At 45.6% G+C, this 70910-nt stretch overlaps 3 protein-coding genes across 11 annotated transcripts; 2 read left to right on the top strand and 1 right to left on the bottom strand.

Annotated features, from left to right (window-relative positions):
* Positions 1 to 17848: 17848 nt before the first annotated feature.
* On the bottom strand, positions 17849 to 27916 carry LOC115206578 (tubulin epsilon and delta complex protein 2). 5 transcript variants are annotated; one of them, XM_029773734.1, is made up of 10 exons: positions 27862 to 27916; positions 27202 to 27323; positions 27022 to 27077; positions 26283 to 26901; positions 25988 to 26038; positions 25340 to 25418; positions 24741 to 24948; positions 22603 to 22701; positions 18912 to 19120; positions 17849 to 18383 (listed from the first exon to the last, which is right to left on the bottom strand). In XM_029773734.1, the coding sequence occupies exons 2-10, from the start codon at positions 27303 to 27305 to the stop codon at positions 18249 to 18251; spliced, it is 1560 nt and encodes a 519-aa protein (XP_029629594.1). In that variant the 5' UTR covers positions 27306 to 27323; positions 27862 to 27916; the 3' UTR covers positions 17849 to 18248. The 5 variants fall into 5 exon arrangements, with proteins under 5 accessions (XP_029629594.1, XP_029629579.1, XP_029629586.1 ...); XM_029773719.1 differs by having other exon boundaries at positions 27836 to 27903; XM_029773726.1 differs by lacking the exon at positions 27862 to 27916 and adding an exon at positions 27663 to 27843.
* Positions 27386 to 45407, top strand: cfap70 (cilia and flagella associated protein 70). 3 transcript variants are annotated; one of them, XM_029773690.1, is made up of 27 exons: positions 27386 to 27468; positions 28044 to 28116; positions 28470 to 28653; positions 28839 to 28937; positions 29063 to 29148; positions 29414 to 29599; positions 30019 to 30201; positions 30425 to 30519; positions 30779 to 30881; positions 31053 to 31187; positions 32812 to 32973; positions 33858 to 33950; positions 34702 to 34793; positions 35037 to 35097; positions 35539 to 35733; positions 38062 to 38193; positions 38857 to 38982; positions 39275 to 39408; positions 39676 to 39791; positions 40197 to 40382; positions 40582 to 40775; positions 41049 to 41201; positions 43564 to 43725; positions 44040 to 44129; positions 44346 to 44447; positions 44815 to 44862; positions 44945 to 45407. In XM_029773690.1, exons 2-27 carry the CDS (start codon positions 28045 to 28047, stop codon positions 45023 to 45025), a joined length of 3270 nt encoding a protein of 1089 aa, XP_029629550.1. In that variant the 5' UTR covers positions 27386 to 27468; position 28044; the 3' UTR covers positions 45026 to 45407. The 3 variants fall into 3 exon arrangements, with proteins under 3 accessions (XP_029629550.1, XP_029629558.1, XP_029629566.1); XM_029773698.1 differs by lacking the exons at positions 27386 to 27468; positions 30425 to 30519; positions 30779 to 30881; positions 31053 to 31187 and having other exon boundaries at positions 27951 to 28116; positions 30019 to 30057; XM_029773706.1 differs by lacking the exons at positions 27386 to 27468; positions 30019 to 30201; positions 30425 to 30519; positions 30779 to 30881; positions 31053 to 31187 and having other exon boundaries at positions 27951 to 28116.
* A 12807-nt stretch (positions 45408 to 58214) lies between these two features.
* Positions 58215 to 68726, top strand: LOC115206533 (heme oxygenase 2). 3 transcript variants are annotated; one of them, XM_029773640.1, is made up of 8 exons: positions 58215 to 58303; positions 59060 to 59139; positions 62092 to 62228; positions 62626 to 62743; positions 63202 to 63414; positions 63709 to 63984; positions 65428 to 65557; positions 66020 to 68726. In XM_029773640.1, the coding sequence occupies exons 3-8, from the start codon at positions 62146 to 62148 to the stop codon at positions 66145 to 66147; spliced, it is 948 nt and encodes a 315-aa protein (XP_029629500.1). In that variant the 5' UTR covers positions 58215 to 58303; positions 59060 to 59139; positions 62092 to 62145; the 3' UTR covers positions 66148 to 68726. The 3 variants fall into 3 exon arrangements, with proteins under 3 accessions (XP_029629500.1, XP_029629518.1, XP_029629509.1); XM_029773658.1 differs by having other exon boundaries at positions 59060 to 59206; XM_029773649.1 differs by having other exon boundaries at positions 58284 to 58303; positions 59010 to 59139.
* The last annotated feature ends 2184 nt before the right edge of the window (positions 68727 to 70910 follow it).

The following is a 70910-nucleotide window of genomic DNA, read 5'->3' as shown; positions in this document are numbered from 1 at the left end:
GCTCCATCTCTTCCCCCACCCCCCCTCTCTCTCTCTCCACCCACTCCTTCCCTCCCCATACTCTTCCTCTATTTTTAGCCCAGTCCTGCAGAACAGAAATCCTGACAGATCTATTAGGATAAACCTGGAGTCCAGGTTAACCTGAACATAAATGAAGACTCAACAGCTCTGTAAACACCTCACAATGCACAAGCACTAATTGTGTTATGGTCAAATTAAAGGGACAGATAAGGGAAATTACATATTTAGATATGTGTTTCCTTACTTTTAAGGCAGTCTATCCCTTTAAACTTCTTAGCCAAAACAGAGTTATCCTTTCTTCGATCAAAACCTTATACCAAGAGATGACAGAAAGAGAGGATTTTCACATCACTGCTTTAAATAACCTTTTAGTGCAGTGGACTAAATCAGGGTCACACAGAGTGGATCTTGGTAGTCTTAAATAAATCTACTTTAAAACAGAAGTATACACCTCATAAACATGGTTATGGGCAACAAAAAAAAAGAAGATGTCAGATAGGAAATGTATTTCATTTTGAGTTTGAATCCCAATATTACACTTCAAATTCATCACAGAAGAGTGAAATAGAACAAAACTGTTTGACATAGAAACACCAGATTTTCGGTGGGTTTTTAAAAATAATGTTTATTAATTATGAAATTATGAAAAATATGAATAACATTCCACCCATGAGGCCACCAGGTCATTTGACTGCAGGAAAGGGGTACTACAACAATTAAAATATACACGTTCAGATATAGAGTATAAATATACAAATATAAATACAGTTGTATTCACCATAGAATATTCATAATGGGCAGACAGACACACATTTTCTGTCACTAGTGACAAATAAACAGCATTGGTTTCAGCAGACAGACATGGCTGTCCACTATTTGTTAAAGACATCCCTCACCCGGAGTAGAGGTAATGTCCCTCTTTTTCTCTCTTCTCTTTTGCAGCATAATCATCATTCCATTTTTATATCACATCACCTCATACCAGGGACGTGTTCATTAGGCACCGAACGGAAGAAAACACACCCAAGTAGTGTGGAAGTACCTGAACTTATCCAATGAGAAACGTTAGTTTTCATATTCCGTTGTAAAATCTTTTGCTACAGTGTGCCCTAATGAATACGACCTAAGTGCTATTCAAATACCACATCAAGTACTACTACGTACTGTATATATGATTACATAACGAGATTTTCCCCTCATAAGCAAGCACACAGCTGAACACACACAGCTGATCACACACAGCAGAACACACACAGCTGAACACACACAGCTGATCACACACAGCTGAACACATACAGCTCAACACACACACAGTACATGCATGTGGGATTGCGTAGGTGTTCAGAGACCTACATGTCGGACTGTGCGTATCCGTGTGCGTGCGCATGTGTGTGTCCGTGTGTGTGTATGTGTCCATGTGTGTGTGTGTGTGTCCGTGTGTGTGTTTCAGTGTGTGTGTGTGTATGTGTGTGTGTTTCAGTGTGTCCGTGTGTGGTTAGAATGACAGCCTAACTGCTTGTGACTGTATTCCCTGCACGTAGCACTTTGCGGTCCATTTCTCTCAATGAAATAGCACAACTCTCTTCTCTCATACTGTTCCTTTTTCTGTCTCTCTCGCTCTCTCTCTCCCCCCTTTCAACTTAAACTATGTTATGTTACTATTTGTGTCAAATACTCCACAGAAATAGAAACATAAGAGCGTAAGTCACCAGAGACTCATGAAATAAATATGTTCCTCAGTCTTCTTTAATCGTGTTCAACTAGTGCAAGAGAAAAAAAGGAAATTCAACAGGGACCCCCTCTTAATCAGAACAACTCCAGTTTTACCATGACTTCAGCAGTGCATGGCTGGATGAACCAAGTCTCTGGCCAGGGAAAGGAACATTTTAAAGCTCGCCTCTTGGCATCAGAGAGAAAATGTTGCAGTTTTCAAGCACATTTCGTGCAATTCTACACATTTTGTAATGAGGCAGATACAACTTTGCCGTTTTAAAGGCCCAGTGCAGGCAAACATTATATTTATATATTTCCACACTATGAGGTTGGAATAATACTCTGAAATTGTGAAAATTATGACAATGCTGTAAGAGCTGTTTGAAAAGGCCACCTAAAATTTCAGCCTGTTTTGATGGGATGGAGTTTTATTCTGCCTAGCAGTAAATTAATTAATAGACCAATAAGAAAGAGAGTTCCAAACCTCTCTGCCAATAACAGCTAGTTTTCAGTTTTCCCCTTCCCAGGGGTCTGCAGACCCCACTTTGAGAACCCCTGCTCTAGCGTTTCTAGCCCAGGACTAAGAGCGTCTGGGGTTAAGTATAGACTTGGGATAACCACAAGCAATGTGAAAAGGCCTTTTGAAGCTAGCCTGCTGGTAGCAGACCTGTTTGAGCCTCAGCCTGACTCCTTGGTCGTGTCCGTTGTCATGCCAAACTCGACTAACAATGTATGGCATGCCGTGACGACGCAAGTCAGTAGAGCTGGCTGTAAAGCACATAGAATAGTATACACATCCCACTGTGGCCACACTGGTTGTATCAACGTGGTTTGCATGTCATTTCAATGAAATTACGTTGAATAGACGTTAAATTGACGTCTGTGCCCAGTGAGAGTACTGGAGAACCCAGCTACTTCAGCCAGTAAAGCAAGAAACTGTTTTCACTAAGAAACGCCACCAAGCTAGTAAAGCCACTTGTTATTCTGTCCAGTAACAAAAAGGACAAGAAGGCAGCATTCCTATTCTGTGGCTTAACGCCCGAACCACTGCCTTTATCCTGCGCCAGAGCAGCCAGAGTTTAGAGACATTTTCAGTGCCGTTTCCAGTAAAGCATTCTAACTCCGAATAATAATCGTATTCCGTTCAGCATGACCAGTGGTGTAAAGTACTTAAGTAAAAATACTTTAAAGTACTACTTAAGTCGTTTTTTGGGGTATCTGTACTTTACTTTACTATTTATATTTTTGACAGCTTTTACTTTTACTTCACTACATTCCTAAAGAAAATAATGTACTTTTTACTCCATACATTTTCTCTGACACCCAAAAGTACTCGTTGCATGTTGAATGCTTAGCAGGACAGGAATATGGTCCAATTCACGCACTTATCAAGAGAACATCCCTGGTCATCCCGTATACTGCCTCTGATCTGGAGGACTCACTAAACACATATGCATCGTTTGTAAATGATGTCTGAGTGTTAATGTGTACCCCTGGTTAGCCGTACATTTTAAAAACAAGAAAATAGTGCCATCTGTTCTTGATTTCTATAAGGAATTTGAAATGATTTCTACTTTTACTTTTGATACTTAAGTAAAATACTTTAAGACTTTTACTCAAGTAGTATCTTACTGGTTAACTTTCACTTGAGTAACTTTCTATTAAGGTATCTATACTTTTACTCAAGTATGACAATTGGGTACTTTTTCCACCACTGAGCATGACTGACCTAAATCTGTCCAGAGTCAAAGTCCCCACTTAAAATTGAGAGCCTCGACTGGCTTCTCTAGCTCTCTCTCTCTCTCTCTCTCTCTCTCTCTCTCTCTCTCTCTCTCTCACAGCCTTTTCACACTATCATGCCAATCTGATCCATACTGCGCTAGTTCATCAAATGTTTCCAGCATAATTCAGTTTGGCTGGGTTCAGTAGAGTAGAGGATATAAGACAAAGCTATACTGACTAACACATTCAATAGAGGGCATAGTTACAGTACATTCACGCACAATAAGCCGCAACATATTCAGGACAAAGGAAAAAGCAGGAGAAAGGGCTGATCCATGCCATTGCATGTCTATCCAACTACACTAGACATGTAACCATAGAGCTGAGGCTGACCTGTGAGTGGAGAGAGGCTGTGTCTTTATTGGCACCCTTTTCCCTATATAGTGCACTACATATGACCGGGGTTCTGGTCAAAAATAGTTCACTAAATATGGAATAGGGTGCCATTTGGGATGCAGACCGAGTCTTTGGCACTGAAAGGTTATGTATCTGATTTCTCTTTATGCATAGACACATTTAACACCTTGCTAGACGCCATTGGTGTTCTATGGGACTGGGTCAATACTTGGCTAATCAATGACACTTTTGTCACGGGGAGAGCCCGTTTAAAACAGGCACCGCTCCAGACTGAAGGCCAGACTCCCTTCTCTACCTCTGTTCACTTGTATGTGCACTCTAATCTACACCCATTTAACTCTCTCTACGCATCCAGAGATACACTGTAGTAGTCAAGACTACCGTCAATATGTTAGTTCTATCGTCAAGACAACCGTCAATGTTAGTTCTATCATCAAGACAATCATCAATGTTAGTTCTATCGTCAAGACAATCATCAATATGTTAGTTCTATCGTCAAGACAATCATCAATGTTAGTTCTATCGTCAAGACAATCATCAATGTTAGTTTTATCGTCAAGACAATCATCAATGTTAGTTCTATCATCAAGACAATCATCAATGTTAGTTCTATCGTCAAGACAATCATCAATATGTTAGTTCTATCGTCAAGACAACCGTCAATGTTAGTTCTATCGTCAAGACAATCATCAATGTTAGTTCTATCATCAAGACAATCATCAATGTTAGTTCTATCATCAAGACAATCATCAATGTTAGTTCTATCATCAAGACAATCATCAATGTTAGTTCTATCGTCAAGACAATCATCAATGTTAGTTCTATCGTCAAGACAACCGTCAATGTTAGTTCTATCGTCAAGACAATCATCAATGTTAGTTCTATCGTCAAGACAATCATCAATGTTAGTTCTATCATCAAGACAATCATCAATGTTAGTTCTATCATCAAGACAATCATCAATGTTAGTTCTATCATCAAGACAATCATCAATGTTAGTTCTATCATCAAGACAATCATCAATGTTAGTTCTATCATCAAGACAATCATCAATGTTAGTTCTATCGTCAAGACAATCATCAATGTTAGTTCTATCGTCAAGACAATCATCAATGTTAGTTCTATCATCAAGACAATCATCAATGTTAGTTCTATCATCAAGACAATCATCAATGTTAGTTCTATCGTCAAGACAATCATCAATGTTAGTTCTATCATCAAGACAATCATCAATGTTAGTTCTATCATCAATATGTTAGTTCTATCATCAAGACAATCATCAATATGTTAGTTCTATCATCAAGACAATCATCAATATGTTAGTTCTATCATCAAGACAATCATCAATATGTTAGTTCTATCATCAGGACAATCAGCCCAAGTGGTTACCTCAGTAACACTGTGTAGCCTAGCCTACTCATTCTCAGAACATCTATTGAGAGAAGCTAGATGAGTACACTGCCTCTATTCCCTAATGACACAAACCTTTACAGATCATTTTAAAACACTGATTCATCAGTACAAAATGAGGATGGTCCAATCAAATGAATGCCATTAATAAATCCTCACCACCGCAAGGGAGGGGTTTCCCAGATCCCTGAGCAGTTTCCTCATTTCTCAGGAACATTGAGGAAAGAGAGGAAAGGATGGAAAAGCGGTCTTGGTGTGTGTTTGCGTGTGTGTGTGTTTGTGTGTGTGCTTGCGTGTTTGTCGTGCTGCTGTAGTCCCAGTCTCCTCCAGTGGTCAGTCACAACGGGCTATTCCACGAGAGATGAGAAAAATGGTGAGGGGGGAGTGGGAAATGTTTTAATGGTAATAGTAATGTGAGGGAGGGAGGGTTGTCTCCCCCTGAGATAGCTGTCTGTCTGTCAGGGTCGAGGGAGGAGAGGGAGAGGAGGAGAGAGAGGGAGGAGAGGGAGAGGAGGAGAGGGAGAGGAGGAGAGAGGGAGAAGAGGAGAGAGAGAGAGGAGAGAGAGAGAGGAGAGGGAGAGGAGGAAAGAGAGGAAGGGAGGAGAGGGAGTGGAGGAGAGAGGGAGAAGAGGAGAGAGAGAGGAGAGAGAGAGGAGAGGGAGAGGAGGAAAGAGAGGAAGGAGAGAGAGAGAAAGGAGAGAGAGAGGAGGAGAGGGAGAGGAGGAGAGGGAGTGGAGGAGAGAGGGAGAAGAGGAGAGAGCGGGAGGAGAGAGAGAGAGAGAGAGAGAGGAGAGGGAGAGGAGGAAAGAGAGGAAGGAGAGGGAGAGGAGGAGAGAGAGGAGGAGAGAGAGGGAGGAGAGAGAGGGAGGAGAGAGAGGGGGAATTCTCCAAAGAGCAGAAGAGCAGATGGAAACGGGTAACACACAAGTCAGAGCCTTTTTCCATGATCCAGCTCTCCAGTTCTCTGCTCCACTCGCTCAAGGCACTGAAAAGGGGACGGGAGGGGTCCCTCAGAGTGGAGTGTCACCAAATCAAAGTCTCCCTCGGTGGAATGTCCCCTCAGCAGTAATGTCCTTCATTTATCCCATCCTGTCCCCTGCTCGCTCTCTCTTTCTCTCTCTCTTTCTCTCTCTGTGAGAGAGGAGCTGAGGTCGTACGATTGCAGAGAAACTGACAGAGGTCAATGCTCATAGTCACACTACAGTGTATCAGGTGTGCAGTGCAGTCCCTCACTCAGCTCTCTCCCACTCTCCACTCCACTCTCCACTCCACTCTCCACTCCCAGAATGGCTGCGTGGAGAAAAACATGGGGGAAAATGCCTTCATGTCCCTTTTCCACTGACAGGATTAACACCGGTGCTGGACCTAAAAACTCTGGATTCTGTGTTACCAATGGCTGAGGCAGAGAGACATTGTTTCCTTTGGGCCTTTATGGCCTTTATGACTCCATGTGGAATATTCTCCTCCTTGGTCTGTATTCCACAGTCTAGAATAGTAGTTTTTTCTGTGCCTCAGAAAGGCACAGACTGACCTACTACTGTAATACTGAAGGGACTGGTCACTCTGGTCTACTGTAATAGTGTAGATGTGTGATTTCTTTGTTCCATACATTAGTTCTTGTGTTCTTACACTGGAAAAAGTCCACAGGTTCTGTACATATTCTTTCGGTCCAACAGAATGTCTTTCTTGCACACACACACATACATATACACACACATACACAAATACACTCACACAAATAAACACACAATTTTCCTGCCCTCTCCTGCTCCTCTCCTCGTCCCTCTACCACCAGCTGCCAGTAAGATCCTGGCGGACTCAGGTTCCACTCTCCCGTTGCGTAAAAAATGCCCCAACACATTGCTGCAGTGTCACAGGACGAGTGAATGACGCGGGGCACTGACGCGGGCGCAGTCCTCTTTCGGCCCGGTGTCGAGTTGCCGTCGCTGGCCCACTTTTCACCGGTCGGACGGCCTGTCACCTGTCCTGGCTGGGAGGAATGCCGCGACTGACGCGGCCGGTGACGGCAGCACTGACTCCGGCAGCAGCTCGGCATAGCGGATGAAGTGTCTGTGTGAGGCTCCCGCTGCGTGTGTCAATGTGTGTGAGGGGGTCTCAGGGTGTGTGTGTGTCTCCTGAGAGGTTGTTTTGACACTGGACACCTGCTGTCCGACGGTAAAAGCGCGTGTGTGGAGGAGGTGGTGAACCCGCATGCCAGAACCATCCGTCTCTCTCCCTCTGTCTCTCTGTCTCTCTCTCTCTCTCTCTCTCTCTCTCTCTGTCTCTCTCCCTGTGTCTCTCTCCTCAGACTTCCACAGGTACTTCCTCCGCCTGTCTGTCTGTCCGTGAACCCTGAGCCCTCATCCTCTCCACACCTATTCCGAAGTCCTCGTCCTCCTCCTCTCCACACCACTTCCTGTGTCCTCGTCCTCCTCCTCTCCACACCTATTCCGGAGTCCTCCTCCTCTCCACACCTATTCCGGAGTCCTCGTCCTCTCCACACCTATTCCGGAGTCCTCGTCCTCTCCACACCTCTTCCTGAGTCCTCACCCTCCTTCTTACCACACCTCTTCCCGAGTCCTTGTCCTCCTCCTCTCCACACCTCTTCCTGAGTCCTTGTCCTCCTCCTCTCCACACCTCTCCCCGAGTCCTTGTCCTCTCCACACCTCTCCCCGAGTCCTTGTCCTCTCCACATCTCTTCCTGAGTCCTTGTCCTCTCCACACCTCTCCCCGAGTCCTTGTCCTCTCCACACCTCTTCCTGAGTCCTTGTCCTCTCCACACCTCTCCCCGAGTCCTTGTCCTCTCCACACCTCTTCCTGAGTCCTTGTCCTTCTCTTCTCCACACCTCTTCCCGAGTCCTTGTCCTCCTCCTCTCCACACCTCTTCCCAAGCTATGAGCTGAGCCAAGAGCAGCCAGGCTCCATAAAGACTAGGGAGGGCTGGTGGTGGTGGCTAGCCCACCCCCCCCCCCGGCGGTGCTCCCCTTCTGGGGCTTCTCTCCTCTCTCATGTCCCTGTGTGGTCAGAATATCCCAGGCTCCAGGCGTTCCTCACAAGAGGCCCTCTCTTTCTTTTTCCTCTTCTTTCTCTTGTGGACCGTCCAGCAGGCGGCGGCGGTCAGTGTCAGCACCAGGCCGGCTATAAGCAACACTACCGTCACCACTTTGGTCAGGGGCAGGTCGTTGTATGTGTAAGTAACAGCCGTGCCCGACACACCGATCACCAACGAGATGATGCCAAAGGGGAAGATGCAGCGATACCAGGACTTCTCCATGCCGCCCGTGGCCTGGGAAAGGCGCTCCAGACTGGATAGGACCTCCGGGACTTTGGGCCCCTGAGCTTCCAGCTGGCTCAGGGCCTGATTGTCTAGTCCAGGGGCCGGGGCTCCTGGGGGCTGGGGTGGAGTCTGGCAGGCCAGTTTGCCAGTGGTGCAGCCCATCCTGTCGGACTAACCCGGCCTTCCGCAGGGGGAGAGGAGGTGGAGGCTGGAGATGCAGACCAGGCAGCAGATCCTCCTGGAGCTGCCTCAGCTATCTTCTCAGTAGTAGTCAGCACTGGCCTGGAGCAAGAAATACAGACAAGAGGAGGTTTCTCTGTCTCAGAGCACAGAGGAGAAAGGGAGGAATATCTAGAGTGGGAGGTATTGTGAGGTTTTGGTCATAAAGCGCAGAAATCCTACTCACACTCTCCCTGTCTCTTCCTCCCTCTCTCTCTGTCTCTCTGCTGCGTGTGCCCTGCTTGCTGCTGACTCCCTGGCAGCACATTGTACACTCTGCTGCCGGGACTGTAGGGGGATATATAAGGGGCCAGCGGAGGGGGTGGAGCCAGGGAGAGGAAAGTGGGCGGAAACAAGCCTCCGATTGGCCACAGTACATGTGATGTCAAAGACCGGGGCAGGGAGGAATGGGGAGTGGTGGGAGAACAGGAAGCGGGAGGAGAGAAGAGGAAGGGGGAAGGGAGAAGAGGAGAAGAACAGTTTAACTGCTCCCTCTCCGTCTTATCTCTCTCCATCCTTCCTCTCCTTCATTCTCTTTTTTATCTCCATGCGGTAGAGAGTTAAAGAATCCCCTGGAGAATAGAAGAAACACCTACTGCTACGTTTTCTGCAGGGAGGGGAGCACGATTCTGCCAGGATTCAACTATAGAAAAGATACAAGCAGAATGAGGTAGAGATAGCGTTTTTTTATTGATCAGAGTAGAGAGAGGAAGGGGAGTGTTTGGAGCATCTGCCACCTCTCTCTCTCACACACACCTCGCCGCAACGGCACAGCTGTATCACGCTCGACATACTAATTATACAACAACGGCATTCCCACTGCACCCTGCTACAACACAGAGGGACCACACACACACACGCACGCACGCACGCACGCACGCACACACACACACACACACACACACACACACACACACACACACACACACACACAGATACATTTAGAAACACATTCACAGACAGACATACAATCCATATATGAAAACCTATATTTATACCAACAATATATCACAGTCGGACTTCATGCCCCAACGTCCTTGGAGAAACGTTTATTTTTGACGAGTAAACTGACTTCATCTCCCAACGTTATGTGACAAACTTGTTAAATTTAGGCACACAGAAACAACTCTAGTGTGAAGTGTAGGCATTCATTCTGGCTGGGTTAATTAGGGGTTAAGGTTTGGGATAGGGATGAAACAGAGACAACTCTGACTGGGCTTGGTATGTTGTTGTGGACGGATGGTGAAGTGGCGATGAGCTCCTGCTCTGTAGACTGTGAGATCAATCCCAGTGCAGGGCTCTTGGGCTGGTTTTGACAGTGTCTCCTGACATCCAGTGGACTTGCACAAATGTTGAATTTTGCCTTGGATCTGGAGTGATCCTTCTGATTTATACACAGATGCACGTAATAGCAAACACACTCAGCACCCATTCCTCCTCCTCCTCCGCCCACACACACGACGCAGCACCCATTCCTCCTCCTCCACACACACGTACACAAAGCCTCCTGCCAAATGGCTAAATGGGATAAAGGCTACGTATGGATGACAGAGAGGCTAATCCCCTCTATACCACCAGGACCAGCCTCCGGAGCCTACAGCCTCTCTTCAAATTAAATCAATCCAGACAGCTCTGCCTCCCGAAGTCCTCTCCCAGCTCACCTAAACCCAGTTACAGAAAGATGCTTCACTAGGGACTACTGGTGGGTTAGGCTCTACTGGGATGACATTCTAACCTGTTTGAATGTTGTTTCATTTAGAATGCACGCTCATGGGATGAGTAGAATGCTGACTGGAGTAATACATTGAACTCTATGGGATGGGATATATTCATTCAACTATGAATATTGTAAGCATGATTTTAATGAATGATTAGCACAGATAGTAGTTTTGTGTGTGGGTGTGTGCTCCTTGATATGCAGGAGGAATGACAGTGTCATTTTAACTAAATAAACCATGTCATGCTAATCAGGAATGTCTCGTCTTAAAGCCGTCTACAAAGAGCCACGGTCCCAGACGTCTCCTCCATTGTGATCATGCTTATTTGTGCACTGTGTGTGTGTGTGTGTGTGTGTGTGTGTGTGTGTGTGTGTGTGTACGTGTACATGCATGTACAGTTGAAGTTGGAAGTTTACATACACCTTAGCCAAATACATTTAAACTCAGTTTTTCACAATTCCTGACATTTAATCCTAGTTAAAATTCCCCGTCTTAGGTCAGTTAGGATCACCACTTAATTTTAAGAATGTGAAATGTCAGAATAATAGTAGAGAGAATGATTTATTTCAGCTTTTCTTTCTTTCATCACATTCCCAGTGGGCCAGAAGTTAACATACACTCAAATAGTATTTGGTAGCATTGCCTTTAAATTGTTTAACTTTGGTCAAATGTTATGGGTAGCCTTCCACAAGCTTCCCACAATAAGTTGGGTGAATTTTGACCCATTCCTCCTGACAGAGCTGGTGTAACTGAGTCAGGTTTGTAGGCCTCCTTGCTTGCACACGCTTTTTCAGTTCTGCCCACAAATGTTCTATAGGATTGAGGTCAGGACTTTGTGATGGCCACTCCTATACCTTGACTTTATTGTCCTTAAGCCATTTTGCCACAACTTTGGAAGTATGCTTGGGGTCATTGTCCATTTGGAAGACCCATTTGCCAGCAAGCTTTAACTTCCTGACTGATGTCTTGAGATGTTGCTTCAATATATCCACATAATTTTCCTACCTCATGCAGCCATCTATTTTGTGAAGTCCACCAGTCCCGCATGCAGCAAAGCACCCCCACAACATGATGCTGCCACCCCTGTGCTTCACGTTTGGGATGGTGTTCTTCGGCTTGTAAGCCTTATTCCTCCAAACATAACGATGGTCATTATGGCCAAACAGTTCTATTCTTGTTTCATCAGACCAGAGGACATTTCTTCAAAAAGTACGATCTTTGTCCCCATGTGCAGTTGCAAACTGTAGTCTGGCTTTTTTATGGCAGTTTTGGAGCAGTGGCTTCTTCCTTGCTGAGCAGCCTTTCAGGTTATGTCGATATAGGACTCGTTTTACTGTGGATATAGATACTTTTGTACCTGTTTCCTCCAGCATCTTCACAAGGTCCTTTGCTGTTGTACTGGGATTGATTTGCACTTTTAGCACCAAAGTACGTTCATCTCTAGGAGACAGAATGCGTCTCCTTCATGGGCGGTATGATGGCTGCCTGGTCCCATGGTGTTTATACTTGTGTACTATTGTTTGTACAGATGAACGTGGTACCTTCAGGTGTTTGGAAATTGCTCCCAAGGATGAACCAGACTTGTGGAGGTCCAACAAATGTCTGAGGTCTTTTGAGTTTTCCATGATGTCAAGCAAGGGTCACTGAGTTTGAAGGTACGCCTTGAAATACATCCACAGGTACACCTCCAATTGACTCAAATGATGTCAATTAGCCTATCAGAAGCTTCTAAAGCCAGGACATAATTTTCTGGAATCTTCCAAGCTGTTTGAAGGCACAGTCAACTTAGTGTTGGTAAACATCTGACCCACTGGAATTGTGATACAGTGAATTATAAGTGAAATAATCTGTCTTAACAATTGTTGATGAGAACCAGTTCATAGACTCGGGGATAACTGATTATTGATGTCAGCCATTGATGAGAACCAGTTCATAGACTCGGGGATAACTGATTATTAATGTCAGCCATTGATGAGAACCAGTTCATAGACTCGGGGATAACTGATTATTGATGTCAGCCATTGATGAGAACCAGTTCATAGACTCGGGGATAACTGATTATTGATGTCAGCCATTGATGAGAACCAGTTCATAGACTCGGGGATAACTGATTATTGATGTCAGCCATTGAAGAGGGCCAGTTCATAGACTCGGGGATAACTGATTATTGATGTCAGCCATTGATGAGAACCAGTTCATAGACTCGGGGATAACTGATTATTGATGTCAGCCATTGATGAGAACCAGTTCATAGACTCGGGGATAACTGATTATTGATGTCAGCCATTGATGAGAACCAGTTCATAGACTCGGGGATAACTGATTATTGATGTCAGCCATTGAAGAGGGCCAGTTCATAGACTCGGGGATAACTGATTATTGATGTCAGCCATTGAATAGAAGTCCACCTACATTCTTTACCTGTCATCATGTCTCTCTCATGTCTGGCGGCAGATTAACAAAATATCCTACCAGAGAGGCGGAGGGCATCACCCACAACCATAGAAATCAAACTAATTCTATGGTCACAATCACAGGAGGTTGGTGGCTCCTTAATTGGGGAGGACAAACTTGTGGTAGCGGCTGGAGTGCAATCGGTGGGATGGTATCAAATACATCAAACACATGGTTTTCATGTGTCTGATGCCATTCCATTCGCTCCGTTACAGCCATTATTCTGAGCCGTCCTCCATTCAGCAGCCTCCACTGGTCACAACAACCTGAAGGGGGTTTAATGAGGGGACAGTCAAAGACCTTTTCGTATTATTTATTAACCAAACCTCCTTGGTTTCAACATAAACAAAGAGAGTTGTGGAATATATGTTCCTCCATAGTCTGAAAGGAAATAAGAGGACATGGGAATAGATCCACACACACACACACACACACACACACACACACACACACACACACACACAATGACAAGATTGAACCTTTATTAAGATGTTCCTCCCTGCCCTCCGTTGAAAAGCTCTCTGTGACGGAGTAAACTGACACACACAGGCAGGGTGGTCAGGGAGGAAATCAAATAATAAACATTGCTGGAGGGGTAATTGATGAAACAGCGTGACTCAACACTAGCTGCCTGCTGTAACTGAATACCAACAGAGAAAGACATACAGGAGATTTGGGAGGAGAGGAGGGGGATGGAAGGGGGGAGAGAAGGGCCGGGGGCGTCAGAGAAGAGTGGGAGGGAGAGGAGAAAGAAGGCTCAATGAAAAGCGAGGTGGATTCTTGGTAACACAGCATGGTTTCTGTGGTTGTGTACTTGGACACGGCAGTTTATAAAGCACTATAGGTTTTGTACATCTGCCCCCCCCTTCAAATTACAGAGAGGATGGATAGATTAAAAGGGCCAGGCGGAGAAAGAATAGAGTGGAGGATAATTCAATTCAAACAACTTCAGTTGTCCCCTTGCTGAAATGACTAAAAGGAAAAGCAAGAGGGAGTGAAAGAAAGATAACAGTTGAGTAAGAGGAATATAGAACAGTTACACAGAAAACTTAAACGTTCATTTATTTTGTTATTATTTTTCCTTTAGTTTATGAAGCTAAATGTGTTTGTTGGTTAAGAGCACGTAAGCAAGCATTTCACGGTAAAGTCGACCGGTTGTATTCGGCGCATGTGACAAATGCAATTTAATTCCACCACTTTTCAACCTCATTTTGATTATCTCCAGTACAATACCAGTTTCTGAGTTTTGTAGTAAAAATATACAGTGAAGTGTAACAGTTCTACCCGATGGCATCAAAAGAAAGTGATTTTCAAACACTATGGGATTCACAGTGACGTGGGGAGCAAGAAAATACCCTTAATGCCTAGAAACTAGTTGTTCTTCTTTAATCCTACCCTGTGATGTCAGAGAAGCATCTTTTAAGAACTCTTATCTTTTTAATCACAGAAATGCATGTTGACACTGGTATGGTGCTGAAAATAATGAATATGAGGTTGAAAAGTTGCAGAATTGCCCTTTACGTAAAGACAAGGACATTGCTGAAGCGTACATACTACAGTATGTCACCTGGGTGGGACTTGTGTCAGGCAAACAGGAAGGCTGAGTTGTGTGGGCTCACCGGGACCTCTGTGTGTTGCAAATTTATGTTGACATTATTAATGCCTGCCGCTTAGTACTTTCCTGTCTCCCCTCTTCACACGCCCTGGCCTAAACTGAGACAACCTCTTATCAAAACAGAACCCTTCCTTTTGCTGGGAATCCAGCCCTTCCCACACAGTGACTGGCAACCGCAACTATGATCAATTTTTCATTTGGAAGAGTCAGCTTTTTAAACCAACATGGCTCAGTTTAAATTGTTTTTACATTGTAGTAAAACAAAATCTCATTTGATAGTTCATTTTTACTCAATAAAACGGTATTTATCCCCCCAGGGGCAATTAAGAACGGCATAGTTATAAATCACAGTGGATGCTTTGAGAAAATGGTTGGGAGCGTTTCCCATTCAATAATGGATTGATATACGGTAGCATCATGACTAAATAAATAATAACAATATGTTCTGTTAGGGATGGCAAACGGGCCCATAAAAGCACTCTGTCAGATAATGTGTGTAGTAGTAAAAGAGCTCTGATGAATACCGGTACCATGACAGATACAGAAGATTGTGACAGAGCTAGCACTTGATAGAATAATTTCTAATTGAATAATGATCAGTGCCCTCATCACTCTACTGTAGCAGAGGAAAATGACCCGTTTATCAGAGTAGAGCTGTTGGTAAGGAAGAGCCAGTCGTCACTAACTACCACAGCCACAAAGTCATAAACCCAGCCTATTTGTACAATTTCTCTAATTAAAATCTGATTTTAAACCTAACCCTAACATTAACCACATTCCTAACTCTAGCCTTATGTTAAGACCAAAAAGCAAATTTGTGTTAGCCAATTTTGACTTTGTGGCTGTGCTATCTAATGGAAAACAGAAGATCCCCATTTTCTTCCATTTTGTGCCTACTGAACACCACCCTTGTGTCACCATGACTACTATCCTGCTGCATGCTATTATGTCTCTTTGTCTGTTTCTGGTGAGAAACCTGCTCACCCCAGCTGACATCCATCTGAGTAGCTTTCCATGGAACCTGTTCCCCTGGTGACTCAGTCACCATGGAGGTGTGTGTGTGTGTGTGTGTGTGTGTGTGTGTGTGTGTGTGAGAGAGAGAGGTCTGGTGCAGCAGAGCATACTCACCCACGACCCGCTGTGTAAATCCGGCGCCACCTGTCGCCCAGTATGGACCAGCTTGTGCCATCCTCACGTCATTTGACTGTGGGTAGACTGGGCACGCATTGAATTGGCCCTTTTTATCCTCTCTAGGCCCCCGCTACCTCTCACACCCACCCTCATAATCTCTCATATCGCATCACAGGAAAGCCCAAAAAATAGTCAGACACTCCAGTCACCCAAGTCATAAACTGTTTTGTCTGCTACCGCACAACAAGTGGTACCGTAGCGTCGTCTAGGACCAAAAGGCTCAGCTTCTACCTCCAAGCCATAAGACTGCTGAACAATTAATAAAATGCCCACTGGACAATTTACATTGACACCTCCACCACCCCTCCATTTGTTTTGTACACTGCTGCTACTCACTGTTTATTATAAGAGAAAACTCTGCACATAGAGACCAGTGCTTCCCGTTGTATTACCACAGTGCTTCCCGTTGTATTAGCCACAGTGCTTCCCGTTGTATTAGCCACAGTGCTTCCCGTTGTATTAGCCACAGTGCTTCCCGTTGTATTAGCCACAGTGCTTCCCGTTGTATTAGCCACAGTGCTTCCCGTTGTATTAGACACAGTGCTTCCCGTTGTATTAGCCACAGTGCTTCCCGTGTATTAGCCACAGTGCTTCCCGTTGTATTAGCCACAGTGCTTCCCGTTGTATTAGCCACAGTGCTTCCCGTTGTATTAGCCACAGTGCTTCCCGTTGTATTAGCCACAGTGCTTCCCGTTGTATTAGCCACAGTGCTTCCCGTTGTATTAGCCACAGTGCTTCCCGTTGTATTAGCCACAGTGCTTCCCGTTGTATTAGCCACAGTGCTTCCCGTTGTATTAGCCACAGTGCTTCCCGTTGTATTAACCACAGTGCTTCCCGTTGTATTAACCACAGTGCTTCCCGTTGTATTAACCACAGTGCTTCCCGTTGTATTAACCACAGTGCTTCCCGTTGTATTAGCCACAGTGCTTCCCGTTGTATTAGCCACAGTGCTTCCCGTTGTATTAGCCACAGTGCTTCCCGTTGTATTAGCCACAGTGCTTCCCGTTGTATTAGCCACAGTGCTTCCCGTTGTATTAGCCACAGTGCTTCCCGTTGTATTAGCCACAGTGCTTCCCGTTGTATTAGCCACAGTGCTTCCCGTTGTATTAGCCACAGTGCTTCCCGTTGTATTAGCCACAGTGCTTCCCGTTGTATTAACCACAGTGCTTCCCGTTGTATTAACCACAGTGCTTCCCGTTGTATTAGCCACAGTGCTTCCCGTTGTATTAGCCACAGTGCTTCCCGTTGTATTAGCCCAGTTCCTTAGCCACAGTGCTTCCCGTTGTATTAGCCACAGTGCTTCCCGTTGTATTAGCCACAGTGCTTCCCGTTGTATTAGCCACAGTGCTTCCCGTTGTATTAGCCACAGTGCTTCCCGTTGTATTAACCACAGTGCTTCCCGTTGTATTAGCCACAGTGCTTCCCGTTGTATTAACCACAGTGCTTCCCGTTGTATTAACCACAGTGCTTCCCGTTGTATTAACCACAGTGCTTCCCGTTGTATTAACCACAGTATTCATGTCGGAGAAAAAAAATGTTGTACTTGATATTTAAAATGAAAACTTAACATGCATTAGATAGATAAGAGGGAATGCAGTCTGTATAACAAGTACTAATGCACTGTACGCAGTCTGTATAACAAGTACTAATGCACTGTACGCAGTCTGTATAACAAGTACTAATGCACTGTACGCAGTCTGTATAACAAGTACTAATGCACTGTACGCAGTCTGTATAACAAGTACTAATGCACTGTACGCAGTCTGTATAACAAGTACTAATGCACTGTACGCAGTCTGTATAACAAGTACTAATGCACTGTACGCAGTCTGTATAACAAGTACTAATGTACTGTACGTAGTCTGTATAACAAGTACTAATGTACTGTATGTAGTCTGTATAACAAGTACTAATGTACTGCACGTAGGCTGTTTTTGATTTGAATAGCGCCACCTGCTGACAAATATAAAATTACAGGATCTGTCAGTGACCCCAACTTAAGTTGACCTACAACATTTTTACTTAAATTATTAAACTAAAATGATTACACATTTGTAGATGTAGACTACCGAATGGAAAATGCAAAGTAACTTTTTCAATATCCATCAATCTGAATAATTTAATCTAATTATAAGAGTCTTACAATATACAAAAAGGAACCATGTAAAACCAAAATGCTCAATCACTCCAAATAAATACACAGATTGACATTCCCAACACACAAAAACCCCTCTTTTCAGAAGATTCTCCATTCTTCTTCCTCTGTTCTCAGTGTCCCCTCCTAAGACATTCCATTCATTGGTCTATTCTTCAATAGTCTTTGTTGGTCGTGTTCATTAGGCACCAAATAAAAGAACACCGAATGAAACAGGGAGGGGCTACCTGGACTTGTCCAATTAGAAACTTTCATTTTTATTTTCTGCAGGCATTGTGTGCCCTAATAAACATGACCCAGGTGATTTGGCCTGTTCAGTTCATTTGACCTGTTCCTTTAGTCAGGTTCTGTGTCCAGAACCAGAGTAGGAAACATCACCCCTCCCTCTCCAAGCAGGGAGTAAATGTCACGAAGCGCAGCGGGGTTGGGTAGTCCAGGAGCAGAGGGCATGACCATGGTGTCGGAGAGAGCCTGTCAGAGAAACAGAACACACACCAAAAAAAGTGACTAATGCATACATACACAATCGCAAAATCAGAGACTCGATATTGACCTTTGTGGAGAAATCAACTTTTTCCTTTTAACATGGCACAGGTGTGTAATGGCATGGCTCTTGGTAGAAATATTCAAAGGGTGTGTTATTAGCTACCTGATACAGGTGTGTGCGTATGAGAGAGATGTGCCTCTTACCTGATACAGGTGTGTGTGTGTGAGAGCGATGTGCCTCTTACCTGATGCAGGTGTGTGTGTGTGTGTGTGAGAGATGTGCCTCTTACCTGATGCAGGTGTGTGTGTGTGTGTGTGAGAGATGTGCCTCTTACCTGATGCAGGTGTGTGTGTGTGCGTATATGAGACAGATGTGCCTCTTACCTGATACAGGTGTGTGTGTGTGTGTATGAGACAGATGTGCCTCTTACCTGATACAGAGGTGTGTGTGTGTGAGATGTGCCTCTTACCTGATACAGGTGTGTGTAAATATGAGACAGACGTGCCTCTTACCTGATGCAGGTGCACCTCCTGCTGTAGCAGCTCCACTCGCAACCTCAGCCTTTCCACCTCCTGGAGCTCTGCCTGGCTGGTGTAGGTCAGGGTGGGGGGCAAGGGGGTCACCCCACTCAGGTCACCCCACTCACCCTTACTCCTGACGGGGCAGAACGCGCCTGCTCCTTCCCCCTTCAGCCTCCTCCATCGATCCCATGCCTCCCGCTCTGGTCGGAAAAATGTTGATTATTTTTAGAGTGAGAGGAGCGTGAGCAACCGAAGCCGAAAACGTTTGCGCCTCCTGTGTGCTTGCTGCTCCCTCAGCTTTAAATAGCAGGGACAAGCCAAGCATTGCGCACCGTCAAGCATGGACTGACTAACGGCTTTAAAACCTCACCGTCGCATTCACACAGGGGGACCTGAGAAGGAGCCTCACCGTCACATTCACATAGGGGGACCTGAGAAGGAGCCTCACCGTCACATTCACATAGGGGGACCTGAGAAGGAGCCTCACCGTCACATTCACACAGGGGGACCTGAGAAGGAGCCTCACCGTCACATTCACACAGGGGGACCTGAGAAGGAGCCTCACCGTCACATTCACACAGGGGGACCTGAGAAGGAGCCTCACCGTCACATTCACACAGGGGGACCTGAGAAGGAGCCTCACCGTCACATTCACACAGGGGGACCTGAGAAGGAGCCTCACCGTCACATTCACACAGGGGGACCTGAGAAGGAGCCTCACCGTCACATTCACACAGGGGGACCTGAGAAGGAGCCTCACTGTCACATTCACACAGGGGGACCTGAGAAGGAGCCTCACCGTCACATTCACACACGGGGACCTGAGAAGGAGCCTCACCGTCACATTCACACAGGGGGACCTGAGAAGGAGCCTCACCGTCACATTCACACAGGGGGACCTGAGAAGGAGCCTCACCGTCACATTCACACAGGGGGACCTGAGAAGGAGCCTCACCGTCACACACACACAAAGATCTCAAAAGGAGCCCAAGGAAACAAGAATAAATCCGGTGTTACTCTGACGGTTTCTATTTTCATTATCCATAAGTCGAGACAGTGAGGGGTTCAATTAGCTCGTTAGTGTGTGTCCGCGTGAAGATGGACTCTCAGGGAGCACATTTCTCCATTGGGGGATCGTGACCTGAGAATTAATCTGCTCATCATACTGTTGTCCGTTGACTCATGACAATGCTGCAACAAAAGCGTCACTGTACATTTCTATTGTTGGACATTTACACTGAATTGAATTGTCCCAAAATAAAATGCTGCATAATAATCAGACTACCATTATATAGATTAGAGATCAATTATAAGAATGATACAGTTCCTTCAGAATGAATACCAGAATGTAGATTAGAGATAAGATAGGAACTGTATAATTGTTCTACAGAAAGTATTCACACCCCTTGACTTCTTCCACATTTTGTTGTGTTACAGCCTGCATTTAAAATTGATGACATTTAGGTTTGTCACTGGCCTATATACACAATACCCCATAATGTAAAAATTCAAAAATGTTTACAAATGAATAAAAAATTAAATCTGAAATGTCTTTTGAGTCAATAAGTATTCAAACCCTTTGTTATGGCAAGCCTAAATATGTTCTGGAGTAAACATTTGCTTAACAAGTCACATAATACGTTGTATGGACTCACTATGTGTGCAATAATAGTGTTTAACATGATTGCTGGAGAGGAAGGAAACTGCTCAGGGATTTCATCATGAGGCGAATGGTGACTTTAAAACAGTTAGAGTTTAATGCCTTTGATAGGAGAAAACTGAGGATGGATCAACAATAAAATGTAGTTAGTCCACAATACTAACATAATTGACAGAGAAAATAAGAAAGCCTGTGCCTAATAAAAATATTCAAAAACATGCATTCTGTTTGCAACAAGGCACTAAAGTAATACTGAAAAAAATGTGGCAAAGCAATTCACTTTTTCATCCTGTATACAAAGTATTGTATTGTATTTGTCCCAAACATATTACTGAGTACCACCACTCTCATATTTTCAAGCATAGTGGTGGCTGCATCATGTTATGGTTATGCTTTTAATTTTTAAGGACTGGGGAGTTTTTCAGGATAAAAAATAAATGGAATGGAGCTCAGCACAGACAAAATCCTAGAGGGAAACCTGGTTCAGTCTGCTTTCCACCAGACACTGAGAGATGAATTCACATTTCAGCAGGACAATAACCTAAAACACAAGGCCAAATCTGGAGTTGCTTACCAAGAAGACAGTAAATGTTCTTGAGTGGCCGAGTTAAGTTTTGACTTAAACCTACTTGACAAGACCTGAAATGGTTATCTAGTAATGATCAACAACCAATTTCACAGAGCTTGAAGAATTTAGAAAAAATAAAATGGGAAAATGTTGCACAATCCAGATGTGGAAAGCTCTTAGAGACTCTCCCAGAAAGATTCATAGCTGTAATCTATGGTAGAAAATTACAAGATTATGTTTTAATACTGTTTATGCATCGAATAGCTTTGATTAGTACTCTCTCATCTGTGTTTGTGTGATTGAGTTGGGCCTCTGGGGCTTAACGCTGGCAATTTATTTAAAATGTCTTGGTGATAAAACATACAGCCTGCATTCCATTGAATGATTAGTGTCTGTGAAATGCTGGCCTGTCTGCCAGGACCAGGTGAACCCTCCCTCCAGTTTCTCTCCCACATGCAGATGAACACCGGACTTCAGAAATTGTGAGGAGTACCCAGTGTTCTATGTTGCATTAGTATCTGTGTGTTAAGGAGTGTGAAACTGAGAAGATAACTCTGTATAAACAAGCAGTAAATTACCTACAGACAGAAACCTGGCGCAATGTACATTTGTGTCTGTTGCTTAATTACACAATGTACCTTTGTATGATTGTACACATCTGTTTGTCATGAATATTCAGGAGGATGTACTTTGCTATAAAGAGCTATAACGCAAATCTGCTGGTGGGTTCTCAGTGATCACCTCTGGGTTTATTGTTGACCAGCTCCATTATTGTAATGAATAATAAACTTTGATTGTTTTGAGGAAATCTAAGGCTCTCTCCATTGATATTTCATGACAAATCTGTGCCAAAGGTGCTTCTACAAAGTATTGGTACTCAGGGATGTGAATACTTAAGTACATGCAAATTAGATATTTCTTTGTGAGTGTCAGAGAAGGCCGGGGCCAGCAAGGCAGCCAGTCGAGGCTCTCAATTTTAAGTGGGGACTCTGGCTTTGACTCTGGTGTGTGTGTGTTCTGGAACATTCTGTCACAATCTGGCCCCTAGCCAGTCACCTTGGAGGCTTTGGGAGCACAAACTGTCAATTCTAAATAAAAGTCCCCCACATCAGCACCACACTGTCACAGTGAGATTGGTGAGAGGGGAAAGAGAGCTCAGCTTATAATTGTATTGGTTCAAGGTCGTGGAGAATATGTTGCATTATACTGTGAGATGCTGTATAGGCTCATTATGCTGCGTGAATCAATTGCAAAGGGTCACAATTTCACCACAAGTGAAGTCCCTGGAAAAGTCAGTAAAGGGAGTATTGGAGGGTAATATGCCTACTTTCCAAGACTGAAATGCGAACTAATTCTCGACATTTGATTATACTCTACACTGTGCCAGTGAAAAACATTGAGTGGAGATGTGTGTGTGTGCGCGTGAGTGTATAGAGTGAAGCAAGATTTAGTACCTTTTCTCAGCTGTCCAGCATGTATCCGGAGGTCTGCCACCATCTTCTCCAGCCCTTCCAGCATCAGCAAGGACTCATATTCCCTCTTCTGGCATGTTGCTTCACATAATAACACGCAAAAAATCATTCATAAATATAAATGTACAGTGCATTCGGAAAGTATTCAGACCCCTTAACTTTTTCCACATTTTGTTACGTTACAGCCTTATTCTAAAATTGATTAAATACATGTTTTCCTCATCAATCTACACACATTACCCCATAATGACAAAGCGAAAAACGGTTTTCAGACATGTTCGGCAAATTATCTTTACATAAGAATTCAGAACCTTTGCTATCAGACTCTAAATTGAGCTCAGGTGCATCCTGTTCCCATTGATCATCCTTGAGATGTTTCTACAACTTGATTGGAGTCCACCTGTGGTAAATTTAACTGATTGATAAAAAACATGAGCTGGCGCACACCCAGAATAATAGTTTGTGTGGAGGTGCTGACTAACGGCCAATAAACTATAAACTATCAAAATAAAGAAAGTCGCACACTCCATGTATAAACTCCCAGCAATTTAATGGGCATTTACCAACGTTTCGGCATCACAGACCCTGAGGAAGGCACAGTGATGCCGAAACGTTGGTAAATACCCATTAAATTGCTGGGAGATTACACTTGGAGTGTGCAACTATCTTTATTTTGATAGTTTAAATTGAATTGATAGGACATGGTTTGGAAAGGCACACACCTGTCTATATAAAAGTCCCACAGTTGACAGTACATGTCAGAGCAAAAACCAAGTCATGAGGTCAAAGGAATTGTCCGTAGAGCTCCGAGACAGGATTGTGTTGAGGCACACATCTGGGAAAGGGTACCAAAGAATTACTGCAGCATTGAAGGTCCCCAAGAACACAGTGGCCTCCATCATTCTTAAATGGAAGAAGTTTGGAACCACCAAGACTCTTCCTAGAGCTGGCCGCCCAGCCAAACTGCGCAATCGGGGGAGAAGGGCCTTGGTCAGGGTGGTGACCAAGAACCCGATGGTCACTCTGACAGAGCTCCAGAGATCCTCTGTGGAGATGGGAGAACCTTCCAGAAGGACAACCATCTCTGCAGCACTCCACCATTCAGGCCTTTATGGTAGAGTGGCCAGACTGAAGCCACTCCTCAGTAAAAGGCACATGACAGCCTGCTCGGAGTTTGTCAAAAGGCACCTAAAGGACTCAGACCATGAGAAACAATTAACCCAATCGAACATCTCTGGAGACCTGAAAATAGCTGTGCAGCGACGCTCCCCATCCAACCTGGCAGAGCTTGAGAGGATCTGCAGAGAAAAATGGGAGAAACTCCCCAAATACAGGTGTGCCAAGCTTGTAGCGTCATACCCAAGAAGAGTCAAGGCTGTAATCACTGCCAAAGGTGTTTCAACCAAGTACTGAGTAAAGGGTGTGAATACTTATGTAAATGTTATATTTCATATTTTTTATACATTTGCTAAAACATTCTAAAAACCTGTTTTTGCTTTGTCATCATGGGGTATTGTGTATAGATTGATGAGGTGGAAAAAACCCAATTTAATCCATTTTAGAATAAGGCTGTAACATAACAAAATGTGGAAAAAGTCAAGAGGTCTGAATACTTTCTGAATGGACGGTATGTATAACAGACATGAGCTAAGCATTATTATTACACATTGACAAATAATTACTCTCTTCAGTATTTGGAGATGAAATTAAACAAATGCAGTGATAAAGCGCAATGCAAATCAATCTCAAATGTATTGGTAATGGTGCTACAAGAAATGAAAAGGTTTTGCTGTATCTAATTGCTTTACATTACTCAGAAGTTACTGTAATTAATTGTTATCTGTAGCATAAAAACAGCTCTGTCAAATGATTGCTAATGGCTTCAGCAGAATGAATAAGATCAGCAGTTAATGAGGTCAGAGGACTAAGGGGTGATGAGCTGAAAAATAACACTGAACGTTCTTATTTCTAAGCTAACTAAATCCTTAGTTCTTGGATAAATGGACCCCTTCTCCACCCCCTATTGCTTTTCTTTCCAGACTCGTTTTCTCACCGCCCATACTTCTGTCATCTCCTACCAGATCTCCATCCCTCCACTTCTGTAATTTCCTATTTCTTACTTATCCCTCCTTCCATCCCCCCTTCTGCATCTCCTCTGGCTGGGCTGGTACCTGGCTCAGTGCCAGAGGTTCTGAAGGTCTGGCCAGTCAGCAACAGAAGCCGCTCGCTCTGGTAGCAATGACTCAGATCCGTGCAAAGCTGTGTCAGTCTGTCCACCTGAGCCCCGGTGTCGGCCGGGCTGCCACTGGTTGGCCACTCTCTGGGGAACTCACCCATAAGGGGACGGGTCAAGGAGAACAAGCAGACAAGACTCTGAGATAATATTAGAAGACAAACACACACACACATTTCATTTTCTGTGTGTGAATTCTAAAATCTGGTGTTATTTTGAGAAACGCTGGTAGACACTGAATTTGATGCCGTGCTAATTTCTCTCTCGTAGGCTGTGTGAACGAGTGGGAGTGAGAGAATTAGTAACGAGTTTATACTCGTTGAAATGAACAATTGATATCTCTGCAGGTCCCATGTCACAAATAAGATATACTATTAAAACACTATTTAACTACTCATTAATGCCTAGACGTAAGCATGGGGGTGCATTAAATCAGGTTTAGCTATATGTGGGTGTAAAATGTTCAGTTCATCTGAGGAAGGATACAGTGGCTTTCACTCTCTCCGTGAAGTGACTCCTCTCCGCCACAGGTTTGGATTGTAGAGCCAGGACTTTGTCCCATAACCTGAGGGTAGAAAAAAAATGAAAGGGTCAAATGAATGTCTCAGCCACCAATACAGCAGTATACATCAGTACCAATACAGCAGTATACATCAGTACCAATACAGCAGTATACATCAGTGGAGGCTGCAGAGGGAAGGACAGCTCATAATAAATGGCTAGAACGGAGTGAATGGAATCAAACCATGTGTTTGATACCATTCCACTGATTCCGCTCCAGCCATTACCACAAGCCAGTAATCCCCAAAGAAGGTGCCAACCTCCTGTGGTATACATGTATAGACTACTTCTTGTTCCCCAAACAAACACTGCTCAACATCAATGAGTATGCAAAAGACATGTAGAAGAAAAAAAACGATCACTTTTTGGACGTTTGTTTTGGATACCTAGCCAGCTGTTCCTGACAGAATCATAGCACCTGGACACACTGTGGTGGACAAGAAATGTACCCTTTAACACATAATACATTACGGAAATTCTGTATGCATTACGGAACACTGGATGGGAAATGTTACATGGAGGATGATATAGGTCAGACATTTCCTCCACAAAATATATGATTCACTGGCTGACCTGCTTTGTTTGGTCCTTAGACTGATCCACTTAGTTAACTGTGTGGGAGCCCTGCCACAAAAACACAATCAAACATGTACAGTGTCATTAAACCACACTCAAACTACTTATTGTCACAACAGAATAGTCATATTATATCACAAATGTTGAGTTGCTTCTAGCCAACTTCTTAACGATATCAGTACGGTACTTTGACGTTCCATTTTAATTGGCTATGTTGCTTCTGGAATAGGAATTTGACACTGTCACATACTTTGTTCACTAAGCAATGGTCTAGTGTTGTCTTGCAGCCTACCCATTCTGTGGAGGTGAAATTACATGTGCTTTTGGCATCCCCTCCATGTGTGAAACAGACACCGTGTCCCCATTAGGGGGCTGGAAGGAAGTGGCTGCAGCTGACAACCACCTGTGTGACACCTCAACCTGATGATGTGCTGATGAGGCCTGTGGTGATTGACCCTGATCATGTGACACAGGACCTGGAGGACCAGCCTGCTTCACTGCCATCCCAGATGACTGGGGAGGAAACCCCTTTGATGACACAACAGATCGTTTCTGGATCTGGACAGAGCTTCTGATCATGCTTGCCCTGCCTTGTCCTGAATGACCTACCGGATGACCCATCCTCCCCCTTCCACCCCTGTAGAGATGGGACGCAGAATACTTTTTGGCCTCTTTTTTGTCCATCGTGATGGGTTTGGAGGTAGTTTTAATGCCATTTTTATTCCCTTTGGTGCCACCTGGGGTCAGAGCCCTTCCCTTGCCCTGTGTAGTGTCCACTGGTTCTTTCTTTGGTCCTGTACAGTTCTGAGGGTCTTCTTGGGGTGCTGTGCCAACGCGAACTCTGAGGGCCTTCTCCAGCAATCGATTCAGCAGTTCCATCTCCCGTCTCTCCTCCAGTTGGACATCTGGGTCTAAACAGAGAAAGAGAAAAATATGCTGACAACGTAGATATTAAAAACATGACCATTTCCAGTTACTACTACTACACTGGGCTTTCAGAGAAAATAACAGATTGTGGATCATCATAATACCATTTTGAACATCATTTGTCAGTTCTATTTCCTTGCAGTCTTCCTGCTGTGGTCTCCTGGTGAATGATCAGACGGCAAGCATGTTATAACATAGGCCTATGAGTTACCTACTCATATAGAACAACTGTAGACCATTAGCTTAACAGATAGCAATGAACGTGGAGGTTTTACTGTACTTACAAAGAACGCAGTATCTCCCTGTATTGAAGGATGTTCTCGTTTATCTTGGTCTCCTCTACTTTGCACATCTTGATGGCTTCATCCACAAGGCTAAGCAGTGACATGATGCAGGCAGCCTGGCACTGTCATGCACAATAGATTAAAGTTCACAGTGACCATGCGCAAACAAAACAGCGCTACTATATCTGGGGTGTAATCATTAGTCCAAAACGTTTTGCATCGGACAACTTTCTACAGCGAAAACAATGTTATATTGGTCACATCCAGGTAGGTCCCTCTCCGTTTCGTTCCTAGTGAATACACCCCTGCTCTACCTCGATAGCTAAATGAAAGCATAGGCACACTGCAAACGTAAATGCATCACATACACATTAGAATGCAGCATATTGAGAAAGTGTGACACTTGCCAAACATCTGCATGCAACTTTAGCAAGCTGTCATATGTATGTTGTTGTACTGACCCGCGAAAGCAAAAATCGGAAGTTACGCTAGGTAACGTTAGCTAACTGGCAAAACAGAATAGATTTGCAAAGTCCAACCGACTGTGACAAAACCCATTCAAAATTGTCTGGCGTTCATACACAACGTCTACTATGTAGTCCTTTAAATACTGGGCAACATACATATTACTCACGTAAAAAAATAGCACACGCGACTTACTAGCAACTAGCTAGCCACTCCACCAACTCCAACAACAATAACTCCAACTTCTCGCGATATTCAGACTCGCTACTATGGAAACCGGGACACTGATGTATTCACCTGCTGCAGTGCAGGGGGTTTGTTTATCCAGAACAATCAACAAACATTTGACTTTTACTCACTCTGATTTACAAAACCAGAATGGAACAATTTCGTGGTGCGGGAGACAAAGCAACACTCGTGAAAATAACAGTACTTCGTGGAAATAACCTGGTAAGCTTGCATCCCTATCTGGTTTCCAGTACGTTAGTAGCACTGATAGAATAAGAACGGTCAGTTGTAGTAACTTGCATATATGGCTAACTTGGTGTTTTACATTCTTGGGTTCTGGGGATCCACAGTTGTGCACTTTTTTGTCCTAGTTCAGGAAGTACACCTGATTCAGTTAATCAAGAGTTTGATGACTAACTTAATGGATCAGTTGAGTCAGGTGTGTTTGGCTATGACAAAAATGTGCCCCCCCGGCTGTGACTGAGCTCTATTGATCAAATTATGCTAGCTAGCTAACGTTAGTATTATAATAAACACACCCCTAACAAAATGGTGTCGCTGTTTTTCACTTCCAGAGGGGCAACAAGGCTGAGTCCATCCTGAATTATGTGAGGGCTGAGTTCAATGGCATCGTCCTGGGAGATTCCCAGAAGCTGGATGCTGCTGTGGATCAGGGCGTGGACTACAACTTCACCTGCAGCTTTGAGTGCTCAGATGCTGCCCACACATTAGATGACATGGCACACAAACCTGTCATATGTGAGCTACTACTAACTAATCCATTATTATGATGTGTGCTGCTTGTTTCAGATGTTAAAGCCACTATTTATCTTGACGATTGATCCATATCCTCATTGTACCGTGTCTCCCTCGTTCAGCCAGTTGTTCACCAATCCACTGTTGCTAATCACATTAGTTCTCTCTGTTGTGTCGTTGTCATTTAGTGACAGTGATTGAGGTCCTTCCCAAGGAGAAGAAGCAGAAGGAGGAGAAGACTGCAGTTATAGGGCAAGCTATAGTGGACTTGCTACCTCTCTTGCATGGTGAGAGACCAACACATTAGATCCAATCAAGTATCCATCTAACTTAATACCTTCCAGGGCCCCCCCAAAAAAACTCGCTCATGTTTGAAATTTAAACGTATTCCTCTCTCTCTCACCCTCAATAGGTCAGGTCAGCTTCTCCTCCACTGTGCTACTTCATCCAACTCCTGGCTCACCTGCAGAGGCAGCCTCACAGGAGGGCAGCTGTAAAGTAGGAGTAAAAACTAACCAGCACGAGAGACGTGTGTGTGTGTGTGTGTGTGTGTGTGTGTGTGTGTGTGTGTGTGTGTGTGTGTGTGTGTGTGTGTGTGAGACTGTGTGTGAGACTGTGTGTTCATACGTGACTGTGTGTTCATACGTGACTGTGTGTTCATACGTGACTGTGTGTTTATATGTGTGTGTGTGTGTGTGTGTGTGTGTGTGTGTGTGCTCTGTTTGTTTGTAATTGACATCTCCCTCCTCTGCCTGGCACCCAGCCATCTCTAGACGTGACCGTCTGTGTTCCCGAGCCTCTGCTATCCGGCGTCCAGCTGTCTGACTCCAACCTGCTGAAGGTTACTGTGGAGACAGCTTACTCTGTCCCGGAGGTGTGGAACCCTGTCTCTGGGTCTGGTCCTCCCTCCAGCTACGTGGCTGCCCTGCAGGTTCCCCTCACTGCAGAGGTGAGAGATAAGAGACCTATGTTGCCATCAGGGTTGGGGCCAATTCCATTTAAATTCAGTCAATACAGGAAGTAAAGTGAAATTCCTCTTCTTTTCATGCCATTTGGCAAATATTTGCTATTGAATAGAATGACAACTCTATAGGTTAGTTCACAATCACACTGGAATAGTACAGACCAATTCCCATACTAATGCACGAAAGCATTTTTACTGTGGAAATGTTGTCAACTTTGAACTATTGACAGTAATTCAAGGATACAATATACACACACACACACACACACACACACACACACACACACACACACACACACACACACACACACACACACACACACACACAGATGAACCCACAATCCCTAATGTCAAATGACATTTCACTTTAACTTGTACCTGACACATGTCTTGTTTCCCCCCAGAAAGAGCAAGTGCTGATGTTCTCCAATGGGCTGCTGAAGGTGGGCGGGGAGAGTGAACCCATGGGAAGACCCAGGAAGTGGCCCTTGGGTCCCCTGTTGGCTCCTGGAGCTCAATTCATACCAGGTGTCTCCATGGAGGGAGAGCCCATTGAGATGGAGGATGGGGATCTCACCAGCATAGAGGTACTCTAGCCTACTTGTACTCTAGTATTATGGTTGGTATAACCATCTCTATTACTGCCGCACAATCTCACCTTAATACCAAATTAATCAAATGTTTTTATTGTTCTGTCGGTTTTTCAATTATTGTCATTGAGTCATCGTTGTTTGCACTCTCAGTGGTTTGACCAATACATTCTGTGTAATGTATGGTTCTCTTCCCCTCATCTCTTCCTGTGTTTTCCAGGACAGGGATTTCCGGAAAGAAGCGGAGACCAATAAGAAGAGAGTGAGCTGGGACACAGAGCGTCGTTGCTTTCTGGATGTAGATGGTGCAGCCTGGTGAGACAGATACACCACCTCACTGCCAACAATCTGCTTCTATTGAGCCCTGCTTTAAACACACAAATCTTGGATTTTATCTGTAACAAATATAAGTAGAGAGGCTATGAAGCTACAGTATCCTCAATAAAGTTTTGCAATAATGAATTGAAAAAAGTTGGCCTATATAATGCGTTGCTACCAAATTGCCCTTTGGGAACAATAACGTTTTATTGAATTTAATGGTATTCTCTATCCATGTTCTATCCTCCTCTCTCAGTCTGACCCGTAGGATAGCAGAAAGCAGACTGTGGCCAGTAGAGGTCATGAGGTCACCACAGGTTGGAGCCACTAAAGGCGGGAAGGCTGGCAAAGACAAGGGAGTAAGACACTGAATTTATCCTATACAGGATCTGATTAAATCACTCTTGGCCATTATTGTTAATATCCTTACTAATGTTTGGTTGAACTGCCTTTTTGTGTGTGTGTGTGTGTGTGTGTGTGTGTGTGTGTGTGTGTGTGTGTGTGTGTGTGTGTGTGTGTGTGTTCAACAGGGTGAGGATGAGACACAACTCTCCTTCCATGGAGTGGCATATGTGGACATGGCGCCCCTGTTGTACCCCGGGGCGAGGCGTGTCCGTGGGGCGTACCAGCTCTACCCCTTCTACGACTCTGACCTACTGGTCAAGGTGAAAGTAGCTTCGACTACAGCCATTCAAGGTTTCTTTAGAATATGGTGTAGTTGGGGCCTCCCAAGTGGCAGCGGTCTAATGCACTGCATCTCAGTGTTGCGGCGTCACTACAGCCTGGGGTTCGATCTCATTACCGGGAGTCCAATAGGACGGCGAACAATTGGCCCAGCGTCGTCCGGGTTAGGGGAGGGTTTGGCCGGGGGGGCTTTACTTGGCTCATCGCGCTCTAGCGACACCTTGTGGCGAGCCGGGCTTCTGCAGGCTGACAGCGGTTGTCAGTTGAATGGTGTTTTCACCGATACGTTGGTGCAGCTGGCTTCCGGGTTAAGCGAGCAGGTATTAAGCACAGTTTGGCGGGTCATGTTTCGGAGGACGCATGACTTGACCTTCGCCTCTCCCGAGCCCGTTGGGGAGTTGCATCAATGAGACAAGATCATAATCCCGAAATTGCGGAGAAAAAAGGGGGGGGGGATAAGAATATGGTGTTGACAGGTTTGGTATAGCAAGACTAAGGTGAGATAGTCTTGCTGTGGCAGGTGTGGAGGAACGGTCAGTACTAATTTGCCACTCGTGATTATTATAGAACTGCTTTAGGTATGTGTCTGTGTGTGTGAGAGAGACTGTGATATGAGTGGAGAAATGAAACGGACTTGCAGAACAGACTACCAGAACAGAGGCAGCCATGTTGACTAATTCATTCTGAGACACAGCAGTTGTCCAGATTATCATCCATTCTATTCCGTGCCAGTTTTCGTGTCCTTGTTGCTCTCTCTCTGTCTATTGGAGTTTTGTTTAAAGTGTCATTCTGCTGAGGACATTTGGTTAGTTATTTTGGTTTATTTTTGTACATTTCCTATGTAGCTTGATAACACTTTATTGCCCTTAAAAAATGTTCTATGATACCCTAAGGTGTGCTAAAATAGAGAATCAAAACACTTGATGGTCCATGTTATTACAATCTTAAAACAAATAGTTTGTGTTAGCGCAGTACATCTCATAACCATTAGGTTTGTAAGGGATCTTAGCTTGCACATTAACAAATGTGGAAATATGAGATACATCCATTAACCACAACACACATTTGACACATCTTTTAGTATTCCACAGCTGTGCAGCACTGTATCCCTGCGGGGATGGTTTTTACTCATTGCCAATTGGCTTGTTGTGCCATTGTTTGGATTGTTAATGGAGGCTGCTGAGGGGAGGATGGCTCATTATAATGGCTGGAACGGAGCAAATGGAATGGCATCAAACACGTGTTTGATGTATTTGATACCATTCCACTGATTCTGCTCCAGCCATTAACACAAGCCTGTCCGACCCAATTAAGGTGCCACCAACCTCCTGTGATGTGCTGTAATGCTGTCACGCTACCCCTGAGGTGCTGAACTTGAGTTTTTGCATTACCTTGGCAACATAGAACTAAACCACCCCATGCTGAGTGATTATCTGGTGTTATTATGTGTGACCCGGGTCATGTTCATAAGGCAACAAACGGACTGAAACAGGAGGGACGACTATGGACTTGGTCCAATAAGTACTGTAATTTTCGTTTACCCGTTGCAAAATGTTTTGTTACGGTGTGCCCTAATGAACACGACCCTTGTATTGTGTTTGACAGGCTAAGAGAAACATCAGTGTTCTGAGAGAGAGTATCAGGGCTCCGGCCACCCAGGGCCGAGGTAGGGCCCCCTCCTCCGTAGGCTCCTGCAAGGCGGTCCCTAGTAAGATGTTTGACGGCGGTCACAAGGGCGGGAAGGACACCAAGGATTCGCCCAAAAGGGTGAGCGACTGACTTACTGCCTTTTTGACCATGATGGGGCTCTGTGTCTCAGACAGTGGCTCTTTCTCAATTCATCTTTCCTTGATGCCTAGCACCCTCTCTCCTTGCCTCTTTCTCAGAACACATTGGAGAACAAGGTGAGATGGGAGGGGCTTTTGACATTCTCCTCCAATATGGTTGAGTAGGAAGCAAGGAGATAAGATGCAAGGAATCGAAGAAAAACAAATTGCGATAGAGCTAGGATATGATTCCTTGTAAAAGGGCTCAATAGCATTCAGTGACATCCTGTTGATATGCCAGCTGCAGTCTCCCACAGAGCATCTTAGATCAGAGACCCTGATTTCCTCTATGATTGAATTGTGGGTTGGCAGCAACAGGAGCGCTTCCCAAAGCAATTAGCCTTAATGGCAGCAGCTTGCCAGCGTCGTCAGAGAGCGGTGAATCATCTCGTTAGCTGTTAGCTCATCTGGCCCCTCGCTACAGCCCCCCCCCCCCCCCCCCCCGTGGCCCAGCAGCAGAAGGAGCGACGAACACACACACACACTCATGTGCGTACGCACACATACATACACGTAAACATACACATACACAGCCACCCCACCAACTAAGCATCTGTCATGGCCAGACAAATAACAGGCTCTTACACACAGGCATGCACCCACACACACATGTGCCTCCAGAAAATAACTGTTTAATAACTGTTATGAACTGTAGCATGGCTGAACCATGCAGTTGGTTTGCTATTGTGTATTTCCAACTTTGTCTTTTTGCAATGTCTCATGGCAATATTCTAACTTGTAAAGAGTGAACTAGAAGAGAAATATGCTGTGTTTGTTTGCCTTGATTGGTGGGAGAGAAGGACATAGTGATTTGTTTTATTTCAGCCCGGGACTCAGGGGAAGTCAGCAGCCATTGGCACTGATAGTGTGACGCTGGTTGAAACTGAACAGCAGCAACAAGTGAACACAGAGGGTCAGGTGAGTTGGGGTTCTGTGAACCATTAAACAATATCAAATCTAGGGGTCATGTATACATTTTCAATGTAGTCATTTAGCAGACTCTCTGTTATCCAGAGAGACTTACAGGAGCAATTAGAGTAAGTGCCTTGCTCAAGGGCACATCAACTGTAACGGTTGTCGTCGGATAAAGCGGACCAAGACGCAGCGGGGAAATGTGCACTCATCTTCTTTATTAATAGGACAAAGAAGGAAAAACCAAAATAAACACGTACACCAAAAGACACAACGACAAATAACAGTCTGGTAAGGCACAAGGCTATACACAGAACAATTTCCCACCAAACACATACCTATATATAGGACTCTCAATCAAAGGCAACTACAAACACCTGCCTCCAATTGAGAGTCCAACACCCAATTACCTAACATAGAAATACTAAACTAGAGAGAACATAGAAATACAAAAAACATAACCCGAAAATAATAAATCAAACACCCTTCTAAGCAAAACCACCACCCCAAACCACATAAAACAAATACCCTCTGCCACGTCCTGACCAAACTACAATACAAATAACCCCTATTACTGGTCAGGACGTGACATCAACAGATTTTTCATATAGTCGAACCAGCGACCTTTCCGTTACTGGCCCTACGCTCTTAACCGCTAGGCTACCTGCCACCCTCAATAAGTAGCACCTATCATCTCTGTGTACCATTTCCAGTGTATCTATTGCATGTGGCAAATGAACTTGAACCTTGAACTTAGATGTATGCAGATTCCAGAACCTACATCATCATTGAAATCGCTCTTGAGAAGTCGCTGGTGCCAAAGAGATCACCGGAAGAGTTAGCCAAAAGGTAACGTAACGTTTGTTCAACTTTAATTAAATATGTGGAGTGGCCTCAAAGATAAACATGTAAGTCTGAAGTAATTGAGTGGAAGTACTGCAGTAATATAGATTGGAATGGGAAGAAAAAGGGATGGTTTGTTTGAATAGATGTTGTAGTAGCAGTTGTAGTAACGTTGTAGCAATATCCTAGTAACGTTGTTGTAACATTGTTTTATGGTTTACTACGTTTTCTCTGCATTTCTGTTGAAAGGGTGATGGAGCTGATACCTCCTAGAGCTCCTTTGCCTCGCAGACCTGCTGGAGCAGAGAGAGTAAACCACCACACACACACACACACACACACACACACACACACACACACACACACACACATTCCACAAACACAATCCAATAACATGGTCTGATGATTGAGGGAAGTGCAATCATTACATTCACTCTGAGTGATTGCCATCTTGTGGCCATAATCTAGACTTGTGAACACAGTCAAAGGTAGTAAGTAGCCTGCTAAAGTAAGTAGAGGCATAAAATGCCAGTGGTTTCCAGTGATGATAGCTGCTGTCTCCTGCGGTCCAGCACATCCCAAACAAACGTCACACTTAACCTTATAATGGGCTCTGGGAAATGGAAATTGTTACCAAATGTCATAATTGTTTGAAAACAAATATATTTTAGCCTTACATAGCCCTTCCTTCCTTGCGGCTTTGCTTCCTTCCTTGCTTCCCTACTTCCTTCCTTCTATCCTGCTGTACCAGGCTGTGCAGGAGTACCAGGCCCAGATAGCCAGTGTGGCAGGCCAGGTGTTGGAGCAGTACCAGCAGCTGTTCGGGCCTGCCTTCCTGCCCGGAGAGAAGCCTCTGGACCCAACCAGCCAGGAGCAGCGCAAGACCAAGCTCCTGGGAGAACTCAACTATTCTGGGAAGTACTTTGCTTTCAAGGAGCAGATTAAGGTGAGAAAGGGCTGGGTCGTATTCATTAGGCACCAAAAAAAATGACTGAAACAGGCAGAGAATACCTGAACTTAAGAAACAGTTGTTTTTGTTTTCCGTTGCAAAACCTTTTGCTACGGTGTACACTAATGAGTATGATCCTGGTTAGAAGGATCATGTTGAGAATGACAGTTGCATGAGGGCTCAATAGCTGCTTTTGGACAGCGGGGTCGGGGCTAACCAGTGGCCAGCTGGTGCTTATCTCCTAAATTCTGGTTAACAAGCCAGTCTGCTTGTTGTTCTTCTCATCTGAGGTCGGTTCCTTACAATGTATTATAGATTTAGTGAAGATCAATTGGATCCCAAATATCCTGATCCCAGATCTGTTTGTGCTGTCTTTCCAAGTTTGACCAGCCTAGCTCTGCCGTCTCTTTTTAAGTCTTTTTGAGAAGACAATTCAATGCTGTCTGATACATATGTTTCCCCTTGTATGTTATTCATAAACAATTGTTTTTCATAGAATATCAGAAGTGGGATGTATAATTAGACTAACAATATACAGTTGAAGTCAGAAGTTTACACACACTTAGGTTGGAGTCATTAAACCTTGTTTTTCAACCACTCCACAAATTTCTTGTTAACAAACTATAGTTTTGGCAAGTCGGTTAGGACATCTACTTTGTGCATGACACAAGTAATTTTTCCAACAATTGTTTACAGACAGATTATTTCACTTATAATTCACTGTATCACAATTCCAGTGGGTCAGAGGTTTACATACACTAAGTTGACTGTGCCTTTAAACAGCTTGGAAAATTCCAGAAAATTATGTCCTGGCTTTAGAAGCTTCTGATAGGCTAATTGACATCATTTGAGTCAATTGGAGGTGTACCTGTGGATGTATTTCAAGGCCTACTTTCAAACTCAGTGTCTCTTTGCTTGACATCATGGGAAAATCAAAAGAAATCAGCTAAGACTTCAGAAAAATAATTGTAGACCTCCACAAGTCTGGTTCATCCTTGGGAGCAATTTCCAAACGCATGAAGGTACCACGTTCATCTGTACAAACAGTAGTACGCAAGTATAAACACCATGGGACCACACAGCCGTCATACCACTCAGGATGGAGACGCGTTCTGTCTCCTAGAGATGAACATATTTTGGTGCTAAAAGTGCAAATCAATCCCAGAACAACAGCAAAGGACCTTGTGAAGATGCTGGAGGAAACAGGAACAAAAGTATCTATATCCACAGTAAAACAAGTCCCATATCGACATAACCTGAAAGGGCGCTCAGCAAGGAAGAAGCCACTGCTTTAAAACCGCCATAAAAAAGCCAGGCTATGGTTTGCAACTGCACATGGGGACAAAGATCATACTTTTTGAAGAAATGTCTTCTGGTCTGATGAAACAAAAATAGAACTGTTTGGCCATAATGACCATTGTTATATTTGGAGGAAAAAGTGGGGGGGCTTGCAAGCCGAAGAACACCATCCCAACCGTGAAGCACGGGGGTGGCAGCATCATGTTGTGGGGGTGCTTTGCTGCAGGAGGGACTGGTGCACTTCACAAAATAGATGGCATCATGAGGCAGGAAATTATGTGGATACATTGAAGCAACATCTCAAGACATCAGTCAGGAAGTTAAAGCTTGGTCGCAAATGGGTCTTCCAAATGGACAATGACCCCAAACATACTGTTGTGGCAAAATGGCTTAAGGACAACAAAGTCAAGGTATCAGAGTGGCCATCACAAAGCCCTGACCTCAATCCTATAGAACATTTGTGGGCAGAGCTGAAAAAGTGTGTGCGAGCAAGGAGGCTTACAAACCTGACTCAGTTACACCAGCTCTGTCAGTAGGAATGGGCCAAAATTCACCCAACTTATTGTGGGAAGCTTGTGGAAGGCTACCCATAACATTTGACCAAAGTTAAACAATTTAAAGGCAATGCTACCAAATACTAATTGAGTGTATGTAAACTAATGACCCACTGGGAATATGATGAAAGAAATAAAAGCTGAAATAAATCATTCTCTCTACTATTATTCTGACATTTCACATTCTTAAAATAAAGTGGTGATCCTAACTGACCTAAGACGGGGAATTTTAACTAGGATTAAATGTCAGGAATTGTGAAAAACTGAGTTTAAATGTATTTGGCTAAGGTGTATCTAAACTTCCGACTTCAACTGTAAATCTGTGGTGATGTTTCTGCTACCATGTCAGGGTCAGTACTCTGTGGTGATGTTTCTGCTACCATGTCAGGGTCAGTACTCTGTGGTGATGTTTCTGCTACCATGTCATGGCCAGTACTCTGTGGTGATGTTTCTGCTACCATGTCATGGCCAGTACTCTGTGGTGCGTATCGTGAGGGAGAAGATGCTGCGGACCGAGGCCTTCTCAGATCCTGAGCAGCTGCAGGCCTTCCTCAGCCAGCTCTATGTGTTCCTGGTGGACGAGATGCACGTCGCCCTCAACAAGGCAAGACACACACACAAACACACATCCTTGCTCACCCTTCCCAGTCCCACCATACATACATTTACATGACCAGTTCTTCCTTTCCATGGATTTCAACCTATTCTGCTCTTCCCTTCTCCCTTCCCTTATGTAGTCTCGTAAACCCGACCACAGGCAAAAACAGTGACTAGGATCTGGTTTCAATGATGGACTCTTTTGGTATAGAGGAACTACGTCACTACCTGCGTCACTACTTTATCCGCTTTAATAAAGTACTAAATAGTAGCTAGCAGGATGGAGATCACAGAGGTTATTGTGTGCATTTCACAAATGGCTAGTTTGCATCATCTATCTTAACTAAAACCACTGCAAAGGTTTTGCCTGTAAACTTTGGTTTTGAATCGAGATGTTCTGGCATGGCTGCCTTGTGATTTGTTGGGAGAGTCCCCAGATGTGTTTTTTTTACATAGGCAGTGATGTAGTTCCTCTATACCAAAAAAGTCCATAATTGAAACCAGCCCCTAGTGACTGTGTTGCCTAGGGCTGGGTGTTCATAACTATCCCTTATGGGGCTCTGTTTATAACATGCTATATTTGGTCAAATATATTAATTATGTGCAATCGTTTGTGTCCACAAAAGGTACAAAAAAATACCTAACTGCCTTGCCCTTCTTCTCTCTCCAGACGCTGTCAGTGGATGCCCAGGAGACTCAGCCTCGCCCCCTGGTGGACGGTGCCCAGCTCATCCACTTTGCCAAGGAGGCCCAGCTCAACGGGGACTACCAGCTAGCTGCCCAGTACTACCAGGAGGTAACAGAGTGTTGGAGGGGATCATTTTGGGCAAGGCGAAGTGCTGAAGAACTCATCTTAATCACATTCTGAGTAGTTACACACTGTCTGTCTGCACCACACACCTTGTGCTGCAGTCACTAGAGTGCCTGTGACAAAGCTACTGAATGTTTTCAACCATTGGACCTTTAGTTGTGACGGGAGGGATAAAACATCATAACAACGGACATTTCTAAGTATGGTTTAGTTAGTTCAGAAAGGGATGTTCTAACTCTGTTAGTGAGCTTGGTTTGTGATGGTTCTCTCCCTGCAGCAGCTGACTCGTGACCGTAGCGACCCAGCCCACTGGTTTGACTATGGGGTGTTGTACATGCTGACGACTGACTACCAGAAGGCTGAGGAGTGCTTCCACTACGCTGTGTCCATGGAGCAAACACACCTGCCCAGGTAATAGGGAAGGGGATAGTAACCTGGTTCAGCGTTCAGTCTGGTTTAACCAGACTAGGGGAATAGAGGTCCATACTTAAAACTTACATCCAGTGAAACCAGGAACTTGTCATTTGCATGTATACCTCTCATGGGATGAGGGCCCTCCTACAAGCCCTTTCTGGGGGTTTTCACCCCTGCACAATTTTCTTTTTATGTATTTTTCTTTCATTAGTAAATAAATGAATTACAGAGTCTAACTGAATGATATTCTCTGTCTGTCTGCAGTTTGCTTATGTGTGGTATCCTGGCAGAGATGGGTGGACGCTTTGAGGAGGCAGAGACATTCTTTGAAGGAGCCACGTGTGTGGACCCGGCCAATGTGGTGGCCTGGACTCTGTTTGGTAAGAGATGAGAGTCAGGGAGGGAGATGCTAGCCTGGTCCCAGATACTGTATGTTTGTAACAACAACCCTAGGGTTGGCTCTACAGCACAAAGTGATCTAGGACCAGGCTGGAAACGCCTCTATTAATCACAAACACAAACAGATACCTCTTACTTTAATTTGTCAGCGAACATCATCTAATCCCAAGAATTCAATACAAAGAAACAAGAACACGCCATGATACTTTAGTAATAATTTATACGGTGTTACAATACTAAAATAATGTGTTGTAATAGAGCTGTTTGACTTTAGAAATATTGGTGTTGATTCTAATCTAATTCTTCATTTGGAATCAATTGGGAGTCAGTTCCAAAAAATGTGCCATCTAATGGTGGTGACCATATTATCTGTGGTCACTGGTCAGGCCTGTTCTATGAGGGCCAGGAGAACTCCATCCAGACAGAGATGGCCTTCCTGGAGGCCACCAAGCAGCAGAGGGTAGCCCTAGTGGTCACCCCACCCTGCAGGGTGGAGACAAGCGTGGAGTCACCAGACCTGGGGGAGGAGGAGCAGGAGGTGGTGAACTGTGAGTCGCTCACCATCAAGCCAGGTGAGCACTGAAGTGTAGCAGATGCAGTATCGCTAGCTGGTTAGCCGAGCGACAAATCGAGCATCGTGCGGTGGCGCCACCCTGCTTGAGACTAGACGTATTGTCAGCCTTGTTCAACCAAGACCATGCTTTGTGAGTGTGAGGTGTTGTTGTGCAAAAGGTCAAACTCATTTCTGTGATCTACTTTTGTTGGCTGTAGACGTGGATGGAGACACAGAAGCCAGTGTGGTGACCGGGTCTCAGAGCTGCCAGGACGGCAAGCCTGGGGAGGGATACAAGGGAGGTGCTGAGGCTGAACCTAGTGCCATGCAACACCTAGCAACCCCCACCAGACTAAACACCACCATCTATATGGAGACAGTGCAGTTCCTGCTGCAGAACAACGCACTACAGGTCAGCAACATGAGCACACACACAGCTACTAAGCTACTATAGCTCTGTATAATAGTATCTCTCTCACACTGTCTTCATGCTTATCACTCTTTAATTTGGCCAATATTCTGATACGAGATCTGTGCATCAGTCCAGACACATTTGTCAGCCTTCCCTCTGTGTCCTGTGTTTGCTACAGATGGTAGATGATAAAAAGAGACTCTGCACGGTGATCCATGTGGTTTATTGTTTGTATGTTTCTAATCTTGTCCAATTCTGACCCTTTGTCCACAGATGGCCCAGAGAGCGCTGGCCCAGGAGCTCTTGTGCCCAGAGGGGGGTCTGAGCAGCTCCTACCACCTGGCCCTGGCCCGCCTGCAGCTGCTCAGGGCAGAGTACGGCAGCGCCGAGTCCAGCCTGAAGGAGGCGCTCCATGACAGCTTTCAGGTAGCGCCAACAGACATTTCCAGCCCAATTCCCAGACACAAAGTAAGCCTGGTCCAGGAGTAAAAAGCATTCTCAATGGAGATTCTCAATTGAAAGAGCTTATTAGTTCAGAACTAGGCTGAATCTGTGTCTGAGAAGCTGGCCCCTTCAAGTTCAACTTTATTGTTACAAAGGAAATTGGTTTTGCAGCAATCTGATGATAATCTGATGCTTCTAAATGGTTTATATATTATTCCATACAGGAATCAAATGTCTAACACATTAGTGTGATCCCTGCAGGAACTGAACCCACAACCTTGGTGTTATTAAAACCATGCTCTAACTAAGTGATCTATACAGGATATGATTGCTATATTGTATATTCTGGACACGTATGGGGCCCAGATGGGTATATTCTGGACACGTATGGGGCCCAGATGGGTATATTCTGGACACGTATGGGGCCCAGATGGGCATATTCTGGACACGTCTGGGGCCCAGATGGGTATATTCTGGACACGTGTGGGGCCCAGATGGGCATATTCTGGACACGTGTGGGGCCCAGATGGGTATATTCTGGACACGTGTGGGGCCCAGATGGGCATATTCTGGACACGTGTGGGGCCCAGATGGGCATATTCTGGACACGTGTGGGGCCCAGATGGGCATATTCTGGACACGTGTGGGGCCCAGATGGGTATATTCTGGACACGTGTGGGGCCCAGATGGGTATATTCTGGACACGTGTGGGGCCCAGGTGGGCATATTCTGGACACGTGTGGGGCCCAGGTGGGTATATTCTGGACACGTGTGGGGCCCAGGTGGGTATATTCTGGACACGTGTGGGGCCCAGGTGGGTATATTCTGGACACGTGTGGGGCCCAGGTGGGTATATTCTGGACACGTGTGGGGCCCAGGTGGGTATATTCTGGACACGTGTGGGGCCCAGGTGGGTATATTCTGGACACGTGTGGGGCCCAGGTGGGTATATTCTGGACACGTGTGGGGCCCAGGTGGGTATATTCTGGACACGTGTGGGGCCCAGGTGGGTATATTCTGGACACGTGTGGGGCCCAGGTGGGTAATATTCTGGACACGTGTGGGGCCCAGGTGGGTATATTCTGGACACGTGTGGGGCCCAGGTGGGTATATTCTGGACACGTGTGGGGCCCAGATGGGTATATTCTGGACACGTGTGGGGCCCAGGTGGGTATATTCTGGACACGTGTGGGGCCCAGGTGGGTATATTCTGGACACGTGTGGGGCCCAGGTGGGTATATTCTGGACACGTGTGGGGCCCAGGTGGGTATATTCTGGACACGTGTGGGGCCCAGGTGGGTATATTCTGGACACGTGTGGGGCCCAGGTGGGTATATTCTGGACACGTGTGGGGCCCAGGTGGGTATATTCTGGACACGTGTGGGGCCCAGGTGGGTATATTCTGGACACGTGTGGGGCCCAGGTGGGTATATTCTGGACACGTGTGGGGCCCAGGTGGGTATATTCTGGACACGTGTGGGGCCCAGGTGGGTATATTCTGGACACGTATAGGACCCAGATGGGCATATTCTGGACACGTATGGGGCCCAGATGGGTATATTCTGGACACGTATGGGGCCCAGATGGGTATATTCTGGACACGTGTGGGGCCCAGGTGGGCATATTCTGGACACGTGTGGGGCCCAGGTGGGCATATTCTGGACACGTGTGGGGCCCAGGTGGGCATATTCTGGACACGTGTGGGGCCCAGGTGGGCATATTCTGGACACGTGTGGGGCCCAGGTGGGCATATTCTGGACACGTGTGGGGCCCAGGTGGGCATATTCTGGACACGTGTGGGGCCCAGGTGGGCATATTCTGGACACGTGTGGGGCCCAGGTGGGTATATTCTGGACACGTGTGGGGCCCAGGTGGGTATATTCTGGACACGTGTGGGGCCCAGGTGGGTATATTCTGGACACGTGTGGGGCCCAGGTGGGTATATTCTGGACACGTGTGGGGCCCAGGTGGGTATATTCTGGACACGTGTGGGGCCCAGGTGGGTATATTCTGGACACGTGTGGGGCCCAGGTGGGTATATTCTGGACACGTGTGGGGCCCAGGTGGGTATATTCTGGACACGTGTGGGGCCCAGATGGGTATATTCTGGACACGTGTGGGGCCCAGATGGGTATATTCTGGACACGTGTGGGGCCCAGATGTGTATATTCTGGACACGTGTGGGGCCCAGATGTGTATATTCTGGACACGTGTGGGGCCCAGATGTGTATATTCTGGACATGTGTGGGGCCCAGATGTGTATATTCTGGACATGTATGGGACCCAGATGTGTATATTCTGGACATGTATGGGACCCAGATGTGTATATTCTGGACATGTATAGGACCCAGATGTATGGGCGTTGTTTGGGCACATACACCACCTGACTGGGGAGTTTGGGAAGGCCCAGGAGTGTTACGAGAGGACCCTAGACTTTGTGACGGATGCCACAGACACACACCCCGTCTACCTGCGCCTGGGATCCATCTACCTGCAGGAAGGGGAGGTGAGATGGACAGGGGGTGGGGGTCGCACACAACACCTGGGACCTGAGAACAATGTATTTACTACTGGGGAATATTCAGGAGTTGGTAGTTGTTTTGGTGGAAACTGAACAATACATTATTCTAAAAATATTAAAGTTACCTACTGTAATTAACTCTCTGTAATTAAGAGTCCCTAGGAGTGTGTGTGAGATACGTTGTTTTTGGTCTGTTAGTTTGACTCTGCATCTCGTCCACCAATTAGGTGTCTCCAGCTCCTACCTACCGATGTGTGCCAACATGATTGAAATTAACACTTTATATATTGCCACTAAAGTTTCAGAGGGCAAAAACGACTTACCTGCGCGCCTGCAAGAGCTCCCCCTCCTGCCTCACCTGGCTGGGACTAGGGATCGCCTGTTATCGGGTAAAAACACCATATCTACTCTTCCCAAGCTCCTCTAGAAATGATACCGCTCTTTTTGATTATGTATGAAGGATATATTTGTGTGTGTGTATTTTTATTATTTGTTTAACCTTTTATTTAACCAGGCTAGTTAGGAATTAGGAATACATTCTTAGTTGCTGTGTGTGTGTGTGTGTGTGTGTGTGTGTGTGTGTGTGTGTGTGTGCCCACACACAGCTAGGGGAGCTGACTGAAGCAGAGGATGCACTGACAGAGGCCAACATCCTGAACAACGGGAACGCGGAGGTGTGGGGTTACCTGTCTCTAGTTTGTCTGCAGGTGAGCATTCAGTCCATAGAAGTAGAATCCATAAATCGGTCCTCCCCATTCAAGTCAATGATGGCCAGCCAGATTGCTAGAGTTCGAGGTTTCAAACCCTTTCTATGGATTGTGTTTCTATGATCCAAACCTTATGATGTCACCACCAAAGAATTACATATCGAATGAAAGAATCTCTGTTTTTACATCTTGTTATGTGGGACTGAGTGCTATAGTGTATATATACAGTACAGTGTGTAGAAGGGGGCCAGAAGAGAATAGGCTCCTTTAGGGCCGTGTACTGGGGTTTTTGACACAAAGAGTTCAGGTGAAATCCATGTGTAATAACCCTCAAGTGTGTATGTGCATGTGTGGTTGTGTGTTTCAGACGGGCAGAAGACTTGAGGCAGAGCAGTCCTACAAATACGCCCTGAAGGTTGTTCCTCTCTGAATTGTTTCAAAACAATGTTATTGATATGTATATGCATTTAATGAAGTAAATTACTTTTATTTCACAGTTGAACCTACAGAAAGAGGCAGTTCTTCGTGAGATCAAGGCACTCCAAGATCATGTTGGCTTTGGAAATCCATGTTTCTGAAGAATAACTACCAATGATTTAACTGAATAACTGCCAACATCAATGATTTAGATTAAAAAACAAAGATGAATTGTAATTCTGGTTGGTAAATACCTAATGGTTGGCATTGCAAAGGGACTGTGAATTGTGGAAGGAATTACACATCAATGACTTGTACACTTGTCTCCATCTTCAGCTATATCTGATTAAAAGTTGTTACTTTTGCATAATGTGGGATATAATATTGTGATGCAACAAAGATGTGCCGATCCAGAGAGAGTATCTGTCCAGAGGTGGAAAAAGTACAACTTTGTCATACTTGAATTAAAGTAAAGAAACTTTGATGAAAATTACTCAAGTAAAAGTGAAAGTCACCCAGTAAAATATTGCTTTAGTAAAAGTCTACAAGTATCTGGTTTTAAATGTACTTACGTATTAAAAGTTTAAGTAAATGTTATAAATCTAATTCCTTATATTAAACAAACCAGATGGCACAATTCTCAGGACAGCCAGGGGCACACCAACAATCAGACCCCATTCGCGCACAATCGCAATAACGCTTGAGTAATGTACTGTTTATAAGCTACTTCCTACTGCATACAGTGCATTCGGAAAGTATTCAGACCCTTTCACTTTTTCCACATTTTGTTACGTTACAGCCATATTCTAAAATGAAATAAGTTATCTTCTCCCCTCATTAATATACACACAATACCCCATAATGACAATGTGAAAACAGTTTTTTTGAAATGTTCGCAAAGAAAAAAAGCGGGAAAAAAAGATATACCTTATTTACATGTGGGAAAAGTGAAGGGGTCTGAATACTTTCCGAATGCACTGTACATAGCGCTTATTGTTCGAATGACCACGGGAGTCGAGCATATACTTTTAAGTGGAAAATACAATATCCAAAGCATTCACTGCATAAGTGTAATGACTATCAGGCATAGCAAACTGCCAAGCCAACCATAAACTACAGTACAATCACCACCTCTGTGGAAGACATACATATTCAAAGCCATCCATTAAACCAGACGCTTACCCAAAGCGATTTACAGTCGTGCATGCAATTCTTATTATTTTGTACATAGATAGCCCCGGGAATGGAACGAACAATCCGGGTGTTGCAAGCGTCATGCTCTACCGACTGAGCCGTACAGGACCACACTACATTATAGTGCAGCAACAGCTAGCTGGATAATCATCGGCACTGTTTTTAAACTCATTTCTATAGACAAAGTAAATGTTTCCCACTTGTTGGTCACCTTAGTGCTAGGAATTATCTCGATGGTCTGGCGCTACAGAGAGAGAGCGAGAGAGGAAAAGACGGTTCCTAAAATAAACAAAATCCCATGACAGAGATGTTTTTTTGCAATTTGGAACAAGCAAATGCACAAACAGTCCTCCAGTGTAATTAGATACTTAATGCGAAAAATGCGTTGCTGTAATTTGAATAATGATGTGGAAAGTAACGAAACAGTCACTCCAACTGTTGTAGAATGCTTGATGTCTGAGAGAACTTGGCTTGGTGCTCCCACACTGCGCTCCGCAGCACGCACCACATTAAGGTATGGGAAACACATCACTGGGTGAACCTACATGAACGAGGGTATATTTCTGCCATTATGACATGATAGGAATAACGTTTTGCCTCATGTGCATAACAAGACACGATCAAATATTTAAATGTCCTGCTACCTCATGTAATCCTATATTTAGTCCATTATAAATGAATCTCAGAAATGTCATATTCCCATAAATATGGCATGTTACCATGCACTGAGAGTTTTACCATGTACTGAAAGTTTAATCATGCATTGAAAGTGTTATCATGTACTGAGAGTCCTTAAACATACTATCCTGCCCAGGCACATTATTCATGTTGGCCATTTGCAAACCACTGTACTGTTCCGTGACATAGTCTTCAGGATTATTAGTCCTAGTCAGTGTGGATTCAGAAATAGAGGACATCAAGTTTTTTTAGTTTTTTTATTTCAACTTTATTTAAACAGGTAGGCAAGTTGAGAACAAGATCTCATTTACAACTGCGACCTGGCCAAGGTAAAGCAAAGCAGTTCGATACATACAACAACACAGAGTTACACATGGAGTAAAACAAACATACAGTCATTAATACAGTAAAAAAATAAGTCTATATACAATGTGAGCAAATGAGGTGAGATAAGGAAGGTAAAGGCAATAAATAGGCCATGGTGGCGAAGTAAATACAATATAGCAAGTAAAACACTGGAATGGTAGATTTGCAGTAGATGAATGTGCAAAGTAGAAATATTGGGGTGCAAAGGAACAAAATAAATAAATACAGTAGGGGAAGAGGTAGTTGTTTGGGCTACTTATAGATGGGCTATGTACAGGTGCAGTGATCTGTGAGCTGCTCTGACAGCTGGTGCTTAAAGCTAGTGAGGGAGATAAGTGTTTCCAGTTTCAGAGATTTTTGTAGTTCGTTCCAGTCATTGGCAGCAGAGAAATGGAAGGAGAGGCGGCCAAAGTAGGAATTGGCTTTGGGGGTGACCAGTGAGATATACCTGCTGGAGCGCGTGCTACGGGTGGGTGCTGCTATGGTGACCAGCGAGCTGAGATAAGGGGGGACTTTACCTAGCAGGGTCTTGTAGATGACCTGGAGCCAGTGGGTTTGGCGACGATTATTATGCGAGGTCCAGCCAATGAGAGCGTACAGGTCGCAGTGGTGGGTAGTATATGGGGCTTTGGTGACAAAACGGATGGCACTGTGATAGACTGCATCCAATTTATTGAGTAGGGTATTGGAGGCTATTTTGTAAATGACATCGCCGAAGTCGAGGATTGGCAGTATGTTCAGTTTTACGAGGGTATGAGTGAAGGATGCATTGTTGCGAAATAGGAAGCCAATTCTGGATTTAACTTTGAATTGGAGATGTTTGATGTGAGTCTGGAAGGAGAGGTTACAGTCTAACCAGACACCTAGGTGTTTGTAGTTGTCACATATTCTAAGTCAGAACCGTCCAGAGTAGTGATGCTGAACGGGCAGGCAGGTGCAGGCAGCGATCGGTTGAAGAGCATGCACTTAGTTTTACTAGCATTTAAGAGCAGTTGGAGGCCACGGAAGGAGAGTTGTATGGCATTGAAGCTCGTCTGGAGGGTTGTTAGCACAGTGTCCAAAGAAGGGCCAGAAGTATACAGAATGGTGTCATCTGCGTAGAGGTGCATCAGAGACTCACCAGCAGCAAGAGCGACATCATTGATGTATACAGAGAAGAGAGTCGGCCTGAGAATTGAACCCTGTGGCACCCCCATAGAGACTGCCAGAGGCCCGGACAACAGCCCCTCCGATTTGACACACTGAACTCTATCAGAGAAGTAGTTGGTGAACCAGGCGAGGCAATCATTTGAGAAATCAAGGCTGTTGAGTCTGCCGATGAGGGTGTGGTGATTAACAGAGTCGAAAGCCTTGGCCAGGTCAATGAATACGGCTGCACAGTATTGTTTCTTATCGATGGCGGTTAAGATATCGTTTAGGACCTTGAGCGTAGCTGAGGTGCACCCATGACCAGCTCTGAAACCAGATTGCATAGCGGAGAAGGTACGGTGGGATTCGAAATGGTCGGTAATCTGTTTGTTAACTTGGCTTTCGAAGACCTTAGAAAGGCAGGGTAGGATAGATATAGGTCTGTAGCAGTTTGGGTCAAGAGTGTCCCCCCCTTTGAAGAGGGGGATGACCGCAGCTGCTTTCCAATCTTTGGGAATCTCAGACGACACGAAAGAGAGGTTGAACAGGCTAGTAATAGGGGTTGCAACAATTTCGGCAGATAATTTGAGAAAGAAAGGGTGCAGATTGTCTAGCCCGGCTGATTTGTAGGAGTCCAGATTTTGTAGCTCTTTTAGAACATCAGCTGATTGGATTTGGGAGAAGGAGAAATGGGGAAGGCTTGGGCGAGTTGCTGTGGGGGGTGCAGTGCTGTTGACCGGGGTAGGGGTAGCCAGGTGGAAAGCATGGCCAGCCGTAGAAAAATGCTTATTGAAATTCTCAATTATAGTGGATTTATCAGTGGTGACAGAGTTTCCTATCCTCATTGCAGTGGGCAGTTGGGAGAAAGTTAAAAAGTTAAAGTTAAACAATTAACAAATCTCCTAGTTACTCATACAAGGGAAGCAGAGAAGTTGATGGATCTACTGAATCCACTGTATGACACAGAGGCTGAGTTTACACAGGCAGCCCAAATCTGATCTTTTTCCACTAATTGGTCTTTTGACCAATCAGATCAGCTCTTTTGCCAATAATTGGTCAAAAGATCAGAATTGGTCTGCCTGTGTAAAGGCAGTAATACTGTTATTTAGTTGAACAATGTTGAGCCAGCAACACCACTCACCATATCACCTTGAGGTTGATGAAGACCAGAAACTGTCGTTGCCCCTGACAGGTCTCACACTCTTTTGACCCTTAGCCATCACAAAGGTCGCAGCTGCAGTGAAAATGTCAAGCAAGCCACCCAAGTGTCTGATAGGAAATAAGGAAATGACTGCAATACACACACTGTACTATAGCTACAGCTATTTGCTAAGTAAGCATATAGTAACATATTACATATAGTAGGACATTACATATAGTAACAAATTACATATAGTAACACATTACATATATTAGCATAGTACATATAGTAACATAGTACATACAGTTACAAATCAAATTGTATTTGTCCCATGCGCCGAATACAACAGGTGTAGACCTTACTGTGAGATGCTTACTTACAAACCCTTAACCAACAATGCAGTTTTAAGAAAATACCTAAAAAAAAGTAAGAGATAAGAATAACAAATGATTAAAGAGCAGCAGTAAATAACAATATGGGGGCTATATACAGGGGGTACCGGTGTCTAGGTAATTGAGGTAATATGTACGTTGGTAGAGTTATTAAAGTGACTATGCATAGATAATAACAGAGAGTAACTACCCTCTGTTGTGGCTTGCGGTCGGAGGCCGAGCAGTTGCCATACCAGGCAGTAATGCAACCCGTCAGGATGCTCTAGATGTTGCAGCTGTTAAACATTTTGAGGATCTGAGGACCCATGCCAAATCTTTTCAGTCTCTTGAGGGGGATTAGGTTTTGTCGTGCCCTCTTCACGACTGTCTTGGTGTGCTTGTACCATGTTAGTTTGTTGGTGATGTGGTCGCCAAGGAACTTGAAGCTCTCAATTTGCTCCACTACAGCCCCGTCGATGAGAATGGGGGTGTGCTCGGTCCTCCTTTTCCTGTAGTCCACAATCATCTCCTTTGTCTTGATCACGTTGAGGGAGAGGTTGTTGTCCTTGCACCACACGGTCAAGTCTCTGACCTCCTCCCTATAGGCTGTCTCATCGTTGTCGGTGATCAGGCCTACCATTGTTGTTTCATCAGCAAACTTAATGATGGTGTTGGAGTCATGCCTGGCCGTGCAGTCATGAGTGAACAGGGAGTACAGGAGGGGACTGAGCACGAACCCAGGAGGGGCCCCCGTGTTGAGGATCAGCGTGACGGATGTGTTGTTACCTATCCTTATCACCTGGGGGCGGACCGTCAGGAAGTCCAGGATCCAGTTGCAGAGGGTAGTGTTTAGTCCTAGGGTCCATAGCTTAGTGATGAGCTTTAAGGGCACTATGGTGTTGAGCTGAGCTGTAGTCAATGAATAGCATTCTCACATAGGTGTTCCTTTTGTCCAGGTGTGAAAGGGCAGTGTGGAGTGCAACAGAGATTGCATCATCTGTGGATATGTTGGTGCGGTATGCAAATTGGAGTGGGTCTAGGGTTTCTGGGACAGTGGTGTTGATGTGAGCCATTACCAGCCTACCAGTATTTCATTGCTACAGACGTGAGTGCTACGGGTCAGTAGTCATCCCGGAATCCCGGAAGAAATTCCAGTCTGTGCTAGCAAAGCAGTCCTGTAGTTTAGCATCTGCTTCATCTGACCACTTTTTTTATAGACCGAGTCACTGGTGCTTCCTGCTTTAATTTTTGCTGGTAAGCAGGAGGATAGAATTACGGTCAGATTTGCCAAATGGAGGGCGAGGGAGAGCTTTGTGTGTGGAGTAAAGGTGGTCTAGATTTTTTTCCCTCTGGTTGCACATTTAACATGCTGATAGAAATTATATAGAACTGTTTTAAGTTTTCCTGCATTAAAGTCCCCAGCAACTAGGAGCGCAGCCTCTAGATGAGCGTTTTCCTGTTTGCTTATGGCGGTATACAGCTCATTGATTGCGGTTTTAGTGCCAGCATCGGTCTGTGGTGGTATTTAGACAGCTACAAAAAATACAGATGAAAACTCTAGGTAGATAGTGTGGTCTACAGCGCATCATGAGATACTCTACCTCAGGCGAGCAAAACCTAGAGACTTCCTTAGATATCGTTGTAAAGAGTGCGTACTGGCGGCAGAGAAGTCAGGCGCAGGAGAGCAAAAACTGTGTTCCAACGGAGCAGTTTAATAATAAAAACCACCGGAAAATAGAACAAACAATCAATGGGTAACAAAACCTGTCACACACCAGATAACGTTCACATGCACTTACAATAAACAATTCCAGACAAGGACATGGGGGGAACAGAGGGTTAAATACACAACATGTAATGATGGAATTGAAAACAGGTGTGTGGGAAGACAAGACAAAACAAATGGAAAATGAAAAGTGGATTGATGATGGCTAGAAGACCGGCGACGCCGACCGCCGAACGCCGCCCGAACAAGGAGAGGCATCGACTTTGGCGGAAGTCGTGACAGTACCCCCCCCTTGACCCGCGGCTCCAGCAGCGCGCCGACACTGGCCTCAGGGACATCCCAGAAGGCGAGGCGCAGGGCAATCCGGATGGAGACAGTGGAACTCCCGCAGCATTGAAGGGTCCAACACGTCCTCCACCGGAACCCAGCATCTCTCCTCCGGACCATACCCCTCCCAGTCCACGAGGTACTGAAGGCCCCTCGCCCGACACCTCGAATCCAGTATGGAACGAACGGAGTACACCGGGACCCCCTCGATGTCCAGAGGGGGCGGAGGAACCTCCCGCACCTCAGACTCCTGGAGCGGGCCAGCCACCACTGACCTGAGGAGAGACACACGGAACGAGGGGTTAATACGGTAATCGGGGGGAAGCTGTAACCTGTAACTCACCTCATTCAGTCTCCTCAGGACTTTAAATGGCCCCACAAACCGCGGACCCAGCTTCCGGCAGGGCAGGCAGAGGGGCAGGTTTCGGGTCGAGAGCCAGACCCGGTCCCCCTGTGCGAACCCTCACTGCGGTGACGGTCTGCGCCAACTTTCTGGCGCAGCACGGCGCGCTGAAGGTGAACATGGGCGGTGTCCCATGTTTCCTCCGCGTGCCGGAACCAGTCATCCACCGCAGGAGCCTCAGTCTGACTCTGATGCCAATACACACTGGAAGGGGGAGAGGTTAGTGGAGGAGTGGCGGAGCGAGTTCTGGGCCATCTCTGCCCAGGGCACGAACGCTGTCCACTCCGCCGGCCGGTACTGGCTATAGGACCTCAGAAACCTACCCACAACCTGGTTAACTCTCTCCACCTGCCCGTTACTCTCGGGGTGAAAACCCGAGGTAAGGCTGACCGAGACCCCCAGACGTTCCATGAATGCCCTCCAGACCCTCGAAGTGAACTGGGGACCTCGATCAGACACTATATCCTCAGGCACCCTGTAGTGCCGGAAGATGTGCGTAAACAAGGCTTCCGCAGTCTGTAGGGCCGTAGGGAGACCGGGCAGAGGAAGGAGACGGCAGGACTTAGAGAAACGATCCACAACAACCGATCTTCCCTGTGATGGGGGAAGATCGGTCAGGAAATCGATTGACAGGTGCGACCATGGCCGTTGTGGAACGGGTAAGGGGTGTAGCTTACCTCTGGGCAGGTGCTTAGGAGCCTTACACTGGGCGCACACCGAGCAGGAGGAAACATAAACCCTCACATCCTTAGCCAAAGTGGGCCACCAGTACTTCCCAGTCAGACAGTGCACCGTCCGACCGATGCCTAGATGACCAGAGGAGGGTGACGTGTGGGCCCAACAGATCAACTGGTCACGGACAGCAGACGGAACATACAGACACCCAGCGGGACACTGGAGTGGAGCGGGCTCTGCACGCAACGCCTGCTCAATGTCCGCGTCCAACTCCCACACTACCGGCGCCACCAGGCAGGAGGCCGGGAGTATGGGGGTGGGATCCATGGGCCGCTCCTCTGTGAAAGGGTGAACACAAAACGGGTGAAAAACATGGCCCACCTTGCCTGGTGGGTTCAGTCTCCACAACGCCCGGATGTACTCCAGATTGCGGTGGTCAGTCCAAATGAGAAAAGGGTGTTTAGCCCCCTCAAGCCAATGTCTCCACGCCTTCAGAGCCTTGACGACAGCCAACAGCTCCTGGTCCCCCACATCTTAGTTTCGCTCCGCCGGGCTGAGCTTCCTCGAGAAGAAAGCACAGGGGCGGAGCTTCGGTGGCGTACCCGAGCGCTGAGAGAGCACGGCTCCTATCCCAGCCTCAGACGCGTCCACCTCCACTATGAATGCCAAAGAGGGATCCGGATGGGCCAGCACGGGAGCCGAGGTAAACAGAGCCCTCAGGTGACCAAAAGCCCTGTCCGCCTCAGCCGACCACTGCAAACGTACCGGCCCCTCCTTCAGCAGTGAGGTAATGGAAGCCGCTACCTGACCAAAACCCCAGATAAATTAGTAAACCCTAGTAATTGTCAAACCCTAGAAACCGCTGCACCTCCTTTACCGTGGTGGGAGTCGGCCAATTACGCACGGCTGAAATGTGGTCACTCTCCATCTCCACCCCTGAGGTGGAAAGGCGGTACCCTAGGAAGGAGATGGACTGTTGGAAGAACAGGCATTTCTCAGCCTTGGCGTACAGGTCATGCTCCAACAGGCGACCAAGCACCTTGCGCACCAGGGACACATGCTCGGCGCGTGTAGTGGAGTATATCAGAATGTCATCAATATACACCACTACACCCTGCCCGTGCAGGTCCCTGAAAATCTTGTCTACAAAGGCTTGGAAGACTGATGGAGCATTCATCAACCCGTACGGCATGACGAGGTACTCATAATGCCCTGAGGTTGTACTGAAAGCAGTCTTCCACTCATCTCCCTCCCGGATACGCACCAGATTGTAAGCACTCCTGAGATCAAGTTTGGTGAAGAAGTGCGGCCCGTGCATTGACTCAATCGCTGTGGCGATTAGAGGTAGCGGGTAACTTTACCTCAGTTATCTGATTAAGGTCTCGATATTCAATACACGAGCGCAAACCTCCCTCCTTCTTCTTCACAAAACAAAAACTCGAGGAGGCGGGTGAAGTGGATGACCGAATGTACCCCTGATGCAGGGATTCGGAGACATATGTTTCCATAGCCTCCGTCTCCGCCTGTGACAGGGGATACACGTGACTCCTGGGAAGTGTGGCGTCTACCAGGAGATTTATCGCACAATCCCCCCTGTTGATGTGGTGGTAATTGAGTTGCCTTCTTTTTGGAGATGGCGAGAGCCAAATCGGCATATTCGGGGGGAATGCGCACGGTGGAGACTTGGTCTGGACTTTCCACCGTAGTAGCACCTAGGGAAACCCCTAAGCACCTACCCGAGCACTCTCGCGACCACCCCGGGAGAGCCCTTCGTTGCCAAGAAACAATGGGGTCATGACAAGCTAACCAGGGTAGGCCTAGCACCACGGGAAACGCAGGAGAGTCAATGAGGAAGAAACAAATGATCTCCTTGTGACCCCCCTGTGTCACCATACCTAAAGGAGCGGTGGCCTCCCTAATCAACCCTGACCCTAATGGTCGACTATCTAAGGCGGGAACGAGGAAGGGCACAGCCACAGGAACAATGGGGATCCCTAAGCTATGGGCGAACAATCTATCTATAGAATTCCCAGCCTCGCCTGAATAGACGAGCGCCTTATGCTGGGAATGCGGGGAAAACTCAGGAAAAGTGACATACAAAAACATATGTGCAACAGAGGGCTACGGGTGAGAATGGTGCCGGCTCACCTGGGGTGACGCCAGAGCGCCCTGCTTGCTGCCTCGATACCCAGAGGAACCAACCCGGCACCGACCGGCAGTGTGACCTCTGCAGCCACAGATGGTGCATGAGCTGGAACCCCCTCCGGTCTCCCTGCGCACTGCCCCTCCCAGCTCCATGGGTAACGGAGAGGGGGTGCGGGGGAACCAACAGACCCTGATCTGAACATCCGCGGGTAGCCAGCAGGTTATCCAGCCGGATGGACAGGTCCACCAGCTGGTCGAATGTGAGGGTGGTGTCTCTGCAGGCCAACTCCCGACGGACGTACTCGCGCAGACAGCAGCGATAATAGTCGATCAGGGCCCTGTCGTTCCATCCCGCGCCGGCAGCCATGGTCCGAAACTCCAGGGCGAACTCCTGGGCGCTCCTCGTCCCCTGCCTCAGATGGAAGAGACTCCTGAAACTGGTTCAATGCCGCATCTCCCTCTTTCCACACGGCGTTGGCCCACTCCAGGGCTTTCCCGGTGAGGCACGAGACGAGGGCGGACACCCTCTCACGGCCCGAAGGAGCCAGATGGACGGTTGCTAGGTATAAGTCTAGCTGCAACAGGAACCCCTGGCAGTTCGCAGCCGTACCATCATATTCCTGGGGAAGGGAGAGACGAATCCCACTGGGACCAGGAGAAGGAGGGGCGAGTAGTGGAGACCCCGGTTGTGCTGGTGGAGGTGCTGGTAGAACTCCCTGTCTCTCCCAGCGGTCCATTGTCTGGACAACGCAGTCCATGGCGGTGCCAAGATGGTGGAGCATTGCTGCGTGCTCTCGGACGCGCTCATCCACCCCAATACCCCGGGGTACCTGCTCCTGCTGACTCCATATAGTTGGTCCGGAATTCTGTAAAGGGTGCATACTGGCGGCAGAGAAGTCAGGCGCAGGAGAGCAAAAACTGTGTTCCAACGGAGCAGTTTAATAATAAAAACCACCAGAAAATAGAACAAACAATCAATGGGTAACAAAACACGTCACACACCAGATAACGTGCACATGCACTTACTATAAATAATTCCGGACAAGGACATGGGGGGAACAGAGGGTTAAATACACAGCATGTAATGATGGAATTGAAACCTGGTGTGTGGGAAGACAAGACAAAACAAATGGAAAATGAAAAGTGGATTGATGATGGCTAGAAGACCACCGAACGCCGCCAAACACCGCCCGAACAAGGAGAGGCATCGACTTTGGTGGAAGTTGTGACAATCATGCACCAGCTGTTGTTTACATAAATGCATAGGCCCCCGCCCCGTGTCTTAACAGAGGTTGCTGTTCTGTCCTGCCGATAGAAAGTATAACCCTCCAGCTGTATGTTCTTAATGTCATCATTCAGCCACGACTCGGTGAAACATAAGATATTACAGTTTTTAATGTCCCGTTGGTAGGATGAACGTGCTTTCAGTTCATCCCTTTTATTTTCCAGCGATTGAACGTTAGCTAGCAGGACGGAGGGCAGGTTAGCCACTTGTTGCCTGATCCTCACAAGGCACCATGATCTCTTTTCGCGAAATCTCAGTTTCCTTCTCCAGCGAATAACGGGGATCTGGGTCTGGTCAGGTGTCTGTAGTATATCCCTCCCATCCGACTAACTGAAGAAGAACTCTTCGTTGAGTTTGAGGTGAGCAATCGCAGTTCTGATGTCCAGAAGCTCTTTTCGGTCATACGAGATGGTAGCAGCAACATTATGTACAAAACAAGTTACGAACATTGCGAAAAACAAACAAAATAGCATGGTTGGTTAAGAGCCGATTACATATAGTAACACATTACATACAGTATAGTAACATATTACATATAGTAACATATTACATATTTACATTTTAGTCATTTAGCAGACACTCTTATCCAGAGCGACTTACAGTAGTGAATGCATACATTTCATTTCATGCATTTTTTATTTTTTATTTTTTGTACTGGCCCCCTGTGGGAATCGAACCCGCAACCCTGGCATTGCACACACCAAGCTGGCATTGCAAACACCATGCTCTACCAACTGAGCCACAGGGTGCACACTGAGCCACTATATGAGGCATATAGTAGCACATTACCTATAGTCACACATTCTTTCCTGTTTATAACTTGTGATTAAAAGCTGTTCAATGCAGTGCCTATCATACCTTTCCCTTCCTCTGCCCCTCACAATGATTGTATTGATCACAAATCAGTCCATCCCCACCACCATGATAATCAGATCCATTGCACACCCTGCAGATTTTCTGTTAGTGACGATAAAAACAAGGAAATTAATAATCTGCCATTGTCTTTTTAAAGAGCATTGCCTGACAATTAATTAATAAAAAAATGAGACTCTCTTCAGTCCATTAATTCATGAATTAATTCGAACAGACTCACATTAATTTATACAAGTGAATGTAACTGCGGCATTCAGTTAATGTGGCGCGCCATAGCGTGGCTAATTCAGTTTTCAAAATCTCGTATTCTCTTTCTTTTTACATTGTTCCCAAGACTGCAATGCACCTGTGTTTTAGGGTTTGCACCAGTGTGTAGGAGGGAGATTCATAGATGTGAGAAAGGGCAGGTGGGCATGACATGAAGGAATGTGTAGTATCGGTGGAGAAAGTTGTGTGTGTAAACTGTTGGTTGCCCATGGGGCTGGAGATTGGAGATGTCTGGTGAGAGAAAGGCAGGTTGAGGTCAGTGATTAACGTTAGTACAGAAAGTGCCATATGCTGAAGAAGTGAAGAGAGCGGTAGAGGAAGATGTGTACATGATGAGGTTTCTGTGAGTAGGCAGAGACCAATAGATAGGGATGGGAATAATATGTGCTTCAGTAAGGTGGGTTTCTTGGCATTTATAGCCATGGTTGTCAACTGTACTGCAGAAATGGAACACAGAAAATAGAGGTTGTGGTGGCAGCTGTAGAGAAGTTATTGGGATTGCAAGGTTTTACTGCAGAAGACTTGCAGGGATGTTGAGTGGTAGTGTTCTGTCCTCTTAGACTCCTGGCCTGGAGTAGGATTAGATAAGATTAAATAGTGGAATGGGGTGGTGTTTTTTTAGTGAGGGCTAATAGTTACCAAGGTAATTTTCCTTTTTCCCCCAATTTTGTATTACCGGAAGTTAATGTCGGTTGGCCGTGACTGGACTCAAACTCCAGTACAGTAGGTGGCGGTGTATGCACATAAAAGTTGGTTGCGGCCAGCCAACTCAATCTCAAAGAAGAAGAAGAATAAGCAACACTGCATTTCCTATGTTTTGAGCAACATTGGAGAAGAGCTCCGCAGAGTGCGCAGAGAAGGTAAGCTACTGTATGTTTATTCTCTGCACAATAGGGGCAGAGTAGGATGCTAGATAACCCTATGTGAGTTATTTAGCGTTCTACAGCATCAAAACAATACATTCGGCTATTCTAAGATGATTGACACATTGTCGTCCTGAAGTAACGCACGTATCAACTGTTTAATTAGCTGGCGCTGGTTAGAACACTTGTAAACTGTTTCATCAAAAGACTAGCAACTACTATACATAGATAGTTAGCATGGAACATGTCTAACAGCTGCCAGTTCAGTGCCTTGATGTCATGGGCTATATTGTTGAACTAGCTAACTGCTCTGCTGGTGGTGGCTAGCCAAGTTAGCGTCTTTGTTACAACGTTAGCATAGACATTCTGATGTTAGTTAGCTAGCAATATTCCCTTGCCATATCCTCGAATGTAAGACACATTAGATCAAATGCATGTAACTAGTGTTAACTTGGAACAATATCATGGATACAACCAGAACTACTATTTGATACAGTTTACAGTTAGTTAGCTAGTAAACACAAGAATAACTGAACATCTAGCAACGTGTGTACTATGAGCTCCTTTGTCTGGCTCTCTGTGTAATTCCAGGCCTCTTGATTGTTGACTTCCCTCATTACTATGTGAAGCGACTAGGGCCCCCTAATACTAGGCCCCTGCTATGCTGTGCCAGCAATTCACTGTGTTGTTACTTGTGTGTCAGTGCTGCCAAAGTCACACACACATTCCCTTATCTCTGGCACTCGGAATAAGGTCACAGCTGAATCAACTGTCAGAGGACGTTTGACCAGTGACCACCAACAGCCCAAGACAACGACAACAACACATCATTGGTAAGAAAAGAGCATTGTCACTGCTTCCCTTGCCGGCATTGACGACTGCATCTCCCTAACTTATCTGGTAGGCATGGTGTGTGGTATGTATGTATGTATGTATGTATGTGTGTGTGTGTGTGTATATATATGTATATATATATATATGTATATATATATATATATATATATATATATATATATATATATATATATATATATATATATATATATATATATATATATATATTACACACACACACACACACACACTGACAGGGAGCAGGTCTCGAACCCTCGACCTTCTAGCCCGAAGTCCAGCGCGCTATCGACTGTGCCCCAAAAGCATGCTCGAGCGGCAGAGTCGATATCCGCGCTTATAAACCCAGGGTCGTTACACTATATTTATTTATTATTAACCCCTTTTTCTCCCCAATTTCGTGATATTCAATTGGTAGTTAGTCTTGTCCCATCTCTGCAATTCCCGTACGAGAGAGGCGAACGTCAAGAGCCATGCGTCCTCCAAAACACGACGCTGCCAAGCCGTACTGCTTCTTGACACACTGCTCGCTTAACCCAGAAGCTAGCCGCACCAATGTGTCAGAGGAGACACCATACAACTGGCAACCATGCGCCCGGCCCACCACAGGAGTCGCTAGAGTGCGATGTGACAAGGACATACCAGCCGGCCAAACCCTGCCCTAACCTGGATGACACTGGGCCAATTGTGCGCCGCTTCATGGGTCTCTCGGTCACAGCTGGCTGCGACACAGCCCGGGATCGAACCCAGGTCTGTAGTGATGTCCCAAGCACGGTGATGCAGAGCATTAGACCGCTGCGCCACTCGGGAGGTCTCATGTGGACTTGAAGTGGATTGGACCTGATATCATAAGGCACAGAAGTTACGTATAATTGTCGTATTTATTGTAGTACGCTGCTCCTGTTACTGAAGTGACACTGATCTGAAAAGTCTCAGGTGTTTCTGTGGAGCTTATTCTATAGATCTAGCCTAACCTGTGTTGTGGACTGATGTTCTTGCTAGTCATAACTAGGCTACATGTCAACAAGACATTGGATGGAGAGTCTCTGTATCAAATGCTGATGTTCTGTTTAGGCTTTCTTCTTCTAAATGTAGAGCGATGTTTGAATTGGGTTTTACTTGTCACTAGGATATTAACGCGTTATATCATATACCCAATCTTTTGTTTACACCATGAAGACGGTGTAGTCTTAGGCTACATGCAGAATAACAATGAACAAAATGTTTTGGCTCGTAGCAGAATAGAGTAGTAGACCCACTCACATTAGCCTAAGTGCTCTTTTGCCTCTTCCAAGAAAACCTTGCACAATCTTGGCACATGAGACGTTTTCAGGCAGCAATAACAAACGGTACTGATTTGTGTGACCAGATGTTAATTTCATGGACCCTTCTTGATGTTTTAATGAATGTTGCTTCAGCAAATAGTTGAGTTCATAATAAGTCAAAGTCATAATAAGTCAAAGAAATTGGCTAATTATCATGGTTTGGGTTGTCACCCTCAAAGATGTAAGCTATGCCCACCACTATGCTTAAACTCTACCATATTAAGTTTATACAGGCATGAGCCGAGGATTCATCAGAATATATATATATGCTGTTTGCTATGTTGTATCAGATGTGATATGTTGTGCTGGGTTTGCACTAATTTCTGCACTTCTGCTCCTATTAAAGGGATAGATTGAGATTTTGGCAAATGAGCAAATTTGTCTACTTGCATTGTCACGGACCCAATGTCTTTATTTGTAATTATAAACTGGGTGGTTCGAGCTCTGAATGCTGATTGGCTTAAAGCCGTGGTATATCAGACCGTATAACACGTGTGTTATATGACAAAACAGCTTTACTGTTCTAATAACGTTGATAACCAGTTTATAATAGCAATAAAGCAACTTGGGGCTTTGTGGTATATAGCCAATATACCACAGCTAAGGGCTGTATCCAGGCACTCCGCGTTGCGTCGGGCTTAAGAACAGCACTTAGCAATGGTATATTGACCATATACCACACCCCTTCTTGCCTTACTGCTTGAATAGAATGTAAATGTCATCTAGAATGTAAAGAGATTCCCTGCTAGCAGGCAGACTTGGGGCATGTGGTTACCATGACGATGAATCTAATCAAACAGCTCTGTCAAACAGAGATCGCTAGCTAGCTAGCTACATTGTCAAAACAGCAATCATTACATTTGTTTATTTTCAGTTCTCTGCATTTATGCCCATTGTAAGTATCAGAACAATGTTAGCTATTATTCAGTGAGAGAAATGTTTCAAGGTGGTGGCATTATTTTTACACTTATTATGAGTTAACTTACGTTAGCTAGCTAGCTAAAGCAACTGTTCTATGGTTCTGCTTTCTAACTTGGCTAATGTTATGTGAAGTGTTTTTCTGCGTTTGTTGTTCTTAAATTTTAGGTTTACCTCGTTATTGTTTGGAGTTAAGAAATGTTTCCTTTCTGTATTTTCAGTTTCTGAAAAAAAAGCAACACCTCTTATGGGTTTATTGGGCTACTGTTTATGGTAGCTGTCAAACTGTTCATCAGAACACAGTGAGGACTGCATACCCATAGTCAGAGGAGCATGCTGGCTGATCCCATAGACTTTCAGTCAGTACACTCACGCTAGCTGGCAATTGCTCCGTTAACACTAATTACCTTCAACTTCATTCAAACTGCATGCAGAGACATACAAATGATAACCATGAGTTCATCTGATTGGGTAAATGGAAACAATGGATTAGTTGTCAAAATCTCCAACTATCCCTTAAGACTCTATTGTCATGGACATTTGGGCATCTGTTTACAAAAGCACTACTTCTGTATCTATCTGCACATACTATATCTAGGCTATGTGGCTCTCATGTAGGCTACCCCACCCACTCAATAGTGAGTCAGTTTTGAATGTGTGGGTCTTGTTTTGGTGTTCTGTCTTTGGCAGAGACTGGCAAAGAGTGTCTGTCTGAGTGACAGGACCAAGCTGTCTGCAGAAAAGATGGAGGACTCTGTGAAGGCGGAGAGTGCCGCTGATGGAGGAGGCCTGGTGTACGCAGAGAAAGAGCCAGAAGACACTCTCAGGTATAGAAATCTGGGATGGTCTAACTTCACTTCAGTGCTATTTCTGAAAATGGATGGGGGCTGGGCAGTTTCTGGAAGTGAGAGGTCTCCTCTCATGTGTATGTTTGAGTGCCAGGGTGTGGGCAGGGTATGTTTCAGTTCTGTCAGATTTGGTCTGTCTCTTTTATTTCTGAGGAGAGTCGAAAACACTATGGGCCCATTTCCTGAACACAGATTAAACCTTCTCCTGGAGTTAAAAGCATGCTCAATGTAGAATAAGCTCCATTGAATTTTTTTCTTCTTTTTTCTCTCCAGAACTAGGATTAATCTGGGTTTAGGAAGCCAGCCCTATGGGTCATGTAGTTAGTGTGTGCCTCTAGTTTCCCATGCGGTGTCAGCCAGTGTGCCCTCCCCACAGCCCCACAGACCTTTCTGAACTGCTGGCTGCCGGGACCAAAGAGGTTCACGAGAAGGCGGAGAACACCCAGTTTGTCAAGGACTTCCTCAGGGGGCGCATCCGCAAGGAGCTCTTCAAGGTCAGTCTGGAGAATAGAGCAGCCACTTAAGTCTTTTCTGAGACTTAATACTGCTGCATTCACTGTCTTGAACATTATGCATTATCTGACTTATCCACAGCAGTCAGTTAAGGGTGTAGGCATTTTGATCTAACTTTGACATCCTCACTTTGCAAACACTTTGTAAGATAATACTGTTAAGAATGGTGATTGGTCTTTCAGCACCACTGGTAATGAACAACCACTGTACTGAACAACAATATCCTGTAAGGCTTTAAAGAACATGAAGTGCTTTGACATCCTCACTTTGTGAGACTTTGCCAGGATACAGAAAGGGATGTATCTTGAAAACGTGAATGTTGACACACATACACACACTCACACAGTATTTGAGGGACTGTCAAACATGGATTAATGAAAAATATTTGCAACTAAAATGTTTGTCTTGGGGTACAATTCTGCATCTCTCTCCCCCTCAGCTGGGTGATGTGGCCCTCTACTACACCTACGAGGCCATGGAGGAGGAGATTGAGAGGAACAAGGATCATCCTGACTTCTCCCCGCTCTACTTCCCAGAGCTGAATAGACGTGACGCCCTGTCCCGCGACCTGGACTACTTCTATGGTGAGGACTGGCGGGAGCGGGTCAGCTGCTCGCCAGCCACGCAACGCTACGTGGAACGCATCCACCAGGTGAGTAACCCAGAGGTTAGAGAGGTGGACCGGTAACCAGAAGGTCGCTGGTTCAAGTCCCAGGCTGGACGATGAAAAAAGTGGGGGCTGAACTGGCTACTGGAGGGCTGCTGGTTTCAGATTCACATTACCACCATCCACTACCATTGTGCCTTTATGCAAGGCACTTCAGACCTAACACTACTCCATGGGTGCTGCACTGTGACTCCCTGTGCTGCTTCAAACCTCTGGTGTGTGTGGAGTCCAGGGGAGGTTGACAATACCATAAGCCAGTGAAGTTGTATTTGTATTTAGGTGGGTCAGGAAGAGCCGGTCTTGCTGGTGGCCCATGCCTACACCCGTTACATGGGAGACCTGTCCGGGGGCCAGGTGCTGAAGAAGGTGGCCCAGCGGGCGCTGAAGCTGCCATCGACGGGCGAGGGCGTCTACTTCTACCAGTTTGACGGCATCCACAGCGCCAAGGCCTTCAAGCAGCTGTACAGGAGCCGGATGAATGAGCTGGAGCTGGACATGGCCACCAAGGACAGGCTGGTGGCGGAGGCCGTGCTGGCCTTTAAGTTCAACATGGAGGTGAGGAAGGGGAAGGAAGGGAAGAGAGGGATAGAGCTGGGGTTGATTTAAGAGTGAGACTGCTGCACCTACTGGTGTGGTGGGTCTTCCAGTAAACGGAGACTGCTGCACCTACTGGTGTGGTGGGTCTTCCAGTAAACGGAGACTGCTGCACCTACTGGTGTGGTGGGTCTTCTAATAATTCCTTCTAGGTGATGGTTGGAAATATTGCCATCTCATATCTGTGGGTCCTTGAGTGGCGCAGCGGTCTATGGCACTGCATCGCAGTGTTAGAGGCATCACTACATACATACGGGTTCAATCTCGGGCTGTATCACAGCCGGTCGTGATCGGGAGTCCCGTAGGGCGGCGCACAATTGGCCCAGCGTCGTCCGGGTTAGGGCAAGGTTTGGCCGTAGTAGACCGTCATTGTAAATAAGAATTTGTTATTGCCTGACTTGCCTAGTTAAATAAAAATAGACGTTTTGTTTTCAGAGGAAGCCAGGCCGCATTAATTTAGTGTCAGAGGTAGGGCCACGGTAGTTCAGTTTCAGAGGTAGGGCCACGGTAGTTCAGTTTCAGAGGTAGGGCCACGGTAGTTCAGTTTCAGAGGTAGGGCCACGGTAGTTCAGTTTCAGAGGTAGGGCCACGGTAGTTCAGTTTCAGAGGTAGGGCCACGGTAGTTCAGTTTCAGAGGTAGGGCCACGGTAGTTCAGTTTCAGAGGTAGGGCCACGGTAGTTCAGTTTCAGAGGTAGGGCCACGGTAGTTCAGTTTCAGAGGTAGGGCCACGGTAGTTCAGTTTCAGAGGTAGGGCCACGGTAGTTTAGTTGCATTTCTCAGTATTGTATCATTTAATTAATCATTTGATCTCAGTAACCAGCCACTCTATTGATCCTGTCTTTGGAGATAAGAGTCTTGTGCCCAGGGAAAATTAGGGTCTTTGGCCAACAGCAGATGGTTGGATTTGTGCTTATCACCGTAAGCACTCTGCCAACTGGTTCTGAGAGCGTAGCCAGACAATGCGCCATCTCTCATATTTCAATTTCAAGTGCACAGATATGATCATTAATTCACTTCCTCACATCTGGCTTCTGATTACATTACATGAATGTCAGATGTTGAACTTGATCATATTGTTATTACGGTTCTGCATCATGGCCATTTCTTTGACCAGCGGCACCTCCTTAAGTGAAATATCACTCCTTTCACTCGCCCACCGACCCAGTCACAATGTCAAACTGTTTGTGCTAAACTCTGGGTCAACACAATTCAGCTTACTGTTTCAGTTCAGAGATTGTGTTCATGAGGACACACAATATCAAACTGTTCCAAAGTGTTGTGAAAAAGAAAAATGAGCTTTCCTTATTGGACCTTTTCAGATGGTACCTCCCTGTTTGACCTTTTTGTTCTGTTTTGTGCTGAGTGAACATGAACCAGCTGTATTCCCCTGTGTTTGGTGTCAGGTATTTGATGAGCTAGAGGAGATGGGTAAGGATATCCAGGAAGAGGTCATGGACGCGGGCATGCCTGTTCACGGGGCCCATGGGACCGGAGGAGACATCAACAAATGCCCCTACTACGCTGCACAAATGGGTACGCTGACACAACTCCTGAAAGCTCTGTCTGGAAACAGTGATTTGATCCAGAAAACCTCCTGTAAGCTCTGTCTGGAAACAGTGATTTGATCCAGAAAACCTCCTGTAAGCTCTGTCTGGAAACAGTGATTTGATCCAGAAAACCACCTGTAAGCTCTGTCTGGAAACAGTGATTTGATCCAGAAAACCACCTGAAAGAAAGAGTTGTTGTGCCATGTTAGCAATACGCTGGCATTTAGAACCACAATACCCTTACCACACTGTCATGCTGGCTTGGATATTTACTTTTCACATTGTCCTTTCCAGCATGGCTCCAGCAACTGCAGTGGGTCCCTAACCAGGCCAGTGCAGTACAGTACTGCTTGGCCTGGCTTAGTGCTGTTAAAAATGGCAAAAGAGTGTTTCACATGGTAATGTGGGAGGTTTGCTGACCGTGTTCTTTGTCCTCTGTCTATCTCAGCGGCCAGTGGGGGCTCGGCGTACGTCGGTCAGCTGGCCATGGCCGTCCTCAGACACCCCACAGGCCAGGTCCTATTCGCCGCCTGGGTCGCCGCCCTCGCCGGATTGGCTGCATGGTACTTCATGTGATCCGACCCACAGCCAATCGTTGGCTGTCCTGCAGGAAAGAAGGAGGAAAAACAAGGAGGGAAGACAAGAAGAATTGTTTTCTAAACGTTTGGATGAGAACCCATCCGTACCCAGACCTTGTAACCTTCCCTCCTCCTCTCCTCTAATTTTCTCTCTCTACTACCTCCCTCTCACTATCCCTCCGTCCTGTATCCTCCCAGTATGGTTGGTCATATTTGTAGCTCTTAGTATCAATTTAGAGCCATTTTTTTTATTCAAACCTGTTATAGGATTTATTTCTTCTTGAGTTGACATGAGATGACAATTGATCTTACTTGATTAGATTATAGTGTGATTTGTTGTCAGGTTGAAGTCTGTTTAATAATCCCAAACAATTGTATTATGGAGTGATGCAGTAGAGTTAGAGGGGAAAAACAGATACCCTGCTATGACAAAAAAGCCTTTGTGGATTTTGACACTTTTAGGTTGCCATGGGGATTTGAAGGACTATATTCTGCTGTCCCCTGGGTGGCCCCACAATCAGTCCATCAAACCAAAATGTAATCTTGAAAATATTAGAGCAGTGAGCCTTTGCTTGAAGTGGACTGAATTAGGTGCCGGTACTCTTTATTTAGGTGGTGGAACTGAACAAGTAGAACATTTCAGGTGCTGGCACTTCGTAGCGGTGAGCAGCAGCCCAACTCAAACACTGCTGAGCCAGAAACAGTCAAAGTAACACGTTCTATGCGTATGTTAATATGCAGATCTGGCAAAGTGTAGGAGTATTTCTGCAGGGCAGACTACTATCTCTTTGTGTGAGTAGGTTGAGCACCATCTTTTTAAGTTTGTATTAATGGTTATGGGGGTGATACTCTCTTGGGAGTAGTCCCAAGATTCGGTTACGGACAACACAGGCTAACTGACAGTAAGAGCACACTTTCTAGAAAGGTCTAGACTTTAAAATTTTGCCAACGGTTGTCACACATCACAATGTATTATTTTTCTCTTCTCCAAATGAACGCAGGCAGAAAATTCCAACGTCTTGTGAAAAGCACACAGACAGTGAGTGAGTGACAGGATGGACACTTTAAGTCTTGTTTTAGGATGGACGAGCAATATTACTATTAATCATTTCTGAAGTGTATTTTTGTTTTGTTTTATGCTATGTTGAAATGTTGGACTTATTTATCTAGTGCTGTCCAGTCCCTTGTCCTTTGCTTTGCACTCAGGCAGTCTAGAGAGGAGCAGTGTGTCTGAAAACGGACACATCCGTCCTGGAAACGTGGATAAAGTTGATTTTCAGTATTGTTCTAGGCCTATGGACACCAGGTAGAGGCAGCAAATACAGCAGCTAGTGTAATGGTCTGGGAGACAGGGCAGGACAGGTGAGATGAGATCAGGTTAGATTGGTGAAGACAAGGTACCTCATCAGTATGAATGGATAACATTTAAGACTTGAAAGCTGTGCACCAACCTGATGAGGTTGAGCCATTGTTGTGGAGAAGGTGAACAATGTGTTGTGCAGGTGACCATAGGTTTGTATCTGATGAATTATATGGGCACTACAGTATTTAGCAGATCCTATTCAGGATTCACACTGACATCAACATTACATTCCTTGATTTGTTTGTAGTTTTAACATTGAAGACAACAGTTTGCGTTCTATTCTATGCTTTCGCTTGAAGATGGAGAAGAGGTTAAAGGTCAGAATGCTGAATACCAAAGGTCAAGTTGCTGACATCACGTGACATTATCTTGGTTCATTATAAACAGGTTCTATGCTGTGTGTTCAGGTTTGTGGTTCTCTCCTATCCATCTCTGGTGTATTTGGTAGTCCTTGAATTCTTTGCAGGTATTAGATGATGTATTATGTGTTCAGTAGCTCTCCATCTGAGGTATTAACAAAACAGAATGAAACAGGGACTATCTGGATTAGTCCAATATGAATTTTTTGATTTCTGTGGTAAAACTTTGTAAAACATTTTGCCCTAGTGAACATGACCCAGGTGTAGTTATGGCTGTCCAGAGCCTCATTAGTCATGCACGTGTTGGGTCTCAGGTTCATGTTAATGAAATTATATACGTAAGAAACATTGCAAGACTTGTCATATTTTAGTTCAATGTAAATGCAATTTTAGTATTTGTTTTCAGGGGATGGAACTGTTGCAGTATTTAGAACATTTTGAAGGAGCTCTGGAATGACCAGACCTGGGTTGTGTTCATTAGGCACTAAACAGAGGGGGACTAACTGGACTTGTCCAATTAAACTCTTCTGAAACGTGTGGTGTAATGAACACGACTCATAATCTCAGGTGTCAAGGTGTGTTGTTGGGATGGACTAACGGAAGCCTAGTGATCTCAGTGAGTGCTTGACAGGCACACGTTGCGTGACTCTTTCTTGCCTTGTCGGCTGTAACAGAAAGCAAACAGTAACCGTATTATCGAACCCATTAGTCTTGTACAGTAAGTACACTGCAATCTAACTCGAGCTTTATCAGTGACTGACGATTTACTACAAATGTCACTGGTATAATTTTGTGAATGAAGAAAATCACAGGAATACATTGTCTGTAGTAAAATAAATGATTGAATTTCCTGTATACTTTTGTCGTTATTTGATGTGAGATATTTGCCCTGTTTGAATACTTAATCTTTCATTCCTTGTGTCCCTAAGATACACATATCCAACTAACAGATTTGGGCTTAGTAATGTCACTTCCAATTCAGCTCTTATTACTCAAAGGACGGACATCTGAAGTATTAGACCAGGGTCAGTGGCCCGTTCTCCAGTAGTTTATTTCTATTCTGTGTTCACATCTGGCAGCAATAAGACATTAACAATTCATATAGATTTGATTTATTTCTCTAACATGACACATTGGTACAGTTGCAATATCAACAGCTGTGTATTTACAAATATAACGAGGCAGAATGGAGGTACATGAAAGTGTGCAGCTTTGAATTCTCAGAATCATGGAGAGAGAAGGGGTTGATGAGGAGCAGACTGGGAGGGCAGAGGGTCAGCCACATCTGATCCAACTGGTTCGGTCATGGAGAGAGAAGGGGTTGATGAGGAGCAGACTAGGAGGGCAGAGGGTCAGCCACATCTGATCCAACTGGTGAATCATGGAGAGAGAAGGGGTTGATGAGGAGCAGACTGGGAGGGCAGAGGGTCAGCCACATCTGATCCAACTGGTGAATCATGGAGAGAGAAGGGGTTGATGAGGAGCAGACTAGGAGGGCAGAGGGTCAGCCACATCTGATCCAACTGGTTCAGTCATGGAGAGAGAAGGGGTTGATGAGGAGCAGACTAGGAGGGCAGAGGGTCAGCCACATCTGATCCAACTGGTGAATCATGGAGAGAGAAGGGGTTGATGAGGAGCAGACTAGGAGGGCAGAGGGTCAGCCACATCTGATCCAACTGGTTCAGTCATGGAGAGAGAAGGGGTTGATGAGGAGCAGACTAGGAGGGCAGAGGGTCAGCCACATCTGATCCAACTGGTGAATCATGGAGAGAGAAGGGGTTGATGAGGAGCAGACTAGGAGGGCAGAGGGTCAGCCACATCTGATCCAACTGGTTCAGTCATGGAGAGAGAAGGGGTTGATGAGGAGCAGACTAGGAGGGCAGAGGGTCAGCCACATCTGATCCAACTGGTTCAGTCATGGAGAGAGAAGGGGTTGATGAGGAGCAGACTAGGAGGGCAGAGGGTCAGCCACATCTGATCCAACTGGTTCAGTCATGGAGAGAGAAGGGGTTGATGAGGAGCAGACTAGGAGGGCAGAGGGTCAGCCACATCTGATCCAACTGGTTCAGTCATGGAGAGAGAAGGGGTTGATGAGGAGCAGACTAGGAGGGCAGAGGGTCAGCCACATCTGATCCAACTGGTTCAGTCATGGAGAGAGAAGGGGTTGATGAGGAGCAGACTAGGAGGGCAGAGGGTCAGCCACATCTGATCCAACTGGTTCAGTCATGGAGAGAGAAGGGGTTGATGAGGAGCAGACTAGGAGGGCAGAGGGTCAGCCACATCTGATCCAACTGGTGAATCATGGAGAGAGAAGGGGTTGATGAGGAGCAGACTAGGAGGGCAGAGGGTCAGCCACATCTGATCCAACTGGTTCGGTCATGGAGAGAGAAGGGGTTGATGAGGAGCAGACTAGGAGGGCAGAGGGTCAGCCACATCTGATCCAACTGGTTCAGTCATGGAGAGAGAAGGGGTTGATGAGGAGCAGACTAGGAGGGCAGAGGGTCAGCCACATCTGATCCAACTGGTGAATCATGGAGAGAGAAGGGGTTGATGAGGAGCAGACTAGGAGGGCAGAGGGTCAGCCACATCTGATCCAACTGGTTCAGTCATGGAGAGAGAAGGGGTTGATGAGGAGCAGACTAGGAGGGCAGAGGGTCAGCCACATCTGATCCAACTGGTGAATCATGGAGAGAAGGGGTTGATGAGGAGCAGACTAGGAGGGCAGAGGGTCAGCCACATCTGATCCAACTGGTTCGGTCATGGAGAGAGAAGGGGTTGATGAGGAGCAGACTAGGAGGGCAGAGGGTCAGCCACATCTGATCCAACTGGTGAATCATGGAGAGAGAAGGGGTTGATGAGGAGCAGACTAGGAGGGCAGAGGGTCAGCCACATCTGATCCAACTGGTTCAGTCATGGAGAGAGAAGGGGTTGATGAGGAGCAGACTAGGAGGGCAGAGGGTCAGCCACATCTGATCCAACTGGTGAATCATGGAGAGAGAAGGGGTTGATGAGGAGCAGACTAGGAGGGCAGAGGGTCAG

Source organism: Salmo trutta, chromosome 1 (assembly GCF_901001165.1).
Source record: "Salmo trutta chromosome 1, fSalTru1.1, whole genome shotgun sequence".
Lineage (NCBI taxonomy): Eukaryota > Metazoa > Chordata > Actinopteri > Salmoniformes > Salmonidae > Salmo > Salmo trutta.
The sequence above is the reverse complement of the archived record's forward strand: the minus strand, read 5'-3'. Positions and strand labels throughout refer to the sequence as shown.

What these genes read in the sequence shown, in the direction of transcription:
- LOC115206578 (XM_029773734.1), bottom strand. Translation starts at nt 27,305, where the DNA reads ATGTCACTGCTTAGCCTTGTGGATGAAGCCATCAAGATGTGCAAAGTA. An exon ending in AGGGAGATACTGCGTTCTTT is followed by an intron (nt 27,078 to 27,201) that starts GTAAGTACAGTA and finishes ATCATTCACCAG; the next exon opens with GAGACCACAGCAGGAAGACT. An exon ending in CGGAGAGAGTGAAAGCCACT is followed by an intron (nt 24,949 to 25,339) that starts GTATCCTTCCTC and finishes CTTATGGGTGAG; the next exon opens with TTCCCCAGAGAGTGGCCAAC.
- LOC115206533 (XM_029773640.1), top strand. Translation starts at nt 62,146, where the DNA reads ATGGAGGACTCTGTGAAGGCGGAGAGTGCCGCTGATGGAGGAGGCCTG. An exon ending in GAGCCAGAAGACACTCTCAG is followed by an intron (nt 62,229 to 62,625) that starts GTATAGAAATCT and finishes CCCTCCCCACAG; the next exon opens with CCCCACAGACCTTTCTGAAC. An exon ending in CTACTACGCTGCACAAATGG is followed by an intron (nt 65,558 to 66,019) that starts GTACGCTGACAC and finishes TGTCTATCTCAG; the next exon opens with CGGCCAGTGGGGGCTCGGCG.
- cfap70 (XM_029773690.1), top strand. Translation starts at nt 28,045, where the DNA reads ATGGAACAATTTCGTGGTGCGGGAGACAAAGCAACACTCGTGAAAATA. An exon ending in ACTCTGACCTACTGGTCAAG is followed by an intron (nt 31,188 to 32,811) that starts GTGAAAGTAGCT and finishes TGTGTTTGACAG; the next exon opens with GCTAAGAGAAACATCAGTGT. An exon ending in CCTACAAATACGCCCTGAAG is followed by an intron (nt 44,863 to 44,944) that starts GTTGTTCCTCTC and finishes TTTATTTCACAG; the next exon opens with TTGAACCTACAGAAAGAGGC.